Here is a 72,089-nt window from a genome sequence, read left to right as displayed (position 1 = left end):
AATTACTCAAATAAAAAGAGAAAAGTATCTAAAACACTTCTAAATTTGGCGTGAATTATTAGTTCCATTTCAAACTATCAACAGCCTTAAAAGCACCCCTTCACTTGACTAACTAAACTTAAATATACTCCGATCCTGCAACATGAGTGAAATACACCCCAAATTCTTGCCAAGTTTAAGTGTGTTTTCAACATGTTTCTCAACTTCTTTGAGAGCACTTGCTATGTCATGTGGCAGATCAGACCTGTATCTAAGCTTAGATAGTCAAGTAGATGAGTGTTTTTAAGGCTGTCAATAGTTCAGAAATAAAATTAATAATTTACCCAAATTCAAAGATATTTTCAATACTTGTCACAAATAAAAAAAGATAATATTTGAAAACAAAATGGAGGAATTCAGAATTGTAAAGTATCTATAATTTTTCCAATGTAACTGTTAATTTTCATCCACTTCCATAAGACTACGTTTTATCTAGCATTTAATGACAAATATAACTATCCAAATACAAAGTATTAAAATATTCTATACTATTAGTTAATAAAGTTTAAAAATTATATATCTGGGATGACATTCAATAGCTCAATCAGAATTCAATCTAGTAATGTCAAATACAATGATCTAAGATATGCAAGCCTAATTCAAATTGGGGTACCACGATTGTTTTATTTTAATGAAGGATATTGAGCACCAAATGTTTGAAGGAGTCAAATAGTGTTGTTTACTTCCACACAAAACACTTCGTTGAAAAATGGTTAATGCATATATACCTTCACAATAGCGTGGCCAAAAGCAAATTATAATGTTAGATTTTCATTAAGTGTGGCCCACACACATTAGTAATTGATTTTAAAAAATGGAAAATTAAGTAATATTTATAATAAATTAATTTTTTTGTAAGAAATAATATTTAGGGAAAATGGTCTGAAAAATACTCCAACTTTGGCTGAAATTGTTGTTATGATACCAAACTTTATGGAGGACATTTTACCCCCCTGCACTATTTAATAATGTATTTTAAAATTATATATGTGCCCACGTGGACACATTACTATTTAAAATGATGTAATATTTATGATGTTCAAATGGGCACATATATACCTTTAAAATACACTATTAAATAGTGTAGGAGGGTAAAAGGTCCTTTCCAAAGTTCGATATCATTACAACAATTTCGGTCAAAGTTCGGATATATTTCAGACATTTTCCCCTAATATTTATGAAGTAAATTTATCGAATAAGAATAAAAATAACTATATATATATTTTTTTTAAGTTTTTCGTATTCCTACAAAATTTTGCAACACATATTTTATTATCATATTCTTGCAAAAGTTTTTCATATGTATACATATATATTTATTATTATTATTATGGAAGCTTAATTAATTAAATATGGAGAGCCAAAATTGGGTGTCAACACCCGCGTAGCTCATCCTCTATCAAAACCACTAAAGGAGCACCCTGAACCCCAACTACTGGTGCAGGGTCACCCTCAACCACGGGAACCATTGGTGGTCGTCCCACCGGATCCTGAACCACTGGAACCTGTCTCTACTCTAGGGTCTGAGCCCCCACTTTAGTCATTGAACCCTGTGGTATTCCTATCGCACCATCACTATGAGTAAAGCTTTCTAGCACACCCAACACCCTCAATAAGGTATCCTGAAGCAAAGGTGTGATAGCGTACTCTGGAGAAATATGGTCCTTTCTAACATCAACCTCTGGCTCTAGATAGACCTCTCTGCCCTGGCCTCTCGCTGGTGCCATTCCACCGAAACAACCTCTGGCTAGTTCCACTACACGGGCACAACCTCTGGCTAGTTCCACTCCATGAGCATGGTCTCTAGCTCTGGATTTACCCCTACCCGGGGTCTCAATAAATGGCTCAGAGACTGCCTCCCCTCTGCTACCCCCAATAGAAGATCTAGTCCTCGTTATCTGTCAAAAGAATATGCCACAAATCAATACTAGCGAAGGTAATCACGAACGATAAGGATGAATGAACTAAGGGAAGTTTCCTAAGAGCCTTCATAGCCTCTCGAAGATAAGTACAGACGTCTCCGTACCGATCCTCTAGACTCTACTTAGATTTGACTTATATACATGTGATATCTATGAACTTGGGCTATGATACCATCTTTTCACGATCCAAAAACGGACGTAATGACACTTATCTTATCCCTTCAAGACAAGTCAGTGTAGAACCCAAAATGTAATGATAAATACAGAAATAAAATGTGGATGAAAGTCTAACACCGCAATAATAATGTGGATTTCATACTCGACTTAATTAAACCCTCAAAACTTGATTGTTACGTGTACAAACCTCTAATGTATTACAATAGAATTAAAGAAAATACAAATCTCATTGTCATTGTTTCTAGAATATAACAAGTCTATATAAAAGAGTAAGACGATCTACCGAGAAATAAGATGCTACCTTTTAACTTTCCACAGTAAGCCTCGGATTAAGAAGGGAAGAAAGAGAATTACGATAATTTGGGCTCATAACCTATACAAATATAGAAACAAGGGGTGAGTACCCAACAAAACAGTAGCCAACAAGTACACAACTGACTCTAAGTAAAGCATTATTGAACACAAGTACTCCAACCTCTTTATCCGAACCTTCACAACTACAACCCGCAATAATCAATTAGCCCAACCTAAACGGTTCTCACTCCACACAACAAAGCACATAAAGAACAATTCAAATTGCACCTTACAAATAGACAATCACCACAATATTCCACAATCAAGGTTCTCAACAATGTATCAATGATCATAATCAAATGAAGTTCAATCAATGATGTGCAATGTCATATAGAGTGATGCATGTGTGTTCTAACGATACAAACCCATTATCTCTCAATCCAAGAGCCATGGGGGACTCCGTAGTGCATGCATCTGCCACAGGCGTGTGGCCCGATCCCTATTTCATTTTAATGAATCCATCACAGACGTGTGACCTATTCAGGGATTTCCACTCAATAAATCCGCCATAGACGTGTGACCCATTTTCTATTTCCACTCAATGAATTCGCCACATACGTGTGACCAGCCCTATTTCCACTCATATTCACCAATGATATCACAACAGTGATACATTATCAATGCAAACATATAATGCAATGATCAAATATGAGGATGATAATTGAACACTAATATCCAAAAACAGTCAATCAAAGCATATCATCAAGTGAATCATCTCATTCGGCTAACTGCCCACAATATAATCAAGTCAGACAAACAAACAAGATTCTTATCTTAATCCAAATTGTTTAGCGTGATCACATCATCAATTTGCAATGCATAATTATTCCTTCACGAATTTCCATTACTCCCAATTATACAATGGCATACAAGGTTCAATAAACTTAAACTTAACAAAAATTCAAGAAGTCCACATGCATTGATAAATCAAATAGTCACTCCGATCCTTGAGCTTTCCCTCTCGGTTGGATCTCTTATTCAGCACAATCTAATCAAGCAAGCATTCACACTAAGATTTTGAAATTAACAATATCAATAAATTTGGAAAACGAAGCCAAATCAACCCAAAAATTTAATTATGAAAATGAAGAGTAAATCTAGTAAATAGTGTAAAACTATGTTTCCCAAAAAATTTAGAAGACATCAGTGAAAACCATTTTGAAAACAAAGTTGAATCAAACCCACAATCACCATTTTTGCAAAACTAGAAGTTCTTGAAAAATTGTATGAACTTTGTGTTAGGATTTAAAGGGATTGTGAAAATATAAACAATTTAAACATTCATAAATCCTATCAATTATTCATGATTGTAGAACTACATTATTCACGTGCACACACACACACATTTATTAGTCATTATAATCTTGACTTGAATTGAGCGAAAGTCTTTTCTTTATTGTTCTTCATAAGTTGTTTCTCTCTCTTTCCTTACACTTTATGAATAGCTTTGATGTATAAGACTACATATTTATGGCAGAAAGAGGACCCTTTAAATATGAGAGTTTTTAACATTATTCCCACTTTCTATCATGGTGAGTAGTGGAGATGATGGGTAGTTTTAAAACTACCAAGTAACTCCCCACTTAATGGGTAGTGGGAAGACTTAATGGGTAGTTAGAAGTTACTAAGTAACTTTCCCACTTCCCCACTTCTCCACATATATTTAGGATTTAACTTATATTAATTAATAAACTAAAAAATAACTATGTGGGCCATAGAAGTTTACATTCTCCCACTTGGCGCACGACCTTTAATTAACTTAATGGTTTAATATGCATGTTAATCGTTATGTGCACAATGTTAAATCCGACATAGTTCGTCGTCATGAAGTAAATCAACTAATATGTGTCATCACGGTTGTACACCACTTTATTTGGCATAGTCCATTCCATGCACTACAATATTAGTCTATTACCTAATAAAACATTTCAAATATATAATGGGTCCACAATAATGCTTAGAATACTTTATCTAAGTCAGAACCTGTCATCATCATTCTCATCATTAGGTATACAAGAGAGAACAGGTAACAACAGAAACATATATATATATATATATGTTGAGCTCAAAGTGTCAATTTCATAAACATAATAAAATCTTTACAGAAAGTCATTCACTGCTATCAATAAGACCCATTCTTTCTCATTTTCAACAAATGTTTTGGGCGGTAATCCTTTTGTCAAAGGATTAACAATCATAAGCTTGGTGCTAATATGTTAAATTGTCACTTTATGTTTTTGGACTTCTTCCTTAACTGAAAAGTATTTCAATTCCATATGTTTGGTACCCTTCGAATACTTATCGTTTTTAGAGAAGAAGACTATTGCAGTATTATCACAATAAATTTTCAGCGGCTTGAAAATACTATTGACTAGTCCAAGTCCTGGTATAAAGTTCCGCAGCCAATTAGCCTGAACTGTGGTCTCAAAGCATGCCACAAACTCAGCTTTCATAGTGGATGTAGCTATAACAGACTGCTTCGCACTCTTCCATGATATTGCTCCACCAGCTAACAGAAACAAATATCCAAATGTGGATTTTCTTGTATCCACACAACCATCATAATTTGAATCTGAATATCCAATCACATCAAGATGATCAGATCTTCTATAATTGAGCATATGATCTTTAGTTCCTTGCAAGTATCGCAACACTTCCTTCGCAACTTTTCAGTGATCCATTCCTAGATTACTTTGATAATGGCCCAGCATTCCAACATCGAAACTGATGTCTGGTCTCGTACATGTTTGGGCATACATTAGACTCCCAACTATTGATGCATAAGGAATACCATTCATTTGCTTACGCTCTAATTCATTCTTTGGACATTGATTGAGACTAATTTATCTCCTTTCTGAATTGGAACGGGACTTGATGAGCATTTTTCCATTCTAAATCTCTCTAACACTTTATTAATATAAGCTTTCTGAGACAAACCCAATAATCCTTGTGATCTATTTTGAAATATTTCTATTCCAATCACATAGGATGCCTATCCCATATCTTTCATTTCAAAATTGTTAGAGAGATATCTCTTGGTATCATGCAACAAACCAAGATCATTAGTAGCAAGCAAGATGTCATCAACGTACAACACTAACATAATAAACTTACTCCCACTGACCTTCAGATATATACACCGATCAACAATATTTTCCTTAAATCCAAAGGTTATAATAGTTTCATTAAATTTAAGATACCATTGTCGGGAATCTTGTTTAAGTCCGTATATTGACTTCTTAAGTTTACATACCATGTGTTCCTTTCCTTTAATAGAAAACCCCTCAGGTTGATTCCTATAAACTTCTTCCTCCAAATTTCCATTTAGAAAAGTTGTTTTCACATCCATTTGATGTAGCTCTAAGTCATAATGAGCTACTAAAGCCATTATAATTTTGAGTGAATCTTTTCTAGAGATGGGTGAAAATGTTTCTTTATAGTCGATGCCATCTTTTTGAGTGAAACCTTTTGTAACAAGTCTGGCCTTGTGACGTTCGATATTGCCAGTTGAGTCACGTTTGGTCTTAAAGATCCATTTACACCCAACTCTTTTGCAACCTTCTGGTAATTCAACAAGGTCCCATACTTCATTGTTTTCCATAGATTTCAACTCATCTTTCATAGCATTAATTTATCCATCTATCAAAATTATTACTTTCAATAGCTTGTGAAAATGAAACTGGATCATTATCAATTTCCAAGTCAATTTTTGACTCATGTAAATATACCAAATAGTCATCAGAAATAGCAGATCTTTTTTGTCTTTGAGATTTTATTAATGCTACTTCTTGTGGTACATCTACTACAGGTTCATTAATTATCGCTTCATTGAGATTAACAGAAGCATCGATTTGCTGTTCTTGTTGATTTTTAGGTTGTACAACAACTTCAGGAACAACAACTTCAAAAGAAGTAAAAGGTAGAGGAACTCTCACCCTAACTTCTTTAATTTCCACTTTACGTGGTTCTTCACTCCCACTAACTTCACCATTCTCAATGAACCTAGCATTTCCAGTTTCAACTATTCTTGTACTGTGATTAGGACAGTAAAATCTATACCCTTTTGATTTTTCTGGATAATCAATGAAGAAACCACTGATTGTTGTTGAATTTCGTTTCTTTTCTTATGGGTTATAAACTCTAACTTCTGCTGGGCAACCATAAACATGCAGGTGCCTTAAACTAGGTTTCCTACTAGTCCACAGTTCAAAAGGAGTCTTTGGATGTCACGACCCGATTTATCAAGTCATGATGGCACCTACTATAACCCGCCAGCAGGTAAGCCAACCCGTAACCCGGAACAACAAGTAATGGGTCTGAGGGTAGAAATTAAACAAGAGTAGGCAAATAACAATATAAACAGGCGGACGCAAACCAAAAACATATCTACAAATAAAGATCCCTCCCAGAACCTGGAAGTCACTAGTACAGAGCTACTACTAAATGAGTACAAGTCCCAAAACTGGACAACAGAGACTGGACTGTCTCGAAAGGAAAAAGACAAGTCTATATATACAGATGGAGACTGAAATAGTACAAAACGCCGTGTGCTCACCCCCGTCTCCGGATAAGTCTACTCCAAGCTCGATCAACGCTGGCTACTAGTGCTCGGACCTGCATCACAAAATAGATGCAGAGCGTAGCATGAGTACCAAAACAACAGGTACCCAGTAGGCATCATCGGCCGACTGAGCAAGATAAGCAAAAGTAAACTGAAATGCAAATAAAGGGTCACATCAAGTGCAAAGAGTAGTAAATGGGGGGTATGTACACGAGCGTACAGGCAACAAAGACAAGCAATCTAACTAACTCCGCCGGGCTCCCATAAACCCGACGGGTACGCTCGTGCACAATAAAAGAAACCACCTGCACGGACCCCCATAAGCCCGGCAGATGGACTGACAGTTGAAGTAAAATAATGGAGCTAGAAGGTCTATCACAATATTACCAATTTCCGGACTTGTAACTGAACCATTCCCAATCATATTCCAAGATCTCATTACGTCCCGGACTTTAACCGGAATCTCTCCAACCTCCAAAACCTCAACCTGCAGATGAGAGTAATCAAGACTAAACTGAAGCTTTAGTGAGGAATTGGGAATACACCACGTGCAAGCTGGACCACGGACTCGAACCGGGTACTATAGCTAATGAGTCAACCTATATGGGCTGGACCACGGACTCGAACCGGGTGCTGTAGCCAAAGGTCGGGCACGGGTGGGCTGGACCACGGACTCGAACCGGGTGCTGTAGCCAAAATCAGATCACAGGTAAGCTGGACCACGGACTCGAACCGGGTACTGTAGCTAAGCCTGGACATAAATGAGCTGGACCACGGACTCTAACCGGGTACTGTAGCTGAAACCAGATCACAGGTAAGCTGGACCACGGACTCGAACCGGGTACTGTAGCTAAGCCTGGACATAAATGAGCTGGACCACGGACTCTAACCGGGTACTGTAGCTGAAACCAGATCACAGGTAAGCTGGACCACGGACTCGAACCGGGTACTGTAGCTAAGCCTGGACATAAATGAGCTGGACCACGGACTCTAACCGGGTACTGTAGCTGAAACCAGATCACAGGTAAGCTGGACCACGGACTCGAACCGGGTACTGTAGCTAAGCCTGGACATAAATGAGCTGGACCACGGACTCTAACCGGGTACTGTAGCTGAAACCAGATCACAGGTAAGCTGGACCACGGACTCGAACCGGGTACTGTAGCTAAGCCTGGACATAAATGAGCTGGACCACGGACTCTAACCGGGTACTGTAGCTGAAACCAGATCACAGGTAAGCTGGACCACGGACTCGAACCGGGTACTGTAGCTAAGCCTGGAAAAAGTAAGCTGGACCACGGACTCTAACCGGGTACTGTAGCTAAGAATCAATATCCAACCATCCGTCGCGGGAAATATCACCAAACCGATTACCATAAATAATCCTTTTAGTCCGACCCTCATATACCCCAAATCGCCGAGGAAGTATCCAATAATGAGTAAGCTAGACCACGGACTTTAACCGGGTATTTGTAGCCGATATAAAAGCAGGGCATTATGGATACAAGGTCATAAGCTGAGTTACCGACTATCAGACTCAAGTCTGCTATATCAGTCTACAAGGAGCTAACCGTCCGAAACGACGTCGGAAAAAGTTCTACTGCCCAACGACATCCGAAATCTCGCAAGTCTATGGCAACACTAGTCTAAGCCTAGACTAAGGCCAAACATACTTCAAATCAATATTATCATATACACCACCAGATATGGCTATTCAATAATATCAAGAGACATGCTGTCATAATCCAACACTTTCCCGAAATAAGGTCTAAGGCAGGAATTATAGAAATTTAGCATGCTCGACACCCGAACCCCTCCATACTCAAGCAAATCAATAAACAATTGCCTAAACATGCTCAATCTCACGAGAGAAAACCATAGCCTACCTGAAAGCCGATCACGCGTGCTCCAACTCACGGTACCGGATCTTTTCCTCTCCGAACGGTCTCCAAATGCTTCCCCACTAACAAAAGGTTAATCACCTCGTCATTACGAATATATTGACACTAAAATTATATTTTTCGGAGACGGACCCAAAATCGGGTCTAAAACGGGATTGTGGGGCCCACACTTAGAATCTCAAAATCGAATCCGTGGAAACGTCCCAACTACCTTACTAAACTAATATCCCAAAATTTTAGCACAAACAGATGCCCACAACACCGCAAATCAGCCACAATAATTAAAAAGGACAGCCCTTTCATCATCAATTTCCGGAAAAACGAGACCCTTTCAACCCAAACAGATTATACCACGACGATCCTTGCGAAAAACTCTACAAGTTAGCCACAAGAATGACTCAAAACGGACTTACGATGATCAAGATCTCACATTTCAAAAATTCAACAACAAAACATCCGAAAATCACACTGGCAGTGGCTAAAAATTGATTTCTTACCTCAACGAAGCCTCCCCTCGCGTTTTCGAGATCACCGCTAGATTCCCCTCGAAATTCTCTTGAAGTTTGCCTTTTGAATCACTTAATTTGGATTAAAAATGAAGGAGCAATCTCAATTTGAAGTTGAACAAAAATTTGGACGAAATTCGTTCTTAAAAATCTGGAAATTTCCACCTCTGCCACGTGTCGTCACGTGGCTCTGCCACGTCACCGCCGCGTCAAAATTCTACAACCCTTCAAACTTAAATTTCGATATTTCAGACTCGTTCGAAGTCGGAAAAATACAAACCTTATATGGAATCTGATTGGAAACGATATTTCGGACTCAACGGTGAAGGCGGAATTTCCATTTGGAGCTCGCTTCGATGAAAAGTGGGTCCCACACCCAGTATCATTTTGAACCAGATTCCACAATTGCCATCTAAAGCCTCGGGAAGTGAACAAAAGGTCGTTCTAGACCAAAATCAATATTCCGAAGCTAACCTAGCTGTCAGAATTTTCATCTGAGCACGACTTCCAAGAAGGTTGATCAAAGTCAACTTTTCAAGTCATTACATTGGAACTGCTTTACTATGAACCCTATTAAGTAAGTAAACGACAGTCCTTAAAGCATACATCCACAATGAAAGAGGTAAATATGAATTACTTAACATACTCATAACCATGTCCATTAATGTATGATTACGCTTTTCTGCTACACCATTTTGTTGTGGTGTTCCATGCATTGTGTATTGAGCACATATGTCATGCTTTTCGAGGAATTTAGCAAATGGACCTGGTGTTGTCCAGTTTCACCATATCTTCCATAATATTCACCACCTCTATCTGACCTGATTATTTTCACCTTTCTATCTAGTTGTCTTTCAACCTCAGTAATAAAGACCTCTAAGGTATTTATCGCTTGAGATTTTTCATGCAACAAATAGACATACCCATATCGTGAAAAATCGTCAATAAAAGTGATAAAAAAATTTTCTTTACTGAAAGATGTGATATCAAAAGAACCACATATATCAGTGTGTATAATTTTAAGAAGTTGTGTGCTTCTTGTGGCTCCTTTATTTGTGTCTTGTTTGTTTTCCTTTAATACAATCCACACAAATGTTAAGGTTTGTAAAATCCAAATTTGAAAGAATTTCATGGTTAACTAATCTTTCCAACCTTTCTTTGGATATGTGACCTAAACATTTGTGCCACAAGAAAGCAGATTGTTCATTCACCAAACGAAGTTTGGTTCCAATATTATGATGTAGAGTTAAGAGTGTTTCGAAAAATAGATTATCAAGATTCAGTTTGTATAAGTTATCACAAAGAGTAGTAGTACCAATAAGATAATTATGTTTAAACAAACTAAAATATCCATTTTCGAAATTAAAAGAGCATCCAGTCCTATCTAACTTAGACAAAGAAACTAAATTTCTCGAAAGAGAAGGTACATAACAAGTTTCAAGTAAATCTAAGTGACGCCCAATATCAAGGATCAAACGGTAAGTTCCTACAACTTTAACTGGAGCCTTCACTCTATTCCCCATACACATATTTTTCATTCTGGTTTATGATTTGTGTTGTAAGGAATCCCTGCATCGTATTAGAAACATGAACAATACAACCAGGGTCAATCCACCAAGTATTATAAGGAACTTTAGTTAAATTTGACTCGAGACATGTAAAAGCACTAGGCTTACCTTTCTTCTCGAGCCATTCCTTAAATTTCAGGCAATCTTTCTGAAAGTGTCCAGATTTTCCACAGAAACAACACTTATCATTCTTGTGTTCCTTCTTACGTACTTGAGATGAGGGCTCATTAACATTATGGTGCCTCTATTTTCCCTTAGCATGTTTCTTTCCTTTCTTTACAGCTCCTTGATGACTTACAAAGTTGATGGGGTGGGTTCCTTGATTCTTGAGCCTTACTTCCTCCTAAACCAACATTCTGTGCAATTCATGCACGTTCCATTTGTCCTTCATGGTGTTGTAGTTCATTTGGAAAGGGCTGTACTCAGACGGTAATGAGTTGATGATGAATTGTACAAGGATATTTTGTTCCACTTCCATTCCCAAGGACTTAAGTCTTGCTGCTACATTTGTCATTTCAATGACATGCTCATGCTTGGTAACCATCAAACTTCATGGTGGTCAAAGTACCCATTAGTGTCCTAGCAAGAGACTTATCAACAGTTTGAGAGGATTCTTCCACAAGTTTCAGAAAATCTTTTGCATTTTTAGTTTTGGGAATAGTAGTCTTAATGTTGCCCGCAATATTCATTCGCAAAGACATTATGCCTAATCTGTTAGATCGATCACAGTGCTTATAATAGGACCTTTCTTCAGTACTGCTAGTTTCAGTAATAGCAGTTGATTTCTCAGTGTAAAGTGCAACATTAAGATCTAAAACTTCGAGATGAAATTTGATATGTTCGCACCAATCTAAGAAGTTAAGATCATTAAAGGTCGTAACAGAGGCAAAATGCGAATGAAGAGCAAATGCTGCAAATATAATATGCTCATTTGTTAATACTTTGAGTTATGAATTTTAAACATACTATCTAATTCAGAAATGGTTTATAAATTCTTAAATGTATATTGATGTCCTTCTTTGGGCGAAACATCAAAATACAACTTTAGACATAATGATGCTTAAATGTGAATTTAATGACGAGAGGGAGTTGCTCGGATGGTAAGCACCCCTCACTTCCAACCCGAAGGTTGCGAGTTCGAGTCACCAAGGGAGTAGAAAGGGGTGGGAGCTCCTAGGGAGGGAAAAAAAATATAAATTTAACGTAATTCAATAATTTTTAATGTGTCAATCAATAATATATATTATCTTTGGATAAATAAATAAAACTAACGACACATCTAAATTATCTCCTTAATGTTCAATGGTTATAAAAATAAATAATCAACCTTTATGTGATCCATAAATATCTTACAACCAAAAACTTCAATATATCCATAAGTGTTATATCGGTTACAAGCATCAAAATAATAGATACGTTTAATTATTTATTCATAAAGATTCGACCACTTTGGTGATTAACGAATCACATATACATAATTCCAAAATAAAATTCATCATAATAGTGAATAATTATTTCCCATAATACTAAACACCTTTATATGGCAAAATTAGTACATAATAAGGGATAATAACATTATGCATATATGAAATATGAATCATTATATATACAGTGATGCTATAAAGCAAAACAAATTATGGATCAACACTTCACTATTTAACTCACATGAGTTCTTTTGAAGGTCATTACTAAAATTTGTTTTCTTAATTTAAAAGAAAAGAGCAAGTGTTCTAATACAAATTCAAGTTTTCAGTGAGTGAAACTCAACTACTCAAAACATAATAATCTGAATCCAAATCAGTCATACCATTAGGTCAATACCCATTACCGTTTTCAAATAAAGACAACATTAATTCTATCGAAAATCACCAGTTCTTAAACCAGGCTCTGATACCACATGTTAGGATTTAAAGAGATTGTGAAAATATAAATAATCTAAACATTCATACATTCTATCAATTATTCATGATCGTAGAACTACATGATTTTAATTGAGCGGAAGTCTTTTCTTTATTGTTCTTCAGAAGTTGTTTCTCTCTCTTTCCTTACACTTTATGAATAATTTTAATGGATAAGACTATATCTTTATAACAGAGAGATGACCCTTTAAATAAGAGAGTTTTTTTAACATTATTCCCACTTTTCATCATTGTGAGTAATGGAGATGATGGTAGTTTTAAAACTACCAAATAACTCCCCACTTAGTGGGTAGTTGGAAGACTTAATGGGTAGTTGAAAGTTACTAAGTAACTTTCCCACTTCCCCACTTCTCCACATATCTTTAGGATTTAACTTATAGTAATTATTAAATCAAAATATAATTACGCGGGCCATAGAAATTTACACTTTGGATTTCAAAATCTCTAATTTAGTGTTAAAGAGATAATGTGAAATGAATATTATATTTAAGGTTATAATCACTTACTCAAATAATTTAACTCAAAATTTCTCTTTGAAATCGCCTCTCTCCAAATCTCAAAATGGTGAAAAATTGGGGAAGAATTCCGATTTTCAAAAACATAACACTGCCAGGGATTTTACTCTCCACGAACGCGGCCTTTGTCTGCAAACACAGAGGTTCGTTAAGTCTCCACGAACGTGGAGGGCAACAGTCTCAACCCTCTGTGAACGTGGCAAGGCTCCCACGAATGCGGAGATCAGTAATTAGACCCTCCGCGAACGCGAGTGTTCCACTAACATACCCTTCGTGAACTCGATCACTAGCTTTGCGAATGCAATCAGTTGGCACCACTACCAAATTTCAGCAAAATCATCAAACACATGAAACTTCAAATAGACCCTTGGAATTCGTTTGAAACCCCGTGTACATAAACCAAATACCATACCCCACTACACTTGACAATCTGGAGTCAATGGAACTATCAAAACATGAATCTGATGTCTCATTAACCCACAACTCGTGAAAATCGCAATAGATTAACAAACACACAAAAAGATCAAACTGCCCTCGAGACCTCCAAAAAAATCAAACAAGACCTCACCTAGGCCTAAAAACATCCTATCAATCCAATGGAATTGTTGGAAATCTATTCCAAGTGTCTGAACTCTGAATGTTGACCAAAGTCAACTCTTAGTCTAAAAGCACCTAAACTTCCAACTCAAGCGCTCAAATCCACGAAACAACTCTGAATCAAAGAAAAATTACACTCCTAGACAAAACTTCACATTCTGAAGTTGATGGAACTAACATAATTCCATTCCAAGACTCGAAACTCTGATTGTTACCAAAAAAAAAAAATTAACCGCTTTAAACCTTTCTAAACTCAAAACTTCCAAAATTCAAAACTTTTCAATCATATTTCAGGACCAACTCTACAAACTGATCAGAAATGACTCAGGACAGCTACCAGAAGGGGTAAATCGGTAATTTTATGAAATTTTTTAAAGATGATCTTCTAGGTCATTACAATGAGGAGGAGGAGGAGGAGGCTGGAAATGAAAGAATGTAGCATTCAAACATACTCACAATATACTATCTATACTTATAATATATAGCATTTTATACTCACAATATACTCCTATTATAATAGAATACTTACATTATATTATATATACTTAAAATATATAAAAGTTACAACTTAGAAGATACTTAAATGAAAGTATTTTGAATTTTTATTAATTCTCAAAAAAAAAAAAGTATTTTGAATTTTTATGTGTCAATACTTGTTAAAAGTTACCACTTACAACTTAGAAGATATTTAAATAAAAGTATTTTGAATTTTATGTGTCAATACTTGTTTAAGTTAATGTTTGCTAACATTATCTTTTCAAGTATTAACTTATTATAGTGACTACAAATTTAATTTTCAATACATGGTTATGTAAAATAATTAAAATTATTTATTTGATGTTATACAAATTTTATGAAAAAGAAATTAAGAAATGCAAAGATTCATCGAGCTTTTGACTTTATTAATAGATTGATAAATTTCAAAACATACAAAGTTACAATTATAACGATTGCTTTAGTAACCTATTGTATTGTTGGGGTGTGCTTCTTATTTTGTATGTCAAGTTTTAAACCTATAGTGTTTACCATTAGTAGAAGACAGAGAAATAGACATAGTTAATGAGTGAAAATTTCTGAATCCAAGTCAACACCGACAAAGATCTTTTGATTTCTCGCGGCTGGGCCGGCATCACAAATGGTTGTTTGTATGTAATTGTTGATGGCTTGATGCTAATGCAAAGAGCCTTTTGCATTTCCCGTAAAAGTGGTCCATATGACGCCCTTTCAACTATTGTACCTTTCTAAAAATTATGCTGGTTTTGTGCATGCAATCGATATTTTACTGAATTTGGCATGGTTGACCTTCCACTTATCCTCGGATTCAATGGAAATTAACTATCCAAAAAGTTGTACAAGTACACCCAACCTATATTTTGCTATCATTTTCTCCTCTTTCCTCTTTATCCAACAATGGAAAAACAAACCACTAATAAAATATACCAACACCACCACATCTTTGATTCAACATTTACCTATCGAGGCATTAATCAAATGTTTGCCTTAAATCATTAAATATTATTCTCTTCGTCCATTTTTAATTGTCATGTTGCACTTTCGGAAATTTAATTTGACTAATTTTCAAAGTTAAATTAGATTAATTTGATATTTTGAACAAAAAATTTAGATATTCAAAAACTATACGGAAAGTACTATAAAGTGCAATTTTTTGCATGTCAATATGATGAAAAAATATATCATAAAATGCTAGTCAAAGTTCTTATCATTTGACTCTAAAAAAAGGAAATCATGACAACTAAAAGTGGACGAAGAAATTAATTTGAAATGATTATATATATATATATATATATATATGGAATGAGAATAAAATGTACCGAACGAACACACTGAGATGAGAATAATATTTTTTGGCGAAATACATTGACATACCTTTAAACTTTTTAGTTTCATAACAGTGACATTCACATACCTTTTGTTATACGTTAATTTACTAAAGGTCAAACCATAACATTTGGTCCTTAATGTTTCATAAAAGCAATGTAAATTCTAAAACCATTTTCTCTAACATAATTTCTTATTTTTTATTTCTTAAAATACTACTCCATTCCATCGACCTAATATCCATTTTTGTTTAAGCAAGAGAAAATAGTAAATTTTGTTAGAGAAAGTAAAGACAATAATGTTAGATTTCATGAAGTTTTTCTTTAAGCTAACAAAGAAAATGATATTGGTAGATTTTGTTAGCCAAGTGGCATCCACAGTTAAATTTAATACTTTTTTAAAAATAAATCTGTTAGGCTTAGGATAAAGAGTTAAAATAAACACCATTTGTTATATATTAAAGACTATTTCAATTAAGTGATTGAGCAACCTGACAAATGATGAATTTTCTTTAGACGTTTTGTTCACTCAATTCGAATAGATTTGAGGTTGTACGATTTGTTGAGCATAAATGTGTATCATTAAAGGAGGTAATATGTTTTAAATTATTAACTTATTCGTATAATGAGTGTCTGACAATATGTGTAGAAGGTTTTTCAAAGTTTAAACTAAAATTATTGAATAAAAATATTTCATTATATATTTAAATGCTTCATAGAACATATCATAATTTGAGTGTCTAAATGAACTATATTGGTAAATCTTAAAGGGGTTGTTAATATATTCCACCTATATATTTCAATTAATTTACGCCCACAAAACCAGCACATATATTTCCTCTATCCCTTTTGTCAAACTCGATATTGCGTGTTTTCCTTTAAAGCCATAGCACAAAATCTTAGTCGAAGCCAGTAAGTTGAAAAAACTTTATCATGTGTTTCACAATAAACAATAGTTGTGTCATATATTCATTTTTATTAGTTCACTACAATAATTTTTAAAATTTTTTTTTTATACTTTTAGCATATCAAGAGAATTTTTTTTTTTTCAAGTTTTACTCTTATCAAGACGTAAACTAAACACTAATTACTATAAATATTATGATAAAAAACATGCAAGTTCAAAATAAATAAGTAAAAGTGAATGAAGAGAATAAATTCAATTCTTACATACTTGGGTCTACAAAATATGAATTTATCGAAATTATGAAATAAAACAAAGTCTCACAAAACTAACTAACGTCAGTGATATACAAAAGAAAAGTTTCATTGCGGATGAAAAAGTAAGAAATGAAAAGTTTCTACTTTGGAGATTCTTGTTTTTCCCGCATATTCACAGGCCAAAGTGTTTAGCAGAAGAGAAAATATCAGTCTCAAAGGGGGTTTGAATTGGGTTTTTTTGGTCAAATATATTTTTAAGTTAATTTTTTATTTTTGAAACTGTTTGGCAAATATAGAAATAAATTAAAATAAGTAAAAAATGATTTAAAAGAAGTTAGGAAATGTTTGACAAAGATTAAAAACAACTTAAATAAGTCAAAAATCAAAAATAGATCTCCCCTACAATTTATTTAACATAAAAAATCATTTAAATTTGACTTTTTTTTTATTTTTGACTAAAAAAACTTAATTCAACGGGCTCTAAAACCTATATGATGATACAACTGATTGACAAGTCCCATCACAATTCTTCTGTTATACTGTTATCCTCATCTGGATGATATTTCAAATGAAGTCGGCAAATTCTTTTTGTAACTAACCACTCAAGTCAAGGAATAAACCCAAGTGCTACTTTAATTTAGACTTTGGTTATTTGATGTTATGGAGGGTCTTACTATTGTCCTAGAGACACGAATGTCATACATCATATTTCGTAGGGAACGTAGAACTGAAATAGTTTCTATAATACTAATCAGAAAAAGTTCTATAATTCTTCATTGAAAAATCTTAAGCTTGACAATATTCAAATAATTATTGCCTTTGAGCCTTATTTGTTTGCACTTTATTGATATTTGAATTTAAATGATTGAAATCTCAGACTATTAAAAAAATACATTCTTTCTTTTTCTTAAGATTAAATCAACTTAGTATAGAGTTGAATAGATCCAAGTTATTCTAATATTTAACAATTTTATAATTACTGAAAAGTAATTCAGATAAAAATTATAATGAAGACCAATTACCACTCATTTATCCACGACTATCATCATTAGCACCCACTACTTGTAATGACCCGGACGGTCATTTTGAAAAGTTTCATGAATTTACCAATTTGCTCCTCCCGATATCAATCCCAAGTCTTTTATGTTTGAGTTTGAAAAGTTGGTTTTGAACTTTGAGTTAAAAGTTGAGAATTTGGTAAGTTTGTGAGTTTTAAAGGCTAAGTTGTTAAGGAAGGGATTTTTGGGGTCTTTTGGAGTTTCGAGTGTCGGAATGAAATTTTGTCGATTCCATCATCCCAAAATGTGGAATCTGAGCAGTGAGAGTTGTCGATTTCTGTTTTCGAGTCTTTTTGAAGATTTGAGGTCCTAAGTTGTGAAATTGTGAAAATTTAGCCTTTGAATTGACTTAGATCAACATTCGGGGTTTGGATGCTCGAATTGAAATTCTGAGAGTTCCATTGGATTCGGGGGATGATTACAAGCCTCGGTGAGAGAAGTCCCGAGCTTGTTTTAGCCTTTTTAGGCGTGAGTTAGTTTCTACAATTTATATGTTGCAAATTATTCTGTTCATATTAATGTACCAAGTTTTTTTCACTTGATGATACATAATTTTGTTTGTCTGTTGATTTACAATTGTAATTCAGAATGCATGCACTAATATACATCCAACATGGAGGAACTGGCTAGAGTGTGTAACTAATGCAAACATTAGTTATACATAGGTTGGAAAAGAGTACCAAACAAGGTACTAGTAATACACAAGGCTAATGCATGCATTATTTTTCCTAATACACTACCAAACAACCCCTTAATGTTTTATTGTTTTGAAGATACTTTTACTTGTGTTACTCTAAAAACTTGTCCATATTATTTTTAAATTTGAATATATTTTGTTATTCATTCCAGTATGTAACAAAAGCTACAACGTCTAGTTCTGCCTCAGCACGTAGCTTGAGTGCTAGACTATTCCACCAAGTACCAACTACCTCCAATTGTGAAGCCAAAGATTTCATTAAGGGAGTTGAAGATTTGAATATGTATGAACAGTAATATTTAACTTATATATATGGCATCATTTCCCAACAAAGGGGTTCAACTAATCATGTTTCACCCGCTCTAGCTTTACCCGCCTACACAACACAAATACCGAGTAACTCTGCCACGAATACTTTGGCTGACTGGACAGAAAAAGTTTGTTTGCATGGTGAACAAGGATTTCTACTGTTCATATACTATTTGCTTCAACATGTCAGGAAAGAAACCCCAACATGAAGACAGCCACATAGATACTCCACCATCAGAAGAAAATACTAAACAAAGTTGTCCACAAGATTCTCTCTCATCCTTTTCCTATTTTTTATTACAATTATTGCCAAACTTTTGGGCCTACCACTTCACAACATTACATCAATCACATTCTAATTGAATGTAGTATAACACACTACCACCACTCACTCCAACATCTACATTCTGTTCAAAAACTTCTCATACACTAGTTCTCTCATACAGGAAATAAATTTTTGCAGTAGGGTTTCCATCTTTATAATACTTGTCACCTACTTGATAATGAAAGTTTCTGCAGTGTACAATTTTAACACCGCACAAAAAAAAAGCATGGGAAATGATGAAAACACATTGAGCAACTTAATGAAACATTTGGATATAGTGTTAACCTATAAACCATCTAGTTCTTGATAATATAACAAAACTTAACTGAAAACTTCAGGCAGTCGGGGTCCATTAAAAAACCCTACCTTTCGGCATGTGTCAACCCACAAAGCCGCTTGCCTGATTTCTAAGTCATAAACTGCTACCAGAAACGATCATAAATCTATAAGCTACAGCGAATAATAGAAGCAGCAAAACCACGGAAGACGACAAATTGTAGAAATATGATGAGGCTAAAAATGGAATCAAAACTGGATTGTCCATCTTGTTTATTTCTTATTTATAAAGAAAATATCCACCTGGTTTATTTTAGTAAAACTCTAGTGGAAGATAATTAAAGTTTGATATATCAAAAGAATTCATTAATACTACATCAAGGAGGGGTAATCTTATTCTACCTTCTGCATAATTAGGTAGAATTACTTAAATAGTTACCTAATTAAAGGTAGAACTATTTCAACAGATGAGAGATATCAGTGGGGAATTTAGACTTGACAAAGACAGCAGTGTAACATGATCTAAGCACTGTCCCCTAGAACACCAAGCATCAGCTGGAGGGGACAGTGAAAATAGATATGATCAATCATAGTTATCTGATCTGACCTTCACCTCCTGTGTGATCTCTTTTTATTCCTTGCCTATCTGTCTGGAGCCCTTTAAAAGTCCTTTTGGCTAGTATCTCCATAAAGCACCTTTGTACATCCACAAAATTTCAAGCTGGCTCTTCAGTGAAAATTGTGGGAGAAGAAAAAAGCAACCTCTGCTCAATTACAATACGATCGGGAATGAGAGGTGCTGAAGATGGCAATCAAGGCACTTATGTGCTTGATCAAGGAGAATGGTTGAATTTGAGCTTAGGAAGAAACTTGCCTTCGATATCTAAAGAATCTGAGTCACATATACCGACTTCAGGCAAGGTTTTTTCATGTAACTTCTGCAAGAGGAAGTTTTACAGTTCACAGGCACTAGGAGGCCACCAGAATGCTCACAAGAGGGAAAGAGGTACAGTAAGACAGTATCAATCTCAGAGGATGATGACAATGATGGCTTTGCCAATCAATAACCCCATGTTCAGATCACTTGGTATGATTCCCCACTCCCTTGTGCATAAATCCAGCAGAGATGCAAGAGCAACTGCGGCTACGTTCAGCGAGGCTAGCGCAGGATATCAGAGGACATCACTTACCAATCAAATGGACAGATCATTTGATCTGAAGTGGCCAGGAAGTTTTCAACTAAATCAGCAGCAAACAAAAGACCATACGTCAAATCCCACTAAGCTTGACCTGAATCTGAAGCTGTAATTGTTCTCCTCATCCATACAGTCAACCCAACCCCAAATATTTCAGAACTGAGGCATAGTTATTATTGTTGTTGTTACCCGTCCCACATGGAACTCGTTATTTGCCCATCTGTTACAGCTTCAGTCCATCAGTACATGAACTATTTTGATGAACTTTGGGCAACAATTAAGAGCAAAAGAATCCTATAGCAGTACAACTCTTTAATATCAGGATTTTTTTCCAGACCCTAGTGTAAGGATCAATAACAACAATTTCAAGCTTTCTCATGTCCAGATATGAAACCAGAAGTGTAAAATGTACTTAAGTGCTTTTGTTCCTACAGCCCCTGGAACCGCACAACACCATAATCTCCATCAAATATATAGCAGAAGGTTCTCTAGCTTTTGTTTATAATCTTCTTTTCTATTTATGATCTGTAATCTAGAAAGTAACATGTTTATGCTACAAGAAGTTGGACAAATTTTATCTAGAAGTTATAAGAAAAGCAACTGCATTCAAACGTTCTTTACTAATGAAGTTTGAAGATATAATATATTTGCAAGGGAGAGAGAGAGTGCATTGAGCAACACACACTGGTTTCACAGCATTAGTGAAAGATGGAAACTATGGGGGGGAACCTTCATAAAAATTCCATTTCCTTCTCAATAAACGATGTAGGAGGAGAAGGAAACGACTTCTCAACTTTTTTTGTTTGCTTCCATCATTTCTAATTCTCCAGATGGTGGTCAACAATGTTCATGACTAAGATATCACATATTAAATTGAAAATAGAACGATTTGGCCTTCAAGCTAGTACTTTCAACACGTCAGTTTGATCGATTCTTCACTTTCACGTCCCAGGTGAACAGAAATGATAAATGTAAGCCCCTACTAATCAGCAAATATTAGCAAGCCTTCTCTAACACTTACTTTAAAGCTCTACTGCTACATGACATCAGCAGATTACAAACAGAAAGCCACTACTTGCACCTCTCGTAGAACCTTTTGAAAACTAACAGCCACAAATGAAAATCATGTCCGGATGATTCATCTTTAGTTTAATGCCAAATCAACCAAAATAAGACCTAAAATATTCAGCATTACATCACAAGCACTCTCTATTAAATGCTTTGAGATGTTGACACTAAAAAACATCATGCGAGTACCCATAAATACTCTTCTATATATCTTTACTGACACACATTCTGAAGACATATCTTTGATACCTGATAGTCATCATCTATCTGAATTTCATATTATGTAATATATAAGATACAGCGCTATAATTTCACATCTTACTAAAGCACCAAATATTAGTTCTATTTAAAGCACTTACAATCCTGAGTGACATAATCCAAGTTTGATAACATACTATCTCACAGCCACCAACAAATGAAACTTGTCGCTTCTCCTTTTTCAAGTTTTGAGCACCTCAAAGCCATTCCTGTCAAACATTTTTTCGCTAATTGAATACAACGAACTTTCTGTTTAGATTTTTTGAGGAAGTACTAAACATCTAAGCTCTCAAAACAAAGCATCGGTACCTGTGAGAAATATAGGAGAAAAGTATTATTATTGAATTGTATATTTACATTCTTACTTTGAGCCCTAATTATAGACAGTTAGACACTACATGACAATCCTTCTCCAAGTAGAATACTATATACAAATCATATTCATATTCCTACTCTAGCACTCCTCAAGTTGGTGCATACAAATCATATGTACCGAGCTAGCTACAACTATAATTAATACGAGGAGCAGTGAGGGACTTGGTGAAAATATCTACAAGTTGATCACTCGACTTCACAAATTTTGTTACAATATCTTTGGAGATAATCTTTTCTCTGACAGAGTGACAGTCAATCTCAATGTGCTTAATCCTCACATGAAATATAGGATATAATGTGGTATGAAGGGACTCTTGGTTATCACACACAAATCCCATCTGACTGATTTCTCCAAATTTTAGTTCTCTAAGCAATTGTTTAATCCAAACTAGCTCACAAGTTGCTACAGTCATTGCTAGATATTCTGCTTTTGCACTAGATCGAGCAAACACACTCAGTTTCTTACTCTTCCGGGACACCAAATTATCTCCTACTAAAACACAATATTCAAATGTAGAACGTCTTTCAGAAGGTGATCCCTGCCCAATCAGCGTTTGTAAGGTGATCCCTGCCCAATCAGCGTTTGTATATCCAACGATCTGCTCATGACCTCGATCCTCGAAAAAGGAGTCCTTTACCTAGAGAGGACTTTATATCTCATAGATGTGAATTGCATGCCAATGGCTATCACAGGAAGAATCCATAAACTGACACACAACACTCATAGGAAAAGAAATGTCGGGTCTAGTCACTGTGAGATAATTCACTCTAATACCATCAAGCCTAGTGTGTCGATTGCATCACTCACCTTATGGTCTAAAATCGTGTGAAACCCTACCAAAAATTGGCAAATGCACAGGAAAATTGGCAGAGGTCACCGAATTAGGGTTCCGGTGATCTAAATCCAAAACAAACTTGATGGAAAGGCTCACAAGGATTGGGCGAGCCTATAAGAAAAAGAATTGCTCAAAAAACTGGTCGGAACAAGCCTCACGCGTCTGCGCCTCGGCAGATCTCGTCGGACGTGACAACCTTTTGATCAGCGTGTGGGACGTTAGTTCACGACAAAGCTTGTTGGGGTTTGGTTGCGGAGAGATGCCTGACCTGATAATGTTATCGGATTTTGCACAACACCTGTATAAACCACATTCTGGTTGTCTGACAATGCCAGAATAATTTTCAGTCACCGGAAAAAAATGCACAGTGATAATATTCCATGATGGCTCTAATGCCATGTGAGAAATATAGGAGAAAAATATTATTATCACATTGTGTATTTACATTATAACACTGAGCCCTATTTATAGACACTACATGAGAATCCTTCTCCAAGTAGGGTACTATATACAAATAATATTTCTACTCCTATTCCAACAGTACCCTATAATGGATTTGGAGGCAACACAGACAGAAGAGGGGCTACCATTGGCCCTGCAACCTCACCCACCCCCACAACTTCTGTGAATTTTTGGTGTGAATCTTCTATCTAGATCTAAAAGAAGTTACCCCTACTCCTGTTTTACAACCGCTCATACATTGAAAGATAAATATTATCTATTCTAACTAGAATTCAAATTATTGGGTCAATAATGGTGCAATTAAAGAATCTTATAGTATAACCCATCAACCGGTCAACCCCTAACGGATTTTGTATTCATATAACTGGAACCCATGTCCAAAAGTTGAAATCTGTCACTTAAAAAAGTTCTAATAGAGTAATTTTGGAAAATATTGGGTAATTTGCTGATGGGAGCTATTTTGTTGGTGTACACCTTGCTTCTTTATCAGCAACTTCACCAACTATATTCATTTGGTTGCCAGATGTTATGCTAAGGGAAGAATTATGACAAAACATATGCTGGGTTCCATTTTTGACCATTTCTCAGCACAGGAGTCCCCACTATCAGGCGAAACATGAATACCAATTGACTCTCCACTATCACCTGTAATTTCTTCCCACATAAAATATTGAATACCCACGTAAAAGCCCACATGAGGTGCACAATATCATTTCTGTCCGCTGTTTAGGACTTCAATGATAGTCATTCCAGCTTCACATGGAGAGTTTTTACAGTTAAAGCTTCTATCAGAGGTTCAAGTGAGAAGGTTCTAAGTGGATAAGAGATTTTGGGGTCAAAATGTCTTTTGATTATTGTTAGAAAAGTGGGATTATTCTCGCTTCTCTACCATTACACTCTCATTTCTCTGATGCTTCAACCACATTCTTGCACTTTTTGCATGCAGTACGGATCGCTCCAGAAATCCAGATGACACACACTTAATGCGGAAAGATCAGCATTCAAATGAAGGACAAAGCAAAAGCACTCCAGGTTGTGATATTCATAACTTGCTTGAGGATAAATAACAGAATGTAAATTAAGTTCCATAAAAGCGGGTAAATGAAAAAGATCTTAGACAACAATCTAGGATCATACTACTGCTTACAGGACACTCCAATATTGAGTTTTTGAGTCTTCTGCATTACAATGGGAAGCTTGTCAGCGATGATGCTTGGATCGCTATATGCAGCAGCATCAGAGGGATATCCTTTCTGCAGATATTAAGAAGATTAGCAAGGGAATGCTACAAATCAGGTAACTATAACACAAAAGCAACACAATCTAACATCAGAACTATGCCAACATGCAATCAAAGGTGTAGTGCTAATTGGACACAACAATCCTGCAAAATACTGAATTTCTAACAATAGGCATTCAAGAAGAGAGATCTCCTTACTTAAATGGACCAACTAAGGTTTTCTCCATACAGAATGCTTCTTTCTTCATACAGTATTAAGCAAATATCTAGTAAACAAATGCTCCAAGCACATCCCCAAAGAACCTCTCTTCTACTTTCTAGGAGAGAGAAACAACCTTCTTATTTCTTCTTCCAGTAGCTCCAGCCAGAAAACTCTCTTTTTCTTCTTCTTTTTCATCCCCTTAGTCATCACCTTCTGTGATAACCTTTCTTTATCTTTCTTTCTTCCCTCTCCAATCATACGATTGCTTGCAAAACATGAGGAAAATAGGATATATTTCAACGCTGGTTTTAAATCTTTTGATATAACAAGATGGACCTCTAACAACTCAGTGTGGTATGAGTGGGTTGAGAGGAGTCGTAAACTGATGAAAAGATCATCGATGAGCAAAAAGATCATGGAATGGATATGCTTTACGCTTAAAAATGCTTTCTAGAGATCACATGAAAGTGGTCAAGAGATGGAAAACTTCAGAAAAAGATGCAGAGCATTTCTGTACTAGGAAACAAAATGGGTAAAGGAGGAATATGACCATTTTGTTCTTAAATAAGGGAGAAAGATCAGTCCTTATTATACCAGAACCAGCTTTGAATGCAGGCTGGTGGGATATAGAACACAAAGTTGAGAACCTCATTAAATGCCCTAAAAGACAGGGACCAAAGGCCCTCCAAGAATAACTGAAGCCAACTACCCCTGCATGAAAGTCGTACAAGACAGTAAATGGCAAAGCAAGAATCTCGTGAAGCAGAGGTGACAAGCAAGATGAGTAACATTAAAATCTTGACAAAATCTGGTGGACAAGATGACAGACTGCTGCGAAGAGTAGCAGGGCAGGTGTGAGTATGGAGATTTGCCAATTGTTGTATGCGGATGACACTGTAATCTTCTGCGAGGCAAAAGAAGACCAGATTAGATATATCAGAGTGATACTCGTGATCCTGGAAGCTGTCTCTGGCAGGGGCGGACCCACGTAGTCAATTTTGGGTGCTCGAGCACCCATTGACTCGGGAAAATTTTTTGTATATATATATAGAAAATATGATAAATATGTTATTAAATAAAAATAAGCACCCATAGAACACTAGCAGTTGTGGGTGCGCTGGTTAACACTTGGAAAAATAAGGCGCGCGAAGCATGAGGGCGAGGGTTCGAATCCCGTCAGCCCCATTCTTTTTTAAAAAAAACTTTTTCCAGCGAATTTTGCACTTTTTTTTTACTTTTCCTTTTTTTTAATTAAGGGCTTATTTTACTCCGAATTTTGTACTTGTTTTGACTTTTCCTATTCTTAATTAGTTTAGGGTGACTAACTTTTTCTTTCTTTTTTATTTTTAACCTTTTCTATGTTTTAAAACCTATTTCTCTGCCCACTTTTATGGGATTTTTTCTTTTAACAAAAAGAGGAAATCATTCTTCTTCTTCTTGTTTCAAAGAGAAAGCAGCCAGCCCAACAACAAACTTCAAGCTTTTTTCTTTTCAAAATCAAAATACAAAAGCAAGGTAATAAGATTTGATGTTTGATTAAAGTTAGATAATGAAAAAAAAGGGTTAGGGAAATTAGGTTTTGAGATTTTCATTAAAGCAAGGTATACGTTTACTTTTTTTATTAAAGAGTTTGAGTTAGTATACGCTTGCACTATGTGATTGCTAACATGTTTATGTTAAAGGAAGTGAGCACCCACAACCTTTAAATCCTGGATCCGCCACTGGTCTCTGGTCTAAGGGTTATCTGGAGGAAAAGCAGTTTATTCCCTATCAAGGAAGTAGCACAGATGCAAAGATTGGCTAACATCCTAGGGTGCAAGATTGAGCAATTCCCAACAACTTACTTGGGAATGCCTCTGGGAAGCAATCATAAAGAACTACTGATATGGGATGGGATAATCCAGAGGTCAGAGAAGAAGTTAGCCATATGGAAATCTCAATACTTGTCACTCGGGGGCCGACAAACACTAATAAATGCAGTGCTAGACTCCCTCCCCACTTATGTCATGTCTCTATTTCCCTTACCTGCTAAGGTGCTAGAGAAATTGGACAAACTTAGAAGAGACTTTCTTTGGTTTGGAAACAAAGAAAGAAAGGGGTACTATCTAGTTAACTGGGAAACAGTGCAGCTACCTAAGCTCTCAGGTGGTCTTGGAGTTAGGAATGTTCGAATCCATAATGAGTGCCTCTTGACGAAGTGGCTGTGGAGATATGTGGAAGAAGAACATGCTCTTTGGAGAGAAGTTATACATCACAAGTATGGCCAGGACTCCCAATGGTGTACCAATGAGGTCACTATACCATATGGAGTTTCAACATGGAAAACAATAAGATCCTTCTGGACCAAACTAGCAGGAAACATCAAACTCAGAATAGGAAATGGAGCTAAAATACTATTCTGGAAAGATGTTTGGGTAAGACATGAGGCATTAATGCAATCTTTCCCCGACTTATTTTCTTTCTGTAGCAATCCAGATATCACTCTAGCTGAGAGTTGGGAAAATGGTTGGGATATATCTTTCAGGAGACATTTCAATGACTGGGAAATAGATAGGGTGGCACAATTGTTACATGCAATCAATGAGTTTAATGGTTTTGCTGCAAGGCCAGACACAATCTCGTGGGTACACTCTGAGGATGGAAGATTCACAGTTAACAAGCTCTATAAGAAGGAAATGGGAACTCAACAAGGTCTCAGATTGGCTAGATGGAAATATGTATGGACAAGCCAAGCACCAACCAAGATCAAATGTTTTGTATGGTTGGTAGCTAAGAGGGCTTGTCTGACACAGGAGGTACTGCAGAGGAAAGGTGTACAACTAGTACCAAGGTGTTTTCTATGCAATGAGACAAATGAGATCAACAGCCATCTTTTTCTACACTGTAGAGTCATAGGTCAACTATGGTCTCTGTTTTTGAGGCTCACTGGTAACAGCTGGACGATGCCAGAACATACTGCTGACCTGTTGAGTTGCTGGATCAGGAGAGGAGGCAGTAAAAGCCAAAAAAAATGGTGGAGAATTATTCCAGCTTGCATATGGTGGTCAGTATGGAAGGAAAGAAATGGAAGATGCTATGAGAACAAATCAAACTCCATACAGAAAGTCAAAGAGAATTGCATTGCATATTTGTATTTTTGGTGTAAACAAGAATGTATAGAGGAGGTAGAGCAACTAGTAGATATGTTAGGATCTTTGTAATTAGCCTTCCTAGCCCCTCTATGTACGAATTTTTGGAGGTCACCAGCATAGCCTTAATGCTGAGGAATACAACATTACTAATTTCAAAAAAAAAAAGATGTCTGGTAGAAGAAATTGCCAGGAGGCAAAGATGAAGAGCTCTCTAGTTGAAAGAAGGTGAAAAGAAGACAAAATTCTTTTTTTTTTGACACTAGTAACATTTGTATTTCAGTCAGTACTACCTTAGTACTGAAAAACCATATTTACAAAAAAGAAGAAAAAGATTAGTCTTTCCAATGCTAAACCAGGAACTAGATGGACCCTAAAACATCTATGATTGACTCAGTCTCATTGGAGTAGACATTTATACACCAAAAACAAAACAACAACATACATTTAAGCTTGACTTCCTGCAGGTTGTTGTCCCTATTTTCAAAACATCTATCATTTCTCTCTCTGCATATAGTCCACCATATACAAGCAGGGATCATCCTCCATATTTCTCTGTTTGTAGCCCCAACTCCAGCCTCCTCCCAACTGAAAAGAGTCTCATCAATCTTGCTAGGCATACTCCAGGAAATGCCTCTGAGATTAAGGAAAATCTGCCACAGTTGGTCAGTGAAATTGCAGTGTAGAAAGAGGTGTTTTACTGTCTCTGTATCCTTACCACATAAGGAGCATCTGTTGCATAGAGATATACCTCTCTTGGCCACATTGTCCAATGTCAGAACTGCTTCATTGGCTAGCAGCCAGGTGAAGCATGCCACTTTTTGTGGCACTTTGACTCCAGATTTGCTTCCAACCATTTGAAGTCTTGATTCTCCCTATGACTTGTTTGTTTATATCCTTCCTTCACCCTGTATCTTCCTTTGTTGTGCCCATGCCACCATAAATAGTCTTCACCTGTTTGGATTCCTTGGAAACTCTCCAGAAGTGTGAAGAGTTCAATCATTCTGAGAATTTCCCAGTCATTCAAGTTTCTTCTAAAGATCATATTCCATCCTTGTGGTGACCACATTTCAGCGACAGTTTTCTCTTGGTGTTGAGCCAAAACAAAGATGTCAGGAAAGAGATCTTTAAGGCTCACAGTACCCATCCATTTATCAATCCAAAAACTTGTTTTTCTGCAATTTCGAACTTTGACAGTTAATTGATTACTGAGAAACTGCCAGAATATTCTAATGGATTTCCAGAGGCTAATACCATAAGGGGTGTTGACCTCTTTAGTTACCCATGTGTTCAGTTGCTCATACTTGCTCTTGATTACCCTGTACCAGAGTGCTTGGTCCTCCTGATGGTACCTCCATAGCCACTTGACCTTGAGTGCTTTGCTTTGGTATTTAAGGTTCTTGATGCCTAGTCCACCTTGTTCTTTGCTTCTGATAATGTTCTTCCATTTGACCAAATGAAAACCTTTCCTTTCCTTATTGCCTTGCCACAAGAAATTTCTTCTGATTTTATCCAACCTTTGAACTACTGACTGGGGTATATGGAAGATAGATAACATATATGTAGGGAGGGCATCTAAAACTGAGTTAATCAAAGTTAGTCTACCTCCCAAGGATAGATATTGTGATCTCCATCTGGTTAATTTCTTTTCACATTTCTCCAGAATTGGATTCCAAATATCTATGGACCTATACTCAGCCCCCAGAGGCATGCCCAAGTATATTGATGGCAAAGTGCCTATCGCACCTCCCAGGATCTGAGAAAGGTGATCCATTTCTGGAACCACATTAATTGGATACAAGTGGCTTTTGTTCCAATTTATATGGAGCCCAGAAATGGCTTCAAAGTACACTAATATAAGTCTTATTATCAAGAGTTGCTCCTCCTCAGCCCCACAAAAAATTAGTGTATCATCAGCATACTGCAGATGTGTGATCTCTACACTGTTTCCAGCAACCTTGTTAACTTCAAATCCCTGAATTCTTCCTGTTATCTTAGCTATATTCAGCATGTTGTTGAGTCCCTCCATGGCTATGATGATGCTCATAAGAGATATAGCAACATTGATCAGTTACATATTTAGGGTGAGACAACTCGGGATGCAAACAGAATTGAAGGTAAGATAGTTGATTACTACAAGAAACTATACACAAGAACAATACACCGGAGACCTGCTTGTCATTTCCAAAACTGTCCAGTATTGACAACAGAGGAATAGCAGCGGTTACAAGGATATTTTGAGGAAGAAGAGAGATGATGAGGAGTTTAAAATTATGTGCAGTTGACAAAGCTCCAGGACCAAATGGCTTTACCATGGAATCCTTTATTAAATATTGGGAGGCAGTAAAGCAAGATATTATGAATGACTTTCAAATAATTTATGATGATGAAATGTTTGGAAAAAGTTTCAACGCTATTCATTGCTCTTATTCCAAAGAGAAAAGGTGCCAATGAGCTAAGGGACTTCAGGCCTATCAGTTTGATAGGGCTGCATATACAATATATTCTCCCAAGTTATAACAGAGAGGTTGAAAGGTGTGATGGCAAAGCTAGTTGGCTCACAACAAATGGCCTTCATCCAATAAGGCAAATCATGGTTGTTGTCTTAGTAGCTAATGAAGTGGTGCCATCATTTTTTGTGAACCTCGGGAGGACCAAATAAGATTCTTAAAAACAATCTTACTGTTTTTTGAAGCTTCCTCGGGTTTTAAAGTGAAATGGGGGGAAAAACAATTTATTTCCAATCAAGGAGGTGACAAAATTTTGAATCTGGCAGATATTTTGGGGTGCAAAGTGGAGAATATGCCAACAGTTTACTTAGGTATGACTTTGGGAAATGAACACGAGAGCATACAAATTTGGGATGGCATTGTGGAGAAAACAGAAAGGAGATTAGCAAGATGGAAGGCTCAATATTTGTCTATGGGAGGCAGACACACTCTCATCAATTCAGTGCTAGACTCCCTTCCTACTTATGTCATGTCACTATTTCCATTACCCCCCAAAATTCTGAAGAAGCTGGACAAATTAAGGAGGGACTTCCTTTGGCATGGATGCAAAGAAATTAAAGGTTATAACCTAGTCAAATGGGAGATAACCTTGAAAAGCAAAGACAAAGGAGGTATGGGTATTAGAGATCTAAGGAAACAAAACAATAGTCTTTTGATGAAATGGTTATGGAGGTATAATGAAGAGGGGCAAGCTTTATGGAAGGATGTCATCAGATCCAAGTATGGTGAGTACAATCCTTGGTGCAGTAATGTTAGTGTTGATGCCTATGGGGTGGGGGTCTGGAGAACTATCAGAAACTTATGGCAAAAACTTGAAGCTAATACGTACATTGAAGTGGGAAATGGCAGGAGAACTAAGTTTTGGACAGATGCGTGGAACAAACAGATTCCTCTAAAAGAATCCTTTCCAGATCTGTTCTTACTATGTAGTAATCCTGATGCAAATATCAATGAATGTTGGACAGCACAAGGGTGGGATCTAATCTTCAGAAGGTTTTTGAATGACTGGGAAGTGGAGAGAGTGGCCAAATTGATAGAGCTATTAGAAAAATTCCCTGGCATCACCAATGCTCCTGATTCTTTGAGATGGAAACATAGTAAAGATGGGGCTTTCACGGTTAGCAGAGCATACAAAATGGAAAGTCCACAGCAACGCAACTCTAAGCAGAGTTTGTGGAGAAAGGTATGGAGAACCTTAGCACCAACTAAGATAAAATGCTTTACATGGTTGGTTGCTAGAAGGGCTTGCCTGACACATGAAGTGCTGAGGAGAAAAGGAAAGATTATAGTATCTTGGTGTTCATTATGCGGGAACGCAGCAGAGACCAACCAGCATCTATTCTTGCATTGCAACTTTACAACACAAATTTGGGCCATCTTCCTTAGTCTCACAAAAACAAACTGGACCATGCTCGAGCATACTGCAGATTTGTTGAGTTGTTGGATAAGAAGAGGGGGGAGAAAGAATCAAAAGGCATGGTGGAGGATAATTCCACATTGCATTTGGTGGACAGTATGGAAAGAAAGAAATAGTAGAACTTTTGAAGATAGGTCCAATTCCATTCAGAAAGTTAGATGGGATTGTATTGCATGCTTTTATTTTTGGTGTAAAGAGAAAGGTTTAGAGGTTACAGAACAAATTGTAGAATTATTAGGACCCTTGTAAATATTTTTTTCTCTTCTTTTGTTCCCCTCTGTTTGCAGGTCACCAGCATCTCCTTAATGCTGAAGAATACACCATTACCATTTTCAAAAAACAAAAAAAAAAGTGGTGGGATCTAGACTGAAACAAAAGAAACAAGGAATCCTACGCAAGTTAAACCTAGAGAAAACTATATGATAATGTCAATTGGGGATATCTACTGAATTTACTGGAGAGGATGGGCTTTGGGAAGAACTGGATACACTAGATCAAATACTGCATCTCAACAGCTGTGTTATTAAAGGCGGTCGCCTTTCGCCTTTGGCGACAAGGCGAGGCAACAACGCCTAATTCTGGCGAGGCGATTTCAAAAAGACAAGATATGGCGATGGAAAGGCGATAGTCATTGTGGCATGGCGATGCAAATAGGCATCTCTTTTCTTAAAAAAAAAAAAGACCTGATTTATAATTAAAAAGCCAAAATTAGGATTTTTTTGGTATTTTTGCAAACTTCACACCTTCGCTGCTTCACAAGACCACTACTACTCAGATTTCTCAAGTCACACAACCGGCAACCCTCCTTCGCGAATCGCGACTACTGCTCAGCTCTCAGGTACAACTCGCGACCATTTTTTTCTCTTCTTCAGTTCTTCTCTTCTAGTTCTTCTCTAGTCTCTACTCTGTTTTCAGTACTGAAACAGTGAGACTATGCTCTGTTTTTTAGTACTTTCAGTACTAAGAGAATCTGAGACAGTGAACTGGGGCTCTATTTTTCTATTATGTTATAGTGCTCACTGCCTATACTTAAAAAAATAATAATTTAATCCTTCCATAATTATTTCTTCCCTACTTAATTTAGTTTTATACTAATTAATATAGTATTTATTTGTCCATAAATAGTGAATTCAATGGCATCGGATGCTAACAAAAAGAGGGACATTGGATGGAATTATGGTACTCAAGGATCATCAAAAGATTCAGTTGTATGTATTTTTTGTAAAGGTACTTTTAATGGTGGTATTACTCTACACAAGCAGCATTTAGTGGGTGGATACAAATATGTAAAACAATGTCCAATTTGTCCGTCGGAGGTTAGAGATGAAATAAGGGCTTATATGGCAAATAAAATCGCTAGTAATCCGAAATTTCAAGTGAGGCAACTGATGATAATATGGATGAATATGCTGAAATGATGCCTCCCTCCAAAACTCAAAAGATGTCTTCTAGTGGAACTGCATCATCCACGGCGCGGAACGTGACGAAAGGCCCTATGGATCTCTATTTTCAACAAAAAAAAGGCTTTGAAAAGGGAGCAGGAATTGATGAAACCAAGAAAATTCTAAGAAAGTGTGCCGTAAGTGCTTTTGCAATTTGGATGTACGATGTGGAGCTCCCTTTTAATCGTGTTAATGACAAATCATTTGATAAGTTCATTAATGCAGTAGGACAACATGGCCCCGGAATGAAGCCTCCTTCATTCCATGAAGTTAGAGTTACTCAACTAAAAAAAGAGGTGAAGAAAGTGGAAAAAATTGTTGATGAGCATAAAGTGCAATGGACAAAATTTGGATGTTCCATTGTGATGGACAAATGGACGGGCACGAAATGGTAGAATGATCATCAATATTTTGGTGAATTCTCTAATCAGTAGTGTATTCCTTGGTTCTATTGATGCTAGCAATGAATTTACCGATTCCACCAACTTGTTTGAAAACACTATTGAAAAAATTGGATCGAAAAATGTTGTACAAATTGTCATCGATAATGCTAGTGAGAATGTTAAAGTGGGATGCATGATGATGGGTGCGTACCCACACATTTATTGGACTCCATGTGCTGCTCATTGCATCAACTTGATATTTGGTGGCATATTCAAGATTAAGCCATATGCTTCAGATAATATCACTCTCCTATCCTCTAACTTTCTTTATAGTCAATATTTAATACTCATTAGCTACTAATTACTATAATATTACTTTAACAGTTTTTGAGAAGGCCATCAAAATCCATTCTTACATTAGTCAAAGGCCGTTTTGTTGAACTTGATGAGAAAATTCACCAACCAAAGAAATTTGGTGAAACCGGCCAAGACAAGAATTGCAACGGCCTTTTTAACTTTGAGAGTTATGTACATACAAAAGAAAAACTTGAGAATTCTAGTCCTCTCAACCGAATGGACATCAAGTAAATTTGCAAAGGAAACTTTGGGGAAAGAAGTTGCCAACCTTCTTATTTCTGCCCAGTTTTGGAGTGATGTTGTTCACGCACTTACAGTTTGTGGCCCTTTGACAATAGTGCTTCGTTTGGTGGATGGGGAGAAAAAACCACCAATGGGCTATATATATGAAGCAATGGGTAGAGCCAAAGAAACTATTGAGCAGGGTTTTCGTGGAGTTAAGAAGCAATATGAAAAAGTGTTTGATATTATTGATGCAAGGAAGTCAAACCAACTCCATCGGCCTTTGCATGTTGCAAGCCATATTTTGAACCCAGGATTGTTTTATAAAGCTCATGAAGAGGGCACTTTACTAGCTAGTTTGTGGACGAATTATCATGCATGTGTTGAGAAGATGAACCCCGATATAGCAATACAAGATTTACTAGTCGCTGAGTTTCCCAAGTACAAAATGGCAGATGGACTATTTGGTTGTGGTCAGGCTAAAAAAGCTAAAGATACAAGGTCATCGGGTAAGTGAGTTGATTTATCTCTTTATAGTTAATAGTATACTTTATACTATAGCTTTACTTAAATTATTTGACTTATTTATACTCATTAACCTTTAAATTTATTTTTTTATAGTTGAATGGTGGTCTCTATTTGGTAATCAAACACCAAACTTGCAAAAGTTTGTCATGAAAGTATTAAGCCTAACTTGTAGCTCATCAGGATGTGAGCGAAATTGGAGTGTGTTTGAACACGTAAGAAGAATATTCTATATCCTAATTTCCATATTATAGTATTATTAGTATCTATTAGTTAATATCTATAACTTATGCGCAGATTCATTCCAAAAAGAGAAATAGGCTTGCACTATCGCGTCTCAATGATCTAGTGTACATTAAGTACAATAGAACATTGAAACATTGTTATGATGCTCGTGATATATGTTGATCCAATTCTCTTGGATAATATTGATGATTCAAATGAATGGTTAGTTGGATTCCCCGAAGATCAAGAAGATGAACTAGTATATGAGAAATGTGATCTTACTTGGGGTAATGTTGCTACGGCAATTGGAGCTGACGAAAGTATCTATCATCTTAGGGGAATTTCTTCAAGATCAAAAGCACTTGACAAGGGCAAAGTAGTACAAACTACATCTACAAGTTCAAGTAGGACTCGGACACTAATTGATGAAGAATCTGAGGAGGAAGAAGATGAGGAGCAATATAATCATGATGAAGAGGATGTTGATCTTCAAAATTTGGAAAATCTTGAAGAAGAAGAAGAGACTTTTAGAGTTCTAGTATTGCTTGTCAATTGTCTTATGAATTATTGAGTCCTTCAAGTTTTAGACTTTTAACATCTTCTATTAGTTTTTGAATTGAAATATTTGCTAATAAATGTTATTGTTATTGAGATTTTGGATATTTATATATGCAATTAAATATTTTAAATTTTTGGTATTAATTGGCACCTCAATTCAAAAAGGCGAGCACCTCGCCGTTGGCAGGCCCTTATCATCTTTTGTCGCCTTTCGCCATCCAAAACACTGGTTCTTAACCAGCAACCTACTTCTTCCCATCACTGATGTGCCCCTGTAATCTTTTCAATTATTAGGCATAGACTATGAAATGCCTTTAACATTCTCACTAGTATTATCGGTGACAATTTGTACAACATTTTCCAATCCAATTCTTTCAATAGTGTTTTCAAACAAGTTGTACATTTTGTTGGAATCGGTAGATTCATTGCTAGCATCAATAGAACCAAGAAATACATTATTGATTGGAGAATTCACCAAAATATTGATAATCATTGTACCATTTCGTGTCGTCCATTTGCCCATCATAATGGAACATCCAAACTTTGTCCATTGCACTTTATGCTCATCAACAATTTTTTCCACTTTCTTCACCTGTTTCTTTAGGTGAGTAACTCTAACTCCATGGAATGTGAGAGGCATCATTCCGAGGCCATGTTGTCCTACTGCCTCAAATGAACTTATCAAATGATTTGTAATTAACACAATTAAAAGGGAGCGCCACGCATCGTACATCCATATTGCAAAAGCACTTACTGCACGCTCTCTTAGTATTTTCCTGGTTTCATCACCAATTCCTGCTCCTACTTCCTTTTCAAAGCCTCATTTTTGTGGAAAATAGAGATTCATAGGGCCTTTCGTTACGTTCCGCGCCGTGGATGACACTTCCACTAGAAGACATCTTTTGAGTTTTGTAGGGAGGCATCATTTCAGCATATTCATCCATATCATCATCATCAATATTAAAAAATTCTTCTGGTTGCCTTACTTGAAATTTCAGATTACTAGCAATTTTATTTGCCATATAAGCCTTTATTTCATCTGTAACCTCCGACGGACAAATTGGACATTGTTTTACATTTTTGTATCCACCCACTAAATGTTGTTTGTGTCGAGTAATACCACCATTAAAAGTACATTTACAAAAAATACATACAACTGAATCTTTTGATGATCCGTGAGTATCATAATTCCATCCAATGTCCCACTTTTTGCTAGCATCCAACGATATTGAATTCACTATTCATGGACAAATAAATACAATATTAATTAGTATAAAACTAAATTAAGTAGGGAAGAAATAATTATAAAAGGATTAAGTTATTATTTTTAAAGTATAGGCAGTGCGCACTATAACATAATAGAAAAACAAAGCCTCAGCCTCAGTTCACTGTCTCAACTCTCAGTACTGAAAAACAGAACATAGTCTCGCTATTTCAGTATTCAAAATAGAACATAGTCTCACTATTTCAGTATTCAAAACAGAGTAGAGAGTAGAGACTAGAGAAGAAGAAGAAGAAGAGAAGAGAAGAAGAGAAGAACTGAAGAAGAGAAAAAAAAAGGGTCGCGAGTAGTACCTAAGGGCAGAGCAGCAGTCACGATTCGTGAAGAAGGAGGGTCGCCAGTCGTGCGACTTGAGAAATCTAAGGAGAAGCGGTCTTGCGAAGCAGCGAAGGTATGAATATTGCAAAAATACCCTAAAAAATCCTAATTTTGGCTTTTTAATTATTAAATCAGGTCTTTAAAAAAAAAAAAAGCAATGCCTATTTGCATCGCCACGCCACAACGCCTATCACCATATCTCGCCTATTTGAAATCGCCTCACCTCAGAATTAGGCGATGTTGCCTCGCCTCGCCTTGTCGCCAAAGGCGAAAAGCGAGCGCCTTTAATAACACAACTAAGAACAGAAGCAGATGGAGAACTTTTCATGCTTGCATCTGGTGGACAATTTGGAAGGAGAGGAACTCCAGATATTTTGAGAATATAGAGAATTATGCAGCAAATCAAGTTAAATTGTATCTTCTTGTTGTTTTTGGTGTAATCAGATACTTTCTAATGATCCTGCCTCTATTATTGATGTATTAGACTCATTATAGGCATAGGATCATAGATTTTGGAAGTTCTATTGTAGATATGATTTCAGTACTTTCCACGTACTGATCTGTTTCTATGACATATATACACAGTTAACAGTTTCAAAGAAACAGAAATTATCAACAATAAAACTGACATGGAATGTACTCAAAGAAGGGAAAGTTCACGGTGTCCCTAAAAGTAGCTTTTAGATGGAACTTTGTACGTCTTTTTTATTTATAAGAAACAGAATGTTGCATAGATCATTTACGTTATAAAGAGAAATAGTGTGATATGCCACATAAATATGCTGCTGCCATTAGTTTTGAGAGTTCACTTTCAAGTTCTCAAGTATATTTTTAAAATGTTGGTAAAAGGAAGCACAACTTTTGTCATTGAACCTTTTTTGTTATTAGGGTGCTATGCATGGTAGGGTCATTCTTATTGCGGTTAGTTCTATCCATATTAGTCCAGTGAAATCTCAGTGAATACCAGGGGAGGTCTTAAAATGTGTAGTCATTACTTATTTCCCGACTTCGATAGGCAGTAAAAGTTCTTGGTCTACAAATCATTAGTTGCAATAAACATCAAGTGCACGCACACACGCAAGTTGCAATAGCTACGTATTTAACATCATTATGAATTTTAGAATGTGATATACGTAAGATTAGCAGCCCGTCTGAGGTATAGCCAGATCTCCACCTCCACCGGCACACTCTTTTCTTCCTACTTGCTTGTCTCTTTCTAAATTCTCCACCACTTTTTATTACATTTGGATCTGGTTTCTTCTTCTCGCATCAGAAGCAAACCTACACTCTCTGCTCCCTGTAAACTATCTACCCACTACAAGATCCCATAATCACTGCAGCAGCAGCTTTGTGAAATTGTGCAACATACCATCAGCCTATATCAATATAGTGAATGAACCAACCATTTCACTAAAATTTAAAGATAAACTGCCATTATTAAGCAAAATTCAGAATATAAAACCAGTTGCAGTGCCCACAACATTGAAAATGGAAAGAATTTAGGCACCCACATAGATAGATTTATACTAGACACGTGTGTCATTGTGCATGGAGAGAAAGGAAGAGAGGGGATGTTAAACTCACCGAAGACAAGGCCTGAAATGTGGTTTCTCTCCAGCAGCTTTCACGAAGAATAGAGGATTCGTTATGCTCCCCAAATAAACAATGCAAACGAGTGTCTCTTAGTCTCATAAGCACTCCATCAACCCTAAGCTATAGGAACATGTCCAACTATCAATGAAAGACATAACAGTATTTCTGATGCAATGAATTCGTTAGTAAACCATAATACTATTTATCTGAAAAATGTGTAGCAGAGTCACTCACCCAGAAACGCAGCAACAGGAACCAACCACTAGGCATGACTCTCTAGAAACATAAAAAAGTCAGTCCAAATCTATTATAACCAACTAATATTGTGGAAGTTTGAATTATTGACATAGTTTAATTAAAAAAAAAAGCATTATGAGAACATTACCACTTTAACAGTCAAAAGTGAGATCCCATTATCAGCCAGTTCATCTTCATATAAGATTATCTGTTCAAATTGAAGTAAAATTTACCTTCGTGCTAAAAAGGTTAGATATATCAAATTGACATGAATGACACTGCTCAGCAGCATGACTCAGAAATCACTTAAACCTGAGTCACCAACCTCATCATAAAAGAGAATAGGTTCTTTAGAAGCCAATGCAACCAAATCAATTTTCTCCTTACAATCCTCCCACTGAATGCAGCTGCTGCCTTCTTCAGGTATAGCACTTCCACACTGAACAGACAACAGCAGCCAGAATAATTCAAATAACTTTTGAAAGCAAAGGAGCCGGTAATTGAAAGATATGGTTGAGAAAGGAAAAGAAAAAGAAGTCTTTATTGCTGATGGATCAAAGATATTTTAAGCAATAACACACAGAGATGGCAAAACTACATAAATATTAAATGAGTAACGGAATAACAATAATCTATAGCATATAATTTATTCAAATTATATAATGCTTCAACTCAGCGCAGATCATTGCTATGTTGTAACCCTGAAATGCACATGAGTCAATTGGCTTAAATAAGAGCCTGTTTAGATTGGCTTAAAAGTTGGTCAAACCTACTTTTAAGTCGTTTTTAACTTTTGGGAGTGTTTGGCAAAAATAAAAAATAACTTAAAATAAGCTTTAAATGACTTTAAAAAAGTTAAAAACCAAAAGTAGGACTCTCCCAGCTTTTTTTTTTTTGACTTAAAAACTACTTTTTTCAGCCAATCCAAACGGGCTCTAAGACAGCCTACTAAGCTTAACACATTGTGAATTGGCTTAAAAAAACTTCTGCAAAAGAAAATTTTGAAAGACAACCTTCTCAATGTTTAAAAAGTTCTATTCGAAGGGCATAAGGTAGAAACCTCGACATTTCTTTCGACAGTTTCACTTCCACAGTAAGGTGTTGTGAAGGTATAGTCATAGTCGAGCACCACCTGTTGCAAAGGTTTACTGCAGAAACCAAAAAGACAAATAAAAGAAAAAAGGCAAAAAGGAGTTAGGGAAAGAAGAAAAAGGTAAGCAAGAAAACTTATCAGAGTACTCACCTTTACCATAGAAAATAAAAGAAATATATTTTCCCTGGTCAAGAACCATACTATCAACTTAGAGAAATTTTGATATTGCACTTAAGTCGCAAACCATGTCCAAAGGGAGAATTGAAAAAAGAACACAGAGTGAAAGGCATGATCTCCTTTGATAGAGATCACCTCAGGTAAAAACAGATAATTCTAGTGATTTAGAACCTAAATCACACCCATTCAATTGACAATTATAATTAGCAAGGTTTTCACATCAACAAAGTAATTTAACAGATTACCAAGAGGCAAGAGTACATGATATTTCAGTTCCTTATCTCAATGATCTAAGAGATGCTAGAGATGTCTGTCAGTTCTATGATTAGTTGATTACTATGAACTATGAAGTTCTAACAGAAATAATGAAGGACAGCAATTAAGACACTTGGCGTACTCTCTCTCTCTCTCTCCCCCCCTCTCTCTATACTCCCTCCTTTCCAATTTATGTGAAAGCGTTTCTTTTTTAGTCCATTTCAAAAGATTGACAATTTTATATATTTGGTAACAATTTAACTTAAGCTTCCCATTCTACCCTTAATGACAACTTTAATAGCCTCAAAAATGTTAGGCATGTTTAAGACCATAGATTTCAAAATTCTTATAGCCACATAAATGTAATGATACGTTTCAAACCATAAGTTTTAAAAGTCACATATATATATAAATTAAAATATATCACTCACACAACAACAACAACAACATTCCCAGCATAATCTCACAAGTGGGGATTCTGGGGAGGGTAGGATGTACGAAGACCTTGCCCCTACCTTTGTGAGCTAGAGAAGTTGTTTCCGATAGCCCCTCGGCTCAAAAGAAGTGAAAGCAAAGCAGGATTGAAAAGAAATAACAAGATGAACAAAGCAAAAGAAGCAATAGGCAGTAGTAAATATTGCAGAGTAAGATACTACGTGAGTACTAACTTACACTACTAAATACGGAGAAGATGAGTTGAGGATACTAGTCCTTGCCTCTCCCACATAAAAGTACAAAAGCACTCGGCTACCTACTACCTTCTACCTTAATCCTCGACCTTCATACCTTCCTATGATCCAATCTAAGGCCATCTCCCAAGTAAGATGAAAATGTGTCATATCGTATCTAATATCCTCCTCTAGTTCTTCTTCGATCTACGTCTACCTCTCCTTAAACTTTTTTTTGAAACTGGTAAATGTGTATTCCTCAGCATTAAGGACATGCTGGACACCATCAAAAAGTGTTAGATAAAAAAAAACAGCAACTAAAAAACAAGATACTTACAGAGATCTTACTAAATCTACAAACTGATCTATATCCTCTAAACCTACTTCTATAGCCAACCTCTCACACCTCCTTACTGGAGCATCTGTGCACCTCCTCTTCATATGTCCAAATCATCTCAATCTTGTTTCCCTCATCTTGTCCGCCACGGATGTTGCTCTCACCTTGTCTTGTATAACTTCGTTCCGAATCCTATTTCTCCTAATATGCCCATATAAATATATATATTTAAAAAAATCCTTTAGAGGCTCTTATATTGTGACATTTGTTCATATTTGGTCAACGGAGAGAAGTATGTTTATTCCTAAAAGTTATGGAGATACTATCTTCCTCAAGGAAGCTCATTTGAATTTAGGAAGTGCTCATTTGGGGTGGTAGTCTCATGTTGTGGAGTCCAATGATTCAGCTAAAGGCCAAAAGGCTGATCCTAGTGAACCCGATCTTCTCTAGACTCTGAATTCTTGAAGGTTCTGTAAGTTAGCATCATTGTGGGGGAGATTGATTCACATTTCAATAGTACAATGAGTCTAATCACAGACAACTGGAAATGAATATCTTGACAGAAGCCATTACAAGTGCGTTTAACTTATAAAATAGCTATCATCATGTTCTAGACTTCTAGTGTTAGTGCCAGTCATATTTTCAAGAAGCACTATTTTCCCCTCATTTTGATGATGTCTACATGGACACAGCAGTCACTGTTGGACAAAATGGAAGATTGGTGTTTTTCTTTAGCAGAGGAAGTTTTCTAAAGTAGCTTTAAGAATTATCCATTCATTTAAATAGTTCATTGTTGGTCCGATTGGTGCATGTTCATCAAGAATTCATTCTCTCAGATCATAAAGTTCTCTCTCATTTGGATTGAGAGCAACACCTTAACCACACTATGTAAATAGAGTTGTTTTAATATGCAGTTGTTTGATTCTACCATCAACACCAACAAGGCGAACCGACCAAAATTGCAACTTCGACCTCCTTTATTAGTTAATACAGTAGCTTGATTTTGTTGAATTTGAAAACATAAATAGTTAATACCAGATATGAAGGAACAGCAAGACAGAACATACAAAACCTTTATATTACTGTCAACCTAATGCATGATGGTTAATTCTTCACGGATACATAACTTGCATGCCTGAGGGTTCTGCACTCCTAATTCAAATTTTTAAACAGTTCTCAACCCCCAAACCCCCTTTTACCAACAAATAAAAACGAAAGAACAAAAGACTGAATGCTCTTGGAGCTACTTAAATGTCCTCCCCTTTTATTGAGAAACATCTTTTCAGATGGACTGAAACAAAAAAACTTTCAACAATCAAAGTGCACAAAATCTAACCACCAAATCAAAGTGCAGCTAAAACGCTACCTCTGGTTTTTCATTATCATTCTACAACTTTTATATATAAATAAGCTGGAGAAACATATGCAGAATTCTTCATATAGCATAGTGTAAAGAAGAGAACATAGAGCACCTCCTGAATTTCCATTTTGCAGCCGCTGGAACTTCAACAGGCGGCAAGGCATCATGTTTCCAACCAACTAAAGCATCAAATGCATTGAAAAAGAATTTTGTGCCACTATTCACATGTTTAAGCACCAAACAATTGTCTCCAAATACCATCTCCGGCAAGTGAGTCGTCTGAAGTTCTTTTTCCCATCTGTATATGCATATAAGCATTAGCATTTAGAGAGGAACTAAACCTTTCCAACTAAAGAAGATAACAAAATGCTTGACAAGAATAGCATTAGCATTTTGAGGAACTAGACCTTTCAAACTAAAGAAGGTATAAAATGCTTGACAAGAACAGGATAGCAATGGTTCTACGTATAAGTATAAAAAATCCGCAGTCAATTGTTCACTGTAGCATTATTACAATAAGACAGGTCACTTGAATCTCACAAGTATTTCCGACCATTAATTTCATGATGATGCATCGCTTTTCATGAAACTTTTGGCAGCACGTCAATTACAATCCATATGTCCTTTACGAATGAAAAGTAACGGCCTAGTACACATTGAAGAAAAGATAAGTTTGGAAAGGAAAATTCTTATCACACTAAAGTTGTTCGCTTAGGAATGAACATAATCACTTAACCTTAAATTTGGTTCCTCTTGAATTCCTATTTCATGTTTGAGTCTAACTCAATCCCTACACTTCTACTGCGCCTGGCTTGAATCTTTCCATTAATAGTTAATTACAAACTCTGTTGCATGAGTTCCGCAATGCATACTGGTTTCAAGTTGGGATAAAGGAGGAGGAAAATCATAGGTTAATTTCCAGTATAATATGAAATACTGCAATTGTCCATAGTTAGCAGATTGATTTATCAATAGTTGGCTAACCCATATTACCCCATACCTAAGCTGGTGTTGGTTGCAGATACCCGATGGAATAGAAAGAAAAAAAAATAGGTTGGTTAAACCATAAATCTTTTGCTCCTGAACAGAGAGCAGAACATCTAGAGGAAAAATTTAAGCCAACAAAGGAGGAAATTTAAAAACGTCCTTCTGCTAATAGATTACAGGGAATTGGAAAGGCCTTGAGAGGGAAGCAATGACGGTGCGGCCACTGATATTCACACTTGTGTTCACAATCAGACCTTTTGAATGCTGGCAGTTCCCAATTACAGTATGTAAAACTAAAATACACAACCAAAACAAGCACCAGAATCTCCAATGCTTGGAGAAATCATATAAGCTTAAAAGGCAAGAAATTAGATGCTTATATAAGGCTTTAAAAGTTCACAGAATAAACAAACAAAAATTAAGCATTAAGGCAAGTGAAAGACAAATGAGGGTTAATTGGGGAAAGGAGAAAACCGTTGAAGATGAAGAGAATTGAGAATGAAAAGCTTGCGACACTCGATCTCCCAACCGTGAATGCGGAGTCCTCGACGGCCGTCCGGAAGAGGTTCAGCTCCGGCCGCCTTTAGTTCTTTAGCATCACTCTCCCACTCCATTATCGATCGCCAAAGTCAAAAGTTTCACTTCTCCGGTCCGTGGTGACTTGGTCGAGCAGGAGTCCTTACTATAAAATTGAATTTAGGGAAAATGCAAATATAAATATCCTCAATTAATACTTAATAATTTGATCTAAAAATGTTATTTCATTTTGGTTCGAAAATACTTCATTAATAGTTGATGAGTTAAAATGTTTTTTTTTTCATTTAAATATATTATAATTTTATTACCTTTTTTTATAATAATTTTTATCAGCAATATTTATCCTGCTTCAACTCGAAAAAGATTAAGAAATACAAATATTTATTAATTTATTTAAAAAAATTATCATTGTGTTTATTTTATATTATCAATTAAAAAGATGTACATGTAGTTATTCTATTTTAATTTGATAAAATAAGATAAGGAAGAATATCATTAAAAAACATACTACTGTTTAAAACAGTAGAAAAAAGGAATATGATATGCCTCAACAACTATATCTTCTTAATAAATGGACTATTCCTAAAATTCAGCCCAAGGTTATATACCAAATGGGCACTTTTGAAAAAATGAGATTTAAACAAATTGTTAAAACCACAGAAGAAATTATTACTGTGGATTCTGATCATAGTACTTTTAGGTTATTGTCTAAAAGTGATTTTGCCCCTTATATAGAAAATTATAGATTTATGCATATTGGTTTGGTTCAAGTTGCTTTTAAGCCCCTCACTCTAAGAGGCTTACTAGAGAGCTTTATAGCAGCTCCGAGGGATGGCAGGAATCAGAATTGAAAAAAATCTCTTATAGGGACAGTTCAAACTAGTTTGACCTATGGCCCTGTTTATTTTAATGCATATCCTAATTTGAAATTTCTTTGAATGATGAGAATTCGCTAAATACTTTAATATTAAGTATAAAATTGCATGGTTAGGATTATTTACCTGGTACAGAGGTTATATGTATTTGTTATAGAATTTACTATAAGCCATTATATACTTTAAATCCTATGTATGAAATTAAGGATTTTAAAAATGAAACAATTTTGATAGAAACAAATTTTAGTAAGTCTAAAGTTATAACTAGAAGGCCTATTAAATGGGATTTTCCTAAGGAGTGGGTGATCGAAGAGGCAGTCTCACCCAAAAATAATATAAATCCTGATATTTCTGATATTGAGCAAACTCCTGATGGGACAGGGAGAATCAAATTCACTGACCAAAATTTATTAATGCGTCATGCTGATAATATAGATTTTCCTTCTAGAATGCTTAGATCTAACTCATTTTATATATCTCATGTTGATTATATTATTGATATGCCTTCTAGAGCGTCTACTTCTCATATTAGAGAAGAAGATAATTCTAGAGTATCCACTTCTTATATGAAAGAAGGAAAGAGAGTTGATAATATCAAGATTGAAAATCATATAGTTACTCCTGATATGGACCCTACTTTGTCTGAAATGGATTTTTCAAATGGTTTACATGGATAGATCAAAACTTATTGATTTCAGACTGGGGTCGCTGGTAAGAAAGAAAATTTCAAATGAATTTTTCCGGCCCAAATGGGAATCATTTAGAAAATGGTTTTTCAAAAATTTTGATAATAATCAACAAACATTCTTCCAAGAAGATTTTTATAATAATCTTTCTAAAGCAAATAAAGCTATTGCTTTTGTACCATGGTTTATGACGAAATATGTTTATAACTATATTTCTATGTTAGAACAAGATTATAAATTATCTGATGGTACAATTACCAAATCTCTTCTACCTCCTTAATAATCTTTTCAAATTGAAAAAGATAATAAGACTGTATATTTTACTGCATTTGCAGAGTTGTTTGATGATAATGACACTGCTCTAATTACTTCTAAGCATGTTAAAACTTTAATACGACAAAATAATTACACAAATGTTTATGTGAGAATTTTAGCAGAGCATATTCTTTTTTTACATGATAAAATTAGCCATTTATGTTTCGAATTAGAGAAGTCTAAAATCCCTGATAAAGGAAAGGAGAAGGCTACTCCTACTATTTAGCCCCTCCAGAAATTAAGGACTTTAAATTATCAAAACTTGATAATATTGAAAGATTGCTTCAAGAAAGGTTTCAGGGGTAAAATATTAATCCCCTCCAACTAAGTGAAAGTGATATCACTGATAGGAATAATATTCCAGATGAGATTAATAAAATCTCGGAGAAACATGCTAGAAAATCGGTACAATGGATGTATTACTATCCTAGACCTACTCCTCAAGACATTCTCTTGGAGGAGCAAGAATATTACTTTTCCAATAGTTTTAGTGGGTCAGAAATTTATGAGTGGAATAGTGATGGTTTTACTATAGGCAAATTTATACCCTGCCTCATAGAATTCTTATGTATAGTACTATCTGCAAGGCAAACAAGAATTCTGAAAAGGATACAGCCAACATGATTATTATCGAATTTACAGGACAATTAAAGGGTTGGTGGGATAATTATCTCTCAGAATCCCGTATGGCCATTCTGAATGTTGTTAAGGATGAAAATTGAATGATTCCAAATGTAGTTTACACCTTGGTCCTAATCATTATAGAACATTTTTCTGGAAGATGGTCCGAAAATAGTGAAACCATTAGGACTATGCTCCAAAACCTTAGATGTAAAACTCTTACGTCCTTTAGATGGTACAAGGATGTTTTCCTATCTAGAGTTATAGAATTACATGAGTGTAATGACTCCAAGTTTATAGACAGACTCTCTGCTTTATTTGCAGAAAGGGTTAGGAAAGCCCTTAGAGGAGATGGGGTGAGTATTAACTACGAAGCCTATACTTATGGCAAACTCATAAGTGTTTGTACCCACTAAGGTTTCTCTTTATGTAACGAGATCAAATTGAATCAACAAATAAAGAGGTATCATCTCAATGAGAAACAACAATTGGGTGAATTTTGTGAGTAATTTACTATTGATATGTATGAATCCTCTAAGAAGTCTAATAGACGTAGATGAAAAAGAGATTATTAGGAAAAGCCTTATAGGTAGTACAAAAAAAAAGAAATGCTTAGACAAGCGTGAAAAAAGAAAAATGGATTATAAAGGGAAAAAGGAGTTTTATAAGAGTAATAAATTATCAAATGCCTACCACAAATGTAGTAAAATAGGTCATTATGCAAGGGATTGCAAGGTCAAGGATAAGATTAAAGGCCTTGACCTAGAGGATAATATTAAGGATTCTTTATATAAAATCCTCCTCAATTCTTCTTCGGAAAATCCAAGCCCTAACAATAGTGACGGAGATGATTTCTCTTCAAGTGAAGACCTAAAAGTTCTTTATGAAGAAGACGGGATGTCCTTATCTAAGGAAAAATGTACGTCTTGCCAGATTGGCCAACCTTGTGATAATAAAAATAGGGACGAATTCTATCAGTTGTATTCTCAGTTCAAGGACTTAAATATCAATGTTATCAGTAATGATAATTGGATATAGATGCTCAAGATGATTAATGATCCAATGTTAAGGTCCCAAATTATTGACAAAATTGGTAATACCAACACCTCTACTAGTAATATTAGAATTCCTAAAGAAAATACCGCTCATAATAATGCTTATACCATGGCAGAAGTAAAGAGACAACTAAAACTTAGGTCTCAAAGGGATCATATTGTAACACCCCAAAAAAATTTTGAGCTAAGACTTGAACCGTCCTTCGTTATGAGTAGGATTTTACTAAGAAATTTAAAATTTCTTAAGTATTAAGGTCAGGTCACTAGATATAGCACTTTGAGTTTCAAAAAGAACTAAATTGGAAATAGCAAAAGTCTGAAATTTTGCAAGTTAAGCTAAGTATGAGTTTTGGGTTGACTTCAAACGACCATAAATCCTAGTTCAGGATGAGTTAGGTGTGATACTAGATACCATAGGAAAGATCTTTGAATTATCTTTCCAACGCCACCGAGTTTTCTCAGTTTTGAGATCGGATGAGTGAGATATGGCCTTTTGAAGTTAGGTTGTCCAGTTAAGAAAAGTTAGCCGAAAATAGTAAGGGGTATTTTGGTCTTTTCCTTACTAAATCAGATTTAATTCATTTTTTAGTAAGGTTTTAAGGGTCTAATCCTATTAGGTTCAGTTTTATAATCCTAAAATATGCCTAGGGTTTTAGTTGAGAGTTCAAGAAGAAAAAATAAGAGAAAAGAGGAGAAAAGAGGAGAGGATCAAGCATTCGTCGAGATTCTTGCGTCTTGTTGCGGATTTTCACCATGAGTTTAATCCCTAAGAAGTATGTAAGCTTCCATAGTGTTGGGTTTGTTCACCCACATGCCAAACATGTTATTTTCAGCGCAAATTTCATTCTTGAAGTTGAAAGATATGAGTTCTTGATGAGTTCTTGATAGGTGTTCTTGAAGTTCATTCTAAATCTTATTGTGATGGGTTTTGGTTTTTTTACTTGAGATCAAAGTGAGTGTTTTAAGGGATTTATTGAGTAGATTAGAGTGTAATTATGTTAAGTAATTGATTCTAAGTGATTGGGGAAGAAACCGTTCGATTCTAGGCGAGTTAGAGTGAGAAAACGAGCAAAGAAAGTCGTCGAAGTTTTCTTGGTTGGGGCCTGGCGTGTCACGCCAGCCAAAGCGCCCCAACCACTTCTCTGAACTTTAGGGGATGGTGCCTCGCGCCACTCAGAGCGCCAGGGTCGCCTGCCCCCACCCGTTGTTCATCGTTTCGTCCGTTTGAGTTCTTTCAAAGGGTACCTTGTGACATCTTGCAAGTTGATGACTAGGAAAAAGCTTAAAAATTTGAAATTTTCATTTTTGGAAAGAGTTTTAAAGTTTTGGAAATTTGGTTATGGGAAAAAGGTGAGTTTTTGGCCAACTTTGAACAGGTATTACTCCTAGCTCAGGATGAGTTAGGTATAGTTCCAGTTATTTTTGCAAATTTCGTGGAATGGTCTTTCCAACGCCGCCGAGTTTGCTCGATTCCGAGTTCATATGAGTGAGTTATGCCCTTCGGAAGTTGGGCAGTTGGCAGGGAAGTCTGTCCGGAAATTGTAAGGGTATTTTGGTCTTTTCCCTAGCCTTTTCTTTTGGATATATATGAGTGTGTTAGACTGATTTTGATCAGTTTTTCTCATTTTTAAAGAGTGAAAGTAAGGGTTTAAGAGTGAAGAGGAGAAAAAGAGGAGAAGAAGAGGAAAAAGAGAAGATCAAGCAAGGTTTCGTCAAAGATCGTTGTGGATATCGTCGGGGGTGATCCCTTTTAGGTATGTGAGTTCATAGTGTTGGGTTGGTTCTTTCCCCCACACGCCAAACACGTTTAATTTCGAGAAAAGATTTAGTTGTGGTGTTGAAATCTTGTGGTGATGTTTGTTGAAGTTGTAGTTGTGTTGTGTTGAAGTTCTTGTTGGTTTGGTGGATGTTTCCGGTGGTGTTTTGTGTTGAATCTATTGTATGTTGAGGTTTTTAATGATTCTAAGTGTTTGGGTCTGGAACCTTTGAGGTTTAGAAGGTTTAGAGTTGGAAAAAGAAAGGAGAAAAGTCGAGTTTTCAAGGAAAAGGGCTGGGGCGTCGCGCCAGCTAGCGCGCCCCAAGAAGGGCTCTGAAGCTCAGCCCTTGGGGCGGCACGCCAAGCAGAGCGCCAGCAGGTCCCTTCTAAGCTTCAAGCTGGCGCTCCGCGCCTTGCAGAGAGCCAAGGACGCCAAGTTTCCCCATTCTTTTCACACATTCTCATGCATGTTCCTTGTTATTGTACCTATGTTTCGTAATTGTTTTCAACGCTCCAAGGTATGTCTAAACGTCAAGAACTCGTTCATAACATGTGATCAAACACCTTGAATCCATAATTCCAATTCAAGGAGAGTTAGTTTCCAAGTCAAGTGAAGTTAAGAGTTAAGTCTAGAAGTTAAAGAAGTGAGTCAAAGCAAGTCTTTAAAGTTGTTCAAGAGTCTTTATTGAATGTTTTAACTTCATTTTAGGGCTCAAGTTTCAAGTCAAGTAAAGAGTAAAGCGTTAAGAGTTTCAAGTTGAGTAAAAAGTATAGAGTTGAGTTCATTTCTCAAAATTTATTAGGGAACTATGTATTCCCAAAGAAGTTTATAAATGTTCTTACATTTGAATAAGAAAGGAACTATGATTCCAAAAGAGCCTTTGGGCTAGTTTTCAAGAAAAAGGAACATCGTTTCCAAGTGAGCCTTTGGGCTAAGTTTTGAGTAATTATCTCAACTAAAGAAAGATGTGTTTAAAACACTTATGAGCTAAAGTTATTTTTGGGAGTAGTCTTGAGCACCGAATTAGGGACACGAGTTCATATTAACTCAACTCTCCATAAGAACCATGTAGCCAACATGGGATTTAACGGGTCATACTTTTTAGATGATCACGCAAGATTAAGCTAGTGGATCCACTTAGTAAAGTTAGCTTCATGTATCACGGCAAGGTATAGGATAGTCCTTGGGCAACGTGAGGTAAAATGTTGTACCATCACTAGGGCTCATAGTGGTGGTTGTCGATTAAAGAATCTCCCACAAAGTTATATTACTTTTATATAAGTAAAGTTGAGTTTGTTATCGTTTTATCCTTAACGAACTAAGTTATTTACACTATTTTACAAGATTTTTATATTGCATATGTCTTATTGCTTTATATATTGAGTTCAGTTATTCATGAGTTGAACAGAGCCAAGGTAAGAGTTCTTTTGTACTCCTTCCAAGCTTAAGTTGTGGTTTAGCTTTTCAGCTCGCATACTCGTACATTCAATGTACTGATGTCAGTTGGCCTGCATCTTATTGTGATGCAGACACATGTACCCAGGGCCAACATCTAGTTCGTCATTGATCTAGCTGAGTACTTCAGAGTCAGTGGTGAGCCTCTTTGCATTCTGGAGGACTGGGTTATTTTGTTCTCTTAGTTTTGTTTTATTAGGATGTTGTGGGGTCGGTCCCAACATCCATCTCAGTATTTTAGAGGTTTCATAGACAGTCAGTCAGTTAGTTGGAGTCTCTCATCTATGTATAGATGTAAATATTTTATTTTGAGACTCGAGTTGCTTTTTGGCTAGATTTTATCAGTTAGGTTGTTTTATAACCTTGCATTGGATTGAGTTATTCCGCTGAGTTAAGAAAGCCAGGCCAAGGGTTCGCTTGGGGGCCAGCAATTGTCTTCGCGCCGGCCACGTCCAGGGTGTAGGATCGGGGCGTGACAAACTTTGTATCAGAGCACAGAGTTTAAGAGTCCTAGGAGTCTATGAACCCCTGTTTGTAGAGTCCTAGTTATCGGTGTGAAGCGCGGCACATCTATAATTGGGAGGCTACAACATTTAGGAAGATTTCTCATTTCTTTGACACTCATCTCGTGTGTTAGAGTTGATCTCTAAAAAGTTTCTTTTTAATTCATGCATGCGCGTGTTTCAGATAGTCATGCCTCCACGAAGAGTTGGCAGATGGCGTCTTCCTAAATGTTATGTTGATGAGCAAGAGTTACCTTATGCCCCGGGAGTGCAACCACAAGGGGACGTTTCTAATGCCGAGTTTAGAGAGGTAATTAGAATTCTGAGTCAAGCCGTAACTAAACAGATTGGTCAGTAGATGGGATCTCGACATGAAGGAGCTGACACTTCTAGGATTCGTGAGTTCTTGGGGATGAATCCTCCGAATTTCATAGGTTCGAACACTACTGAGGATGCAGAGAACTTCATTGAGGAGTTGAAGAAGATTTTTTATGTGATGCATGTGACAAACACTGAGCGGGTTGAACTAGCTGTGCATCAATTGAAGGATGTTGCTAGAACTTGGTTCGACCAGTTGAAAGGGGGTAGAGTTGAGAATGCACCACCTGCGAGTTGGGTCAGTTTTAAGGAAGCTTTCTTGGGGCATTTCTTTCCCCGAGAATTGAAAGAGGCCAAGGTACGTGAGTTCCTCACACTTAAGCAGGAGTCCTTGAGTGTTCATGAGTACAGTTTGAAGTTCACACATTTATCCCGCTATGCTCCGTAGATGGTTGCGGACATGAGGAGTAGAATGAGTTTGTTTGTAGCTGGACTGTCTCGGTTGTCGAGTAAGGAAGGTAGGGCTGCAATGCTTATCAGGGACATGAACATATCAAGGTTGATGGTCTACGTGCAGCAAGTTGAGGAAGAAAAGATGAGGGACAAAGAAGAGTTCAAAAATAAGAGAGTTAAGACCGGTAATGAGTCTGGGTAGCAGAAAGGTAATGCGAACCGTCCATCCTTTCAACAACGGCAAAGGGGACCTGCGCCATCATCTGCTAGTGCACCTGCACCCAGAAATAAAAGTGAGTACACTGGACAGAATTCGCAGAACTTAAGAGCTGGACCTGCATAGTCTCAGAATAGTGTGGCACAAGGAAGTAACCGGGTTCTTACATGTGCTAGATGTGGTAGAGTTCATCCAGGGAAGTGTCGTCAAGGCCAGACGGGTTGCTTTAAGTGTGGAAAAGAGGGTCACTTCATGAAGGAGTGCCCAAAGAACAAGCAAGGTAGTGGAAATCTGGGCAATAGGGCCCAATCTTCATCAGTTACTCCTCCAGATATGATGGCACCTAGAGGAGCTACTTCTAGTACCAGTGGAGGAGCAAACCACCTCTATGCAATCACCAGTCGCCATGAGCAAAAGAACTCTCCAAATGTTGTCACTGGTATGATCAAAGTCTTTGCTTTTGACATGTATGCTTTGCTAGACCCAGGAGCAAGTTTATCTTTTGTAACTCCTTATGTTGCAAATAAGTTTGATGTTCTTCCATAAAGACTTTGTGAACCCTTTTATGTTTCTACACCTGTTGGGGAGTCTATTCTAGCAGAAAGAGTTTATCGTGATTGTCTTGTTTCTATCAATCACAAGAGCACCATGGCTGATTTGGTTGAGTTAGACATGGTAGATTTCAATGTCATTCTAGGTATGGATTGGCTTCATGCTTGTTATGCATCGATAAATTGTAGAACTCGAGCAGTCAAGTTTCAGTTTCTGAGTGAGCCAGTCATAGAGTGGAGTAGTAGTTCAGCAGTGCCTAAGGGTCATTTCATTTCGTACCTTAAGGCGAGAAAGTTAGTTTCAAAGGGTTGTATCTATCACTTAGTCCGAGTTTTTGACTCTAGTGTTGAGAAACCTCATTTTCTGTCAGTTCCTATAGTAAGAGAGTTTCCAGAAGTGTTTCCTGATGATCTACCCAGAATTCCTCCTGAGAGAGAAATAGATTTCGATATAGATCTCATTCCAGATACTTTTCCTATCTCTATTCTGCCATATAGAATGGCACCAGCAGAGTTGAAAGAGTTGAAAGAGCAGTTGAAAGATCTCCTAGAAAAAAGGTTTTATTTGACCGAGTGTCTCTTCTTGGGGTACTCCGGTCTTGTTTGTGAGAAAGAAATATGGTTCCCTTAGGATGTGTATAGATTACCGCCAGTTGAATAAGGTTACTATCAAGAATAAGTACCCTCTTCCGAGGATTGATGATCTTTTCGACCAGCTTCAAGGTGCCACTTGTTTTTCGAAGATTGACCTCAGATCAGGCTATCACCAGTTAAGAGTAAGGGAATGTGACATTCCAAAGATAACATTCAGGACTAGATATGGTCATTACGAGTTTTTGGTCATGTCTTTTGGTTTGACCAATGCACCGACAGCTTTCATGGACTTGATGAATAGAGTCTTCAAACCTTATTTAGATATGTTTGTTATCGTTTTCATTGATGACTTACTAATCTATTCAAGAAATGAAGAAGATCATGCTAGTCATCTCAGAATAGTTCTTCAGACCTTGAAAAATAAGGAGTTGTATGTCAAGTTCTCTAAGTGTGAGTTTTGGCTTGAGTCGGTGGCATTCCTAGGCCACATTGTATCTGGTGATGGAATTAAAGTTGATACTCGAAAAATTGAGGCAGTGCAGAATTGGCCTAGACCCACATCTCCAATTGAAATTAGGAGTTTCTTGGGTTTAGCTGGCTATTATAGAAGGTTTGTTGAGGGGTTCTCATCTATTGCATCTCCTTTGACAAAGTTGACTCAGAAGTCAGTGAAATTTCAATGGTCTGAAGCGTGTGAGAAAAGCTTTCAGGAATTGAAAAAGAGGTTGATTTCTGCTCCAATTTTGATGTTACCAGAAGGTACTCAAGGTCTTGTGGTATATTGTGATGCATCTAGAGTTGGTTTGGGTTGTGTCTTAATGCAGAATGACAAAGTTATAGCTTATGCCTCCAGGCAGTTGAAAGTTCATGAGAAGAACTACCTAACCCATGACTTAGAGTTGGCTGCTGTAGTGTTCGCTTTGAAGATATGGCGTCATTACTTGTATGGTGTGCATGTTGATATATTCACTGATCACAAGAGCCTTCAATATGTGCTTACTCAGAAAGAGTTTAATCTCAGACAGAGGAGGTGGTTAGAATTACTCAAGGATTATGACCTGAGTATTCTTTATCACCCAGGTAAGGCTAATGTTGTTGCTGATTCTTTAAGCAGGTTGTCTATGGGTAGCACCGCCCATATTGAAGAAGGAAAGAGAGAGTTAGCAAAAGATGTGAACAGACTGGCATACCTGGGAGTCGAATTTATAGATTCCGCAGAAGGAGGAATAGCGGTGGCGAATGGGGCCGAGTCATCACTAGTGTCAGAAGTGAAAGAGAAACAAGATCAAGATCCCATTATGCTTGAGTTAAAGGCAAATGTTCAAAAGCAAAGAGTATTAGCTTTTGAACAAGGGGGAGATAGTGTTTTGAGATTTCAAGGTAGATTGTGTGTACCTATGGTAGATGGACTCCAAGAGAGGATTATGGAGAAAGCTCATAGCTCCAGATATTCCATTCATCCGGGTTCCACAAAGATGTATCATGATTTGAGAGACGTTTATTGGTGGAATGGCATGAAGAAGGGCATTGCAGAGTTTGTTGCTAAGTGTCCAAATTGCCAACAAGTGAAAGTCGAACACCAAAGGCCCGGTGGTTTAGCTCAGAGGATAGAACTTCCGGAATGGAAGTGGGAGATGATCAATATGGATTTCATCACAGGGTTGCCAAGGTCTCGCAGACAGCATGATTCTATTTGGGTGATGGTCGACAGAATGACAAAATCATCCCATTTTCTACCAGTAAAGACTACCAATTCAGCAGAAGATTATGCCAAGTTGTAAATCCAAGAGATAGTGAGACTTCATGGAGTCCCAGTCTCCATTATTTCAGATAGAGGTGCACAGTTCTCGAAATCTTTTCAGAAAGGCTTGGGTTCCAAGGTGAACTTGAGTACTGCCTTTCATCCTCAGACTGATGGGCAAGCCGAGCATACTATTCATACTTTAAAAGATATGTTAAGGTCTTGTGTGATCGATTTCAAAGGTAATTGGGATGATCACCTACTTCTCATTGAGTTTGCCTACAACAACAGTTATCACTCCAGCATCCAGATGGCTCCATATGAAGCTCTTTATGAGAGAAGATGTAGATCTCTTATTGGATGGTTTAAAGTTGGTGAAGTAGGGTTGATAGGACCAAATTTAGTTCACCAAGCTATGGAGAAGGTGAAAGTGATTCAAGAGAGGTTGAAGACGGCACAGAGTCGCCAGAAATCCTACACTGATGTTAGGAGAAGGGCATTAGAGTTTGAAGTAGATGATTGGGTATATTTGAAAGTTTCACCCATGAAGGGGGTTATGAGGTTTGGTAAGAAGGGGAAACTTAGTCCCCGGTATATTGGACCTTACCGCATAGCTAAGAGGATAGGCAATGTTGCTTATGAGTTGGAGTTACCACAGGAACTAGCAGCGATTCATCCGGTATTCCACATCTCCATGTTGAAGAAATGCATAGGCGATGCTTCATTGATCCTACCAACTGAAAGTATTAGCATCAAGATAACTTATCCTATGAGGAGATTTCTGTTCAGATTTTAGATTGCCAAGTTCGTAGGCTGAGAACGAAAGATGTAGCATTAATCAAGGTCCTTTGGAGGAACCAATTTGTTGAGGAAGCTACTTGGGAAGCCGAAGAGGACATGAAAAAGAGGTACCCGTACCTCTTTGAATCCGGAGGAAATGCAGATTAAGGTATTAATTTCCTTCTTAGTGCCCTTTAAATTGTAGTGAGTATGTTGTTATTGTTGTTGCATGGTTGTTTGTTGGGTGTTTGAGTTGATGTTACACCCTTAGCCTTGTAAGAGTAACCTCATTCAAGGACGAATGTTCCTAAGGGGGGGATATGGTGACATCTTGCAAGTTGATGACTAGGAAAAGGCTTAAAAATTTGAAATTTTCATTTTTGGAAAGAGTTTTAAAGTTTTGGAAATTTGGTTATGGGAAAAATGTGAGTTTTTGGCCAACTTTGAACAGTTATTACTCCTAGCTCAGGATGAGTTAGGTATAGTTCCAGTTATTTTTGCAAATTTCGTGGAATGGTCTTTTCAACGCCACCGAGTTTGCTCGATTCCGAGTTCATATGAGTGAGTTATGCCCTTTGGAAGTTGGGCAGTTGGCAGGGAAGTCTGTCCGGAAATTGTAAGGGTATTTTGGTCTTTTCCCTAGCCTTTTCTTTTGGATATATATGAGTGTGTTAGACTGATTTTGATCAGTTTTTCTCATTTTTAAAGAGTGAAAGTAAGGGTTTAAGAGTGAAGAGGAGAAGAAGAGGAAAAAGAGAAGATCAAGCAAGGTTTCGTCAAAGATCGTTGTGGATCGATATCGTCGGGGGTGATCCCTTTTAGGTATGTGAGTTCATAGTTTTGGGTTGGTTCTTTCCGCCACACGCCAAACACGTTTAATTTCGAAAAAAGATTTAGTTGTGGTTGTTGAAATCTTGTGGTGATGTTTGTTGAAGTTGTAGTTGTGTTGTGTTGAAGTTTTTGTTGGTTTGGTGGATGTTTCCGGTGGTGTTTTGTGTTGAATCTATTGTATGTTGAGGTTTATAATGATTCTAAGTGTTTGGGGCTGGAACCTTTGAGGTTTAGAAGGTTTAGAGTTGGAAAAAGGAAGGAGAAAAGTCGAGTTTTCGGGGAAAAGGGCTAGGGCATCGCGCCAACCAGCGCGCCCCAAGAGGGGCTCTGAAGCCCAGCCCTTGGGGCGGCGCGCCAAGCAGAATGCCAGCAGGTCCCTTCTAAGCTTCAAGCTGGCACTCCGCGCCTTGCAGAGCGCCAAGGACGCCAAGTTTCCCCATTCTTTTCACACATTCTCATGCATGTTCCTTGGTATTGTACCTATGTTTCGTAATTGTTTTCAACGCTCCAAGCTACATCTAAACGTCAAGAACTCGTCCATAACATGTGATCAAACACCTTGAATCCATAATTCCAATTCAAGGAGAGTTAGTTTCCAAGTCAAGTGAAGTTAAGAGTTAAGTCTAGAAGTTAAAGAAATGAGTCAAAGCAAGTCTTTAAAGTTGTTCAAGAGTCTTTATTGAATATTTTAACTTCATTTTAAGGCTTAAGTTTCAAGTCAAGTAAAGAGTAAAGAGTCAAGAGTTTCAAGTTGAGTAAAGAGTATAGAGTTGAGTTCATTTCTCAAAAGTTATTAGGGAATTCCCAAAGAAGTTTCTAAATGTTCTTACATTTGAGTAAGAAAGGAACTATGATTGCAAAAGAGCCTTTGGGCTAGTTTTCAAGAAAAAGGAACATCGTTTCCAAGTGAGCCTTTGGGCTAAGTTTTGAGTAATTATCTCAACTAAAGAAAGATGTGTTTAAAACACTTATGAGATAAAATATATTTTTGGGAGTAGTCTTGAGCACCGAATTGGGGACACGAGTTCATATTAACTCTACTCTCCATAAGAACCATGTAGCCAACATGGAATTTAACGGGTCATACTTTTTAGATGATCACGTAAGATTAAGCTAGTGGATCCACTTAGTAAAGTCAGCTTCATGTATCACGGCAAGGTATAGGATGGTCCTTGGGCAACGTGAGGTAAAATGTTGTATCATCACTAGGGCTCATAGTGGTGGTTGTCGATTAAAGAATCTCCCACAAAGTTATATTACTTTTATATAAGTAAAGTTGAGTTTGTTATCGTTTTATCCTTAACGAACTAAGTTGTTTACACTATTGTACAAGCTTTATATATTGCATGTGTCTTATTGCTTTATATATTGAGTTCAGTTATTCATGAGTTGAACAAAGCCAAGGTAAGAGTTCTTTTGTACTCCTTCCAAGCTTAAGTTGTGGTTTAGCTTTCCAGCTCGCATACTCGTACATTCAATGTACTGATGCCAGTTGGCCTGCATCTTATTGTGATGCAGACACATGTACCTAGGGCCATCATCCAGTTCGCCGTTGATCCAACTGAGTACTTCAGAGTTAGTGGTGAGCCTCTTTGCATTCCGGAGGACTCGGTTATTTTGTTCTCTTAGTTTTGTTTTATTAAGATGTTGTGGGGTCTGTCCCAACATCCAACTCAGTATTTTAGAGGCTTCATAGACAACAGTCAGTTAGTTGGAGTCTCTCATCTATGTATATATGTAAATATTCTATTTTGAGACTCGAGTTGCCTTTTTGGCCAGATTTTATCGGTTAGGTTGTTTTATAACCTTGCATTGCATTGAGTTATTCCGCTGAGTTAAGAAAGCCAGGCCAAGGGTTCGCTTGGGGGCCCAACAATGGTCTTCAAGTGCCGGCCACGTCTAGGGTGTAGTCTCGGGGCGTGACATACCTCTACTCCCGTTTGATTCTAAACACTCTAAACTACTTCTAAACACCTAGAAATCATTCATAACATGATCATAACCTTGAATTCATAATTCAAATTTAAGGTAGAGTTAAGTTTTGAGAATTCTTTTGAACTTTCTAAGAAAGTCCCTTTGAGTTATTTTGTGGAGTCTTCTACAACTTCTAGTAACTTTTTTTAAGACTCGAGCAAGTGAGTATGAGGATGATTAGAATGTATTCTTGAATCTACTTTGTCATCATGAGATCCTTCATATCATGAACCATAACTCTTGAATTCATAATTCACATTCAAGAGAGAGTTAAGAGTAGAGTTCAAGAATGCCTTTGAGTTCAATTGTGAATCCTTTGAGATCCATCATCGATTTGAGTTAAGTTTTGAGGAAGTAAGTAAGAGAAAGAGAAGAGTCGTATACATGAGTTCCATGTAGTTTTTAGACCTTCGAGTCGAGTCGTTCATGCCCATAAATTTTGCATGGACTCCATAAATTGAGTATCATTGAGTGGAGTAGTATCTTCAAGTTCTAAGTCTTGAGTATTAAGTTCCTAATCCCCTTTGAGATTCTATTTCTAATCATGAGACTATTACATGTTACCCATGAAGTCCTTGAGTTGAATTGTTCATGCCCATAATTCTGCATGAATCCTATAAGTCGAACAGTTTTGAGATGAGAAGTATTTTTAAGTCCTTGAGTTATGAAGTTCATGCTCATAATTCCGCATGAACCCTATGAGTTGATCATTCTTGAAATGAGTAGTATCATTAAAGTTCTTGAGTTCCAAGTATTGAGTTCTATCTATGGTTATTGAAAACCTTGCATTGAGTTGTTCACATCCGTAATTCGGCATGAACCATATTTTAAGAAGTTTTTTACAAATGTTTTAACTTTGTTTTAAGACTTAAGCTTTGAAGTTGAGTAAAGAGTAAGAGTAGAGTTCATTTTCTTTAAAATGATATATGGGAACTAAGTATTCCCAAGAGTAAATGTTTTCACATTTAAACAAGAAAGGAAACTGAAATTTCAAAGGAGCCTTTGAGCTAGTTTTTCAGTAAAGAAGAGGAAACTATGATTTCCAAGAGAGTTTTTAAGCTAAGTTTTGAGTAATTATCTCAAACCAAAGAAAAAGTTTTGTTTTTACAAACATATGTGCTAAGTATATTTTGGGAGTAGTATTGAGCACCGATATGGGGATGCGAGTTCAGATAACTCAAGTCTCCATAAACCATGTAGCCATCATGGGTAGTAAAGGATCATACTTTTTAGATGACTCCTTAAGATTCTTTTAGCATAGAGTAGTGGATCCACTTAGTGAGTTAGGTTCTATACCCCCGGCAAGGTATAGGACGGTCCTTGGCAACGTGAGGTAAGACGATGTATCACCACTTAGGCTCATAATGGTGGTTGTCGGTTAGAGAAACTCCCATATAAACTATATTACTTTATTATATAAGTAAAGTTGAGTTTGTTATTGCATTTTCTTTAACGAACTAAGTTGTTTTTACTGTTTTATAAAGCTTTCCATTTATTGCATGTGTATTGTTGTTTTATATTGAGTTGAGTATCCAGAGTTGAGTACCCAGAGTCGAATATCATATCTTTGAGTTGAGTATCTAATCTCTGAGTTGAGTATCTTATCCTTGAGTACTTCTGAGTTAAGTAAGTTGAGTATCCTTGAGTATTCCTTGAGTTGAGTAAGTTTGAGAAGAGGTAAGTATGTTTCCTTACATGCTCGTACATTCCACGTACTGAGCCATTTGGCCTGCATCTTTTCATGATGTAGACACATGTATTCGGGATCATCAACAGGAGATTCGTTGATACATCCGAGAGTTCGAGTTAGCTATGGTGAGCCTCCTTATTTTCGGAGGATTTCATTTACTTTTTAGTTTAGTCAGGATGTCGTGGGTCTTGTCCCGACTTCCATCTTTATCAGTTAGAAGCTTCATAGATAGTCGATATAGTTGAGAAGTCTGTATCATTTATTTTGTTAAATGTTTAAAGACTTAAGTTGCCTATTTTATGGGGAGTTGAATTATATTTTTATATTCAGAGTTTTTCATTTGAGTTAAAGTTTTGTATTTCAGTTTCATCAATTTTTATTCAGTTTTTAAGCTTTTGTATGCTTGAGTTAGTCTTCCGCTTGTAGTCAGCCAGGATGAGGGTTCGCTTAAGGACCAACAATGGTTCTCGAGTGTTGGCCACGTCCAGGGTGTAGACTCGGGTCGTGACACATATTCCCACTACAATTCAAGACTTGGTTGAGGAGATTAACATAATCTCAAAAAAGAAATATCTTCTCTCAAAAATCATAATATGATTCTTGATGAGAGAATTACTTATATAGAAAATAAAGACAATAATCATCATGGGAAATAGTTTATGGTTGAAGATAATCCTGAAGGTAATCTTCCTGATATCCCTAATGAGTTTTCAGATAATAAGAATTTATTTTTAGAAACTATCGAGCTAATTACAACTCATAAACCTTTGGCAAAATAACTCTTTTTATTGATTATAACTTAAAAAAAGATTGTATTGCTCTTATTGATAGTGGAGCTAATTTAAATTGTATTCAAGAAGGATTAATTCCGTCAAGATATTTTAAAAAGACTACCCATAGTCTTCGAAATGCTAGTGGTCATAAAATGGATATTGAATATAAAATTCCTAAAGCATATATATGTACAAATAATATATGTATGCCTGAAAGTTTTGTTTCAATAAAAAATATTTCTAATGAAATCATTTTAGGAATGCCTTTTTTCTAGCATATTTATCCCATAACTCTCTGGGATGAGACTGGAATAGCTGATACTTTTGAAGGAAGAAAAATAAGAATAGATTTTATATCTCAACCATTTTCAAAATTCGTTAATGAAGTTAAAGATATGATTTCTTTAAAAAATAAACAAATTGATTTTCTTAAAAATGAGATTTGTAGTCTTACCATAGAAGAAACTTTACAAAATCCTAAAATCCAAGGAAAAATTGAGATTTTGAAGAATCAATTCTCCCTACAAATATGTGGAGATCACCCAAATGTGTTTTGGGAAAGGAAAAAACACGTGGTAAGTCTTCCTTATGAGGAAGAATTTTCTGAAGATAATATTCCCACTAAGGCAAGACCTTGTCAAATGAATTCAGAATATTTGGATTTATGTAAAAGAAAGATTGGTACTCTTCTTTAAAAGGGATTAATAAGTCCCTCAAAATCTCCATGGTTTTGTACTGCTTTCTATGTTAATAAACAAGCAGAGCAAGAAAGAGGAGTACCCAGACTTGTCATAAATTATAAACCCTTAAATAAAGTTTTAAAATGGATTAGATATTCTATTCCCAATAAAAAGGATTTATTAGATAAACTTCATGAAGCTATTATATTTTCAAAATTTGATTTAAAATCAGGTTATTGGCAAATGTAAATTTTTGAAGAAGATAAATATAAAACAACCTTTAACGTCCCAATGGGACAATATGAATGGAATGTTATGCCTTTTGGGTTAAAAAATGCCCTTCTGAATTTCAAAAAAATATGAATGATATTTTTAACCCTTTTAACAATTTTATCATTGTGTATATAGATGATATTTTAGTATTTTTAAAAACCTTAGAAATGCATTTTAAACATCTTAACCTATTTAAGAAAATTATTATTCAAAATGGTTTGGTTATATCTAGACCAAAAATGCATATTTTCCAAACCAATGTTAGATTCTTAGGTCATAATATTGAAAAGGGAAAAATTATTCCCATTCAAAGAAGTATTGAGTTTGACTCTAAATTTCCTGATGTTATTACTCATAAAATTCAACTCCACCGATTCTTGAAAAGCTTAAACTATATTTCACCTTTTATAAAGGATCTAGCTAAAGACACGGCTATATTATATGATAGACTCAAAAAAATTCCTAAAGCTTGGACTGATAATCATACTAAAGCAGTCAAGCACATTAAAATAAAGGTTAATAACTACCATGTCTCACTTTGGTCAATCTTAATAGGCAAAAGATAGTGAAGACAGATACCTCTGATATTGGCTATTGGGGAATTTTAAAATAAATTTCTCCTACTGAAAGGCAAGAATACCTTATACAGTTCTATTCTGGGAAATGGAATAATAGTCAGAAAAATTATGCTACTGTAGCTAAAGATATTTTGGCTATAGTCAAAAGTGTTTTAAAATTCCAAGGGCACTTATATAATCAAAAGTTTATCATAAAAACTGATTGCCAAGCAGCTAAATTAATCTTTAATAAAGATGTAAAACATGATGTTTCTAAATAAATGTTTGCAAGATGGCAAGCTTCATTGACACCATTCGATTTTGAAATACATTATAAAAAGGGAACAAATAATAGTCTTCCCAATTTTCTTATTAGGGAATATTTGAGTTAATAATTCTTTATTTCCTGAATACAGGATAATGCGGTCATCTGGAAGTTCTTCCTCTATTAGGAAGAGGAAAAATACCCATGAGCAGAAACAATATTTTGGCTCAGTTAGGAAACCAAAGACTAATAGCCTCAAACATTGCAAAAATTTCTACAGGTATATCGGGAATTAATACTGAACACCCAATGTATAAAGAATTCATGGATTTTATACAATCAAGGCAACCTCAGAACAATGCACCACCGTCATAATCTGTAGTCGTCAATGACGAAACAAGTGAAAACATTGAGGTATATGATAAGAATGAGAAAGATTAAGTAATACTTCTTCTTGAACCAAGGGATTTACAGTGGAGAGATGATCCTTGGCAAATCATGATGATATATTTTGATACGGCATCATATGTTGTTCCAACATACAAATACATAATGCATTATGAGATTATACTCTCATCCATTGGGTCTGCGAAATTCCAACAGTTTTACCCAACAAATACTAAGAAGGTTTATAACTTTTCAAAAATTATTATAAAAAAGATATTTACTTCAGAAGAATGGGGAATCAGCATGATGAAGGAACGAGAATGCTAATAAGAAGCATTCGTGGTTCATAAAAATATGTTCAAATGTTTTCAAACAATATTTACCAAACTGGTTTGCCAGTGATGGACTTTATATGGTCCGACTTTGAATATCCTCCCAGAGGATTACAAAAAATTATATGCTCAATGGGTTGATGTTTCGCCCAAAATAATAAAATTACAACAGGAGGATGTATATTTTAAGGGAATAGCCTTAATGTATTCTTTTATAGAATTTTCTATCCCATGGATAATGAAATGGACGATAGAAGTTCAAACAAATGAAGATGGGTTCCCTAGCTTAAAAAGAAAATTTCATACAAAATTTTGGAGTAAATTACTCCAAAGAGATGCGGAGGGAAATCTTCATGGACGTGAGATTATAGACTCGGTCAATGTGTCTATTGAGACCAGCAAGCGTCAAACAGATGTTGTACAGGATAAAGATGATATCAGTCCCTTTAAACACATAACCAGAAAATTACAGATGAAAAAAAGGGCTATCTCCAATTTCGAACTTCTTGCTTCATATATGGAAGAAGTTAAAAAAGATTTAGTAAAAAATATGGGTATAGAATTTTCAGACAGTATATCCATGGCCACTTCTAATGAAGAAGAAGACAACTGTCTCGCATGAGAATCTCAAAGTGTTCATAGCACGGAGGAAATGGACATTGAAACGTTTCTTCAACAATTTAGAAATCAGATAGAAGAATCTTCTAGCTCAGGCAAATCTAAAGGGAAGGAGATTGTGAAAGATTAGAGGATAAGACATTAACTTTTATAAAGTTAAAATTATTGTATGCTTTTTATAAAGTATGAATTATTGTAAACTTTCATAAAGTAGAGGACCCCAATGTCGGTCCAATAATGTAACATGACGTAAGCACTTACATCATGAACTTCAGATTTTCCTCTCGATCCTTTCAATAAAAGGGTCAATCTGGTAATTAGAAGAGAGTCTTTGGCCAACCTTTCTGGTGTTACTTCCTTTGTATTTCCCCTACCATCTAAATAAAATTTGTTGGTGTTCCAACTTTTGAGAATTATTGCTTAAAGTCTTTCCCAGTTAAGGTATTGCTCTTCTCTATTCTAATATTAATTAAAAACGTTTTTAAATTTTGAATAGCCTAAATGATAAGCAAAACACTTCGTGTTGGACTAACAACAACTTGATCTATTACGACATGGTGATAAAAGGACTGTTTCGATGTCTCTAAGATCGAGGTAGTGTAATCGAGGGAAGGGAAGATCTTGGCTTAGTCCGGTGTTCCTGGTAAGGCCCATGTTAGCCATGAATGAGGTGCTGTTTGGGCCATGTTGGAACCATAAAAGTTCTTTCCATCCTTAGATTACATGAATCGTAAACGAACCTGTAGTTACATCGAAGCAATCCTGATGATAAAGATGGTATCAGAGCCATGTTCATAGTAGAAATAGGTGTTGTTAGTCCGACACATCTTAAAATAGTTATTCTATTTTAATTGATAAAATAAGATAAGGAAGAAAAAATGATTTTTTGTATTTATTTATTAGTTAAAGTGACTTTTAAAGAAAAGAAACCAGGATATAGTTTCTTAGAAGTAAACTTTTTTATTAGGAATAAAATGTGTTTAAGAATAATAATATATATTAGGAAAATGGACATTTTTGATCCATTAAGTAACAATAAGGATATTTTTGAACCAAACTGTTAGCAGTAGGGGCATTTTGGACAAAACTAGTGACAACATGGGCTTTTTAGACCAAACTATTAAGTGGTGGCATTTTTGTTCAATATTGCATAATTTAAGGACATATTTAACCCTTTTACGTTGAATTTAGATACATTAGGAATCATTTCGTTAGATAGATTATTACACATTTACATTCTGTTTGGATGGGTGTATCCTTCACAATGTATGTATTTTATTGTGTTGTCTTAATAAGGGAAAAACATAAATTCTCTCTAAATTACTTGTCCCAAAAAGTCTGTACATGTTTAACACCAAAAGGAAATAGTTTTGAAAGACCCATTGAGGCAAAATTTGATTAGCAAAACCAAAAGTAATAGTTTCAAATATATACAATAAAGTAATTAGCTTACAACAAATATAGTTATGCTTTTATTTACATAAAAAATGTCAAAAAGTCATTGAAAGTATACATTGACTTTACACTAACTATTCATTAATTATGATACACTCTTTACTTTTCTTTTTCTATTAAAGACGTGGCAAAGACCACTTTTTATTCCAAAACAACAACAAAGGTCTACAAAGCCCAATTCGGCTAAGCCCATATCCACCCGAATTAGGAAACAAAAAAACACAAAAAAAAGGAAATAAAAAGATAACGAAAACTCTAGAAACAACTAAGGAAGAAGCAAAAGGGGCAAGTTAAGCCCAGAAAATGAAATTCTCATAGAATCCATCATATCTTCACGAGCAAGCTAGTCTCTATGAAAAATTGAATCTTCTACCATGAAACGATTGTGCAATGATCAAAATCTCGCATGTGTTGGGTTGATTTCATTCTAGACATAAAAAAACCTCACTAATGTCGCGTAATTTTGGCATTATTGTATTCTGATGTTATCAAAGAGAAAAATATTCTTTCCTTTTGGGGGCAACTCTTGTAGACTAGTAAATATTAAGTACCTACATGCTCCACAAAAATATGACATTTATCCATTAAACCTTTTATTTATTGGATCTTCAAAGAAATACTCCAAGGTACTTATCAAACCCCATCCAATACCTTCTTCATAATTAAAGAATCAATTTCTACCACCATTGGAGTCATTCCATTATTGAAACAAAACTTCATACCAGCTTTAATTTCTCCTGCTTCAGCTATTAAAACTGTGTCTTGTGTTAACTTTCTAGCTTTAACATACATCAAATTGCCTTCCTCAATCACTTATATAGAAACCAATTGCACTAAGCCCTGGCTCCCTTTTGATAATTCATTCCTGTTGTATTTGAAGTATCTCTTTGTGGTTTGTCCTAAACTATCACCTTATGGATGATCAGTAGTGTATAGTCTTCTAAAAATTGCACAATCAGGGGCCATTGCTTAGGTAAATACTTCAACCATGGATACCTTGTTCTAGCCAACTTATACAGTCTCCTGTTTATTTCAAAAATCAGATTGCTAGAAGTCTTACTCTCACCATTACTTATAAAATTTCTTCTTTTCCTAACAAGCTACAAAATGAAATAAGAATAGCCTTGTATAGGGGTTTTAGCTTAGCTGGGCAAAATCCACTTTCCACCAGTTTTAAATTGTCACTTGAAGTTGTAGCAAGGGAATCTGATTTCCAGTAGCTACAATTAAAGTTTCTCACACTCTCATAGTGATAGGATAAGTTAAAACCAAATGCTGGAAAGTTTTTTGTGCATCTTCATTGTAACAAGAACTCCTCACACCATCTACTACTCCCATTTTGATCAACTCTTCTCCAATGTCTTCTTCTACCCTCATCACTATTGTTTCATAGAAATCTAGCAAAAAGCTTGGAAATCGGATAGTGCATTAATTCATGAAATTCATAAAAAAATGTAATCAAACTTATTCAGATTGCCTTTTTTTTTAGGTCATTGTTACTTTGTATTACTCCCTCTGTTTCACAAAGAATGACCTAGTTTGACTTGGCACGAAGTTTAAGAAAATAAAGAAGACTTTTGAATCTCGTGGTCCTAAATTAAAGTTATGTCAAATGTAAAAAATTGCCCTTTAATCTTGTGGCCTTAAACATGCCACATGGAAAGCTGAAATTAAAATGTTACCATAAAAAGAAAGAGGTCATTCTTTTTTAAACAGACTAAAAAGGAAAGGAGGTCATTCTTTTTTAAACGGAGGGAGTACTATTTACTTGTACCCATTTTTCTCTATCATTTTCAGGTCTCTAGTTTGTAGCTTTTGTGACTTGCATTTTTTTAATGATTGCATTCTAGGGTTTGAAGAGTCAAAAGTAGTTCTTCTCCACAGTATTTATGTGAATAAACTTCACGTAGTAATCAGGTTTTTAATGCTTAAAAAAACGTGAAGCGTGTATAATACACAAAGGATACTCATTTGGTTATCTATGCCACATCAGTATTTATGGTGTATTTATTCCATTGTAAAATACTGTAGGGGTAATAAGACTCTAGATAAGTTTAGGTGTGTCACTGGAATTTCGTAAATAGTTTAAGGGGTACTTATGCATTATTCCTTTTTATAACTTTATTTTTGATATTTGAATTATTTTTATCCGTATCCATTCCTGGATCCACACCCCGAATCTTAAAATTTAAATGATGAATGATCCAAACTCTAGATCTACACCGAGTCCGAGCAACTTAGGTTGCAATGCCTGTTAAGTCTTTCTCTGAAAAGTTACATTTAGGTAAAAATGTTGCACAAGATCAATTTCTTCAATCTAAGTCTTTGTTAGTATTGTGAAAATAAAGGCTGCTTCTTTCTTGTCTTTGATACATGAAAAATGGTTCTCTCAGAGGATGGCTGAGCAGAACCAATATGGTACAACTGTCGATGATATGGTTGTGATCTCTTAACAATATAAAACAGAAACAAATTGTTCTTGTATATATCAAAGACGTATAGTGCGTTAGATCCACAACTGCAGAACAACTAATTATCTTATTAAGTTTAATGAGATGAGTTTTACAAAAATACACAAACAAGTATTGGTCAAAACTTTATATTACTACAACAGAATTTCTGAATAAAATAATCTCTAAATACTATTCATTTCTATAGTTATCTTTGTTGATGTGAAGGGCAAAACTGAAGCTCGACACATGGGACAATCTTTTTTACTCAACAACTATTGTTTTATGCACCCGGTATGATATTCATGTCCGCATCCAAGTGTCCCAATGGACTCTTCATGCTCAAATTCCGCTTGACATGTGACACAAATCTGTTCAGTTTCTGTGGGATTATTTACTCAGTCTTTAGGTGCAGCAACATTGGATTATTTCAAAACAAGAACTCATCAGGTTGCTATGCCTAAAGACGGAGTGAATAATCCAACAAAAACTGAAGAGATTTGTGTCATATGTCACACAAAATATGAGTTGGAAGAGACCATAGGGACACTTTGGTGCGGACACAAATATCATGCAGGTTGCATCAAACAATGGTTAAGGAAAAAAGATTGTCCATGTGCCGAGCTTCAGTTTTGCCCTTCACATCAACAAGATAACTATAGAAATGCATTGCATTTAGAGATTATTTTATTCGTTAGTTCTATTGTATTAATCTTAAATTTTCTTTCTAGCTATATTTTGCAAGAGTGATATAGTTTGTGGACGAATATTTTAAAACTCATCCATTTAACTTAGTAAGATAATAAGTTGTTTTGAAGTTGTAGATGTCTCGCACTGTACTTCTTTGATACACACAAAAATCACTAGCAAAACACCATATCATCAACATTTAGCTTGTGTAGACATTCTAAAATACATATAGTATAAAAGTGATTTGTACGTTAATGATTTGTGTTTTCCACAACTATAGTAATGTCACCGACACTTTAATTTCTAGTAACGCTCCCCACTTAGGCTCAGGCGGCATCAGTTTTGTAACGAACAAAACAAATGCAAACATAAAGAATACACCTACCAATATGTACCTATCAATCAGTAACTTCAATAATAACAGAAAAAAAATGAAGTGATATAAAAGTGATAAAATATTTAGCTACCTACAGAACGTCATTGAATGCCTCTAATAAGTTATATAAAATTGTGCTTCTCATGCCCTGTTCCTTCCAAAAACTCAAAAAAATCCAAAATTTGTTCTGTTTTCTAATGCTCTATTTCTTTCAAAAATTCTAAAATTGTTTTGCTCGTGTTGAACAATGAGTAACTCTCAAGCAACTAGGAAATCCTCCTATGTTGAGATGTAGGCATGATCCAAGTCAAGCTCATCTTAGTGTCGCTAAGCAAACATTGAGGTATATCAAGGGAACTGTTGCTTATTGTATTTTGTTTAAAAGGGAAGAGCAAGGGTGGTAAACTTCTCATTCTAATTCAGTGCTCTCCGAACCATGCGGGAAGGTTATTGATGGGTTATTCAGATAGTGATTGGGTAGGAATTGTTGATGATATGAAAAGCGCTTCTAGATATGCTTTTACACTTGGTTCAGGCATGTTCTCATGGTGCTAGGACAAGTTATAAACAAGTGTTGTTTCTGTGCATACAAAAATCTTCCAAACACTCCTTACAGAGAATTTACCAGACCCATTGAGCATCCACTATGGCTTATCCCAAGTATTAGTCACTTTTGGACACTGTATTTTATTATGAATGTGAGTACTAATACTTTGTGGCAGAAACTGTTGCATCTTCTCATTGTCCCATCCACATTGATTCATTAAATTCTTAACTTCATCTATTGACCTGTTTATCTGAAAATTTGGAGGAATCACATAGTATAGAGCTCCTAACCTTGTCCATTTGTCAAACCAAACATTGAAATGACCACATCTTATTTCCCAATCAATAGAATCCCTAGCTTCCAACATGTGCTTCCATAATTCTGATCCCCCCTCCACTCCACCTCGTGAGGGATAAACTTTTGCAATATTTATTCCACATGAAGTTAGTCCAAAGGGACTTCTTGGATTTGAAAAACCACCATAACTTAGCAAACAAGAGTTTTGAAATTTCAAATAGGGCTTTAAATCATAAACCTCCATCATCCTCTAGCAAATAAATGTCAAACCATGAAACCCAGTGTCATGTTTTACCCTCATCACTACTGTTCCATAAAAATCTAGCAAAAAAACTTGGAAATTGGATAGTGCATTAGTTGATTAAATCCATATAAAAATGTAATCAAACTTATCTGCATTGCCTTTCTTTTTTTAGGTTGTTGTTACTTTGCATTACTTCTCCTATGTCCCAATTTATGTGATACATTTTGAATTTTGAGATTCAAACAAGTCTATCTTTGATCATAAATTTTTTATATATCTTTTAAATATTTTGAATTGTCAATTATTGTGACTTATAGTACGTTTTACGTAGTTTACAAATATATAAATTTCATTTTAAAAAAATGAAGATTCCATGAGCAAATTTCCGGTCAAACTTAAATAGTTTGACTCTTGAAAAACAAAATGTGTCATATAAATTGAGACAGAGGGAGTACTATTTACTAGTACCCTTTTTTTCTTCTATGATATTATTTTTGGGTTTCTCATTTGTAGCTTTTGTGACTTGCATTTTTGTTATGATTTCTAGGGTTTGAAGAATCAAAGAAAGTTCTTCTCCACAATATTTATGTGAATAAACTTTATGCAGTGACCAGGTCGTCGAGTGTTGCTTCATTTGTTAGTTGAATCTGAGGGAGATAGAAGCTCCCCCTTTGTGGATTAGATCCACGACAATCTCCACTAAACTTTTGATCTTGAAAAGCCATATTATGATTTGGTTGAGTATCTTCCACCATATC

At 35.9% G+C, this 72,089-nt stretch overlaps 2 protein-coding genes and 1 long non-coding RNA gene across 3 annotated transcripts; 2 read left to right on the top strand and 1 right to left on the bottom strand.

The window, feature by feature from the left end:
* The first annotated feature begins 20,272 nt into the window (after window positions 1-20,272).
* On the top strand, window positions 20,273-21,424 carry LOC125864878 (zinc finger protein 2-like). Its single transcript, XM_049544975.1, has one exon. It carries the CDS (start codon window positions 20,513-20,515, stop codon window positions 21,029-21,031), a length of 519 nt encoding a protein of 172 aa, XP_049400932.1. The 5' UTR covers window positions 20,273-20,512; the 3' UTR covers window positions 21,032-21,424.
* Window positions 21,425-24,924: 3,500 nt separating this feature from the next.
* On the bottom strand, window positions 24,925-45,122 carry LOC125864868 (TIP41-like protein). Its single transcript, XM_049544963.1, has 8 exons — window positions 44,909-45,122; window positions 43,560-43,745; window positions 40,618-40,705; window positions 39,883-39,996; window positions 39,706-39,765; window positions 39,555-39,596; window positions 39,312-39,440; window positions 24,925-25,171 (listed from the first exon to the last, which is right to left on the bottom strand). The coding sequence occupies exons 1-8, from the start codon at window positions 45,046-45,048 to the stop codon at window positions 25,055-25,057; spliced, it is 876 nt and encodes a 291-aa protein (XP_049400920.1). The 5' UTR covers window positions 45,049-45,122; the 3' UTR covers window positions 24,925-25,054.
* A 22,527-nt stretch (window positions 45,123-67,649) lies between these two features.
* LOC125864887 (uncharacterized) lies at window positions 67,650-71,990 on the top strand. The gene is made up of 3 exons (XR_007446297.1): window positions 67,650-67,700; window positions 68,578-68,644; window positions 71,946-71,990. It is a non-coding gene; the product is annotated as an uncharacterized LOC125864887 (long non-coding RNA).
* The last annotated feature ends 99 nt before the right edge of the window (window positions 71,991-72,089 follow it).

The sequence above is a fragment of the Solanum stenotomum genome, chromosome 5 (assembly GCF_019186545.1).
Source record: "Solanum stenotomum isolate F172 chromosome 5, ASM1918654v1, whole genome shotgun sequence".
NCBI classification, from domain to species: domain Eukaryota; kingdom Viridiplantae; phylum Streptophyta; class Magnoliopsida; order Solanales; family Solanaceae; genus Solanum; species Solanum stenotomum.
The sequence above is the reverse complement of the archived record's forward strand: the minus strand, read 5'-3'. Positions and strand labels throughout refer to the sequence as shown.

Excerpts from the sequence above, each read along its gene's own strand:
- LOC125864878 (XM_049544975.1), top strand. The coding sequence starts at position 20,513 with ATGAGAGGTGCTGAAGATGGCAATCAAGGCACTTATGTGCTTGATCAA.
- LOC125864868 (XM_049544963.1), bottom strand. The coding sequence starts at position 45,048 with ATGGAGTGGGAGAGTGATGCTAAAGAACTAAAGGCGGCCGGAGCTGAA. Across the intron at positions 39,441-39,554 it reads TCCTGTTGCTGCGTTTCTGG|CTTAGGGTTGATGGAGTGCT; the intron begins GTGAGTGACTCT and ends ATGTTCCTATAG. Across the intron at positions 25,172-39,311 it reads CATTTCAGGCCTTGTCTTCG|AAAGGATATCCCTCTGATGC; the intron begins GTGAGTTTAACA and ends TAATATCTGCAG.